Source organism: Dipodomys spectabilis, unplaced genomic scaffold, assembly GCF_019054845.1.
Source record: "Dipodomys spectabilis isolate Male_0828 unplaced genomic scaffold, ASM1905484v1 ptg000003l, whole genome shotgun sequence".
NCBI classification, from domain to species: domain Eukaryota; kingdom Metazoa; phylum Chordata; class Mammalia; order Rodentia; family Heteromyidae; genus Dipodomys; species Dipodomys spectabilis.
This window is the reverse complement of record NW_024870680.1, coordinates 17,451,142-17,523,230: the sequence shown is the minus strand read 5'-3', so window position 1 is coordinate 17,523,230 and position 72,089 is coordinate 17,451,142. Positions and strand designations below refer to the sequence as shown.

Genomic DNA, 72,089 nt, shown 5'->3' with positions numbered 1-72,089 from the left:
AAGCAGGAAGTCCATGAGACTCTTATCATCTGCAATAAATTAACCAGAAAAACCCAGAGGTGGTACTATGGCTGAAGTGGTAGAGCACTAGTTTTGAGCACAAAGAGGCTCAGGGATAGTACCCAGGTCTAGAGTTCAAGCCACAGAAACAACAACAACAACAAAAATGAATATTCTTTTTAGCTGTGTCTGATTTTTGGAGTTTAGTGTTTGTTTTGTATCAGACACTGTGCCAAGAACAATATTTGGAATCATTTGTAAATCTTAACAAGAATGCATTGCATGCAGAATTGTGTTAGAATATATATAACGTATATAATTTCACTTCCATAAGTTCCCATAGCAGTTAGACGTATTGCCGCAATTATGAAGAAGACAGACAAGGCTAAATGAGAATTACAACCTCTTGCTAACACATTTGGAAATTACCAGAATGAAAAGTTTTGATTCAAATCCATGCTTGGTACATTTTATCATACAGCCTCCTAAATATTTAACAAATTTCTTCAGATAAGTATTTATGAATTGATTAATTTATTTTTAAATGAGTTTTTTATAGTGAAAATACCATAGAGAGGGGTTACAATTACATGAGCAAGGTAATGAGTGCATTGTTGCCTCCTCCTTTGTTTTTCCCCTACCATCCCTGCCCTCCCATCTCCACGACTACCCTCCCCCGCCTCCCACCCCATGCCAAAGTTGTAAAGTTCATTTTTTGACATAGCATCTTGTACATCTCATTGTTGCAATGGGCTCATCTGTATCCCTATTTAAACAATTTGTTTTTTCCCTTCCACGCTACAACACATCAACTACAGTGAAAATGGGGGAGCAACATTCAACGCAACAAAAAAAAATCACCTTATAAATATGTTAGAAACAATAGCAAAAAAGAAAAAAAAACTTCAATGTTGTTTTGATTTGCATTTCTTTATGGCTAGAGAAGTTGACCATTTCTTCATGTGTCTAGTGGCCATCCTTCTTTCCTCTTCAGAGAAGTTTCTCTTTAAGTCTTTAGCCCACTTATTTATTAGGCAGTTGTTTCTTTGAAGATTTGTTTTTGGGGGTTTTAAATTTTTAAGTTCCAGGTATATTTTAGATATGAAACCCTTGTCTGTTGTATGGCTAGTGAAGATCTTCTACCAATCCGTGAGCTTTCTGTTGATCTTGTGAGCTATGTCCTTTGCCATGCAGAAACTCTGCAATTTCATGCAATGCCATTTGTCCAACTTTTCTTTGAAATGCAAATCAAAACAACATATAGATTCTACCTCACCCCAGTTAGAATGGCTATAATCAAGAACTCTAATAACAACAGATACTGGAGGGGATGCGGACAGAAAGGAACCTTACTACATTGTTGGTGAGAGGTTCCTCAAAAGACTCCACATAGAGCTCCCCTATGACCCAGCAATCCCACTTTTGGGCATTTACCCAAATGATCACGAACAAGACCATACTAAAGCTACCAGCACAACTATGTTTATTACAGCATTATTTACCATAGCTAAGATATGGAACTAACCCAGATGCCCCTCAGTAGATGAATGGATCAAGAAAATGTGGTATATATACACAATGGAATTCTATGCCTCCATCAGAAAGAATGACATTGCCCCATTTGTTAGGAAATGGAAAGACTTGGAAAAAATTATATTAAGTGAAGTAAGCCAGGCCCAAAGAAACAGGTCCCATGGTTTCCCTTATTTGCAATAACTAGTATATGTCTGAGTCAAGCAGAAAAGGTCAGATAAATTGATGTTAGTGGAATGAACCCCAAGATAAGTATTCAAATGTTTTTTTGGTGTTTTTTTTCCTTTCATGCAATTGTTTCTATTATATTTATAAGATGATTTCTATGTTGCTTTGTATGTCCCTCCCCCACAGTATAACCCATACTTTCACTGTATTTGATGTTGGTATAATTTGTGGAGGGGAAGGGAAAAAACCAAATCGTTTAATTAGGGATACAGGTGGACCCACGGCAACAATGAGATGTACAAGTCGTTATGTAGAAAAACGAACTTAACAACTTTGGTGGGAAGGGAGGGAAGGTTCCGGTGGGGGGAGGGGAGGAGTATGAGAAGGGATGGGAAGCGGAAATCACGAGGAAGCAACAATGCTTGACAAGAAATGTACTCGTTATCTTGCTCATGTAATTGTAACTCCTCTGTATGGTATTCTCACAATAAAAAAAGAAAAGAAAAAAAACACTTGTGTCCTTATCTTAGGGTTCATTTCACCTAACATCACCTTATCTGAACGTTTCTGCTTGTCTCAGACATATACTAGTGATTGCAAATAAGGGAAACCATGGGACCTATGTTTCTTTGGGCCTGGCTTACTTCACTTAATATAATTTTTTCCATGTCTTTCCATTTCCTAACAAATGGGGCAATGTCATTCTTTCTGATGGAGGCATAGAATTCCATTGTGTATATATACCACATTTTCTTGATCCATTCATCTACTGAGGGACATCTGGGTTAGTTCCATATCTTAGCTATGGTAAATAAGGCTGCAATAAACATAGTTGTGCTAGTAAAAAGATCATCAGAGAAGGATATATTGAAACTTAAATGGAGAAGGAATTTTAGTGTGATAATAATTTGCGTTCAGGAATAGGAAGGTCCAGATGATGAGGAAAGAAACGGGAAGATACTGATATCCCTTTCAAGATCACATGAAAAAAGCTGCCTTTCATGATTCTGCCCATCATTTCATCTCCTCATTCAACAACCAATTTGAATTTGAAACTATAATGCACCACAGCAATGATCAGTTCCAGCAAGTGAAATAATGTGAACATGAATTGAATGAAGCAAAGTATGTTTTAATATCTCCCAATCCTAATTATATATAATATATATACATATAGCACACATGCACACACACACACACACACACACACATATGCTTTTCCTTCTATCTACGTTGAAAGCAAAAATTTTGACACTGATTTCACCCAGTACTATGATGTTCTCAGGGCTTGTAGTGTTTTATCCTGTCTCTGGCATTCATTATCTGTGGGAAAAATTTTGCTTCACTATGTTCAAACTCCATGTTCTTAAAAAGTAGATATAGCCACCAGCTCTCAAAGTGAATTGCAAATGGAAGATGACTGGTTTGTGGTAAACATAATAGCAATAACACACTGTGATACAAGTGTCCTAGAGATTTTCATGTATCAAGGCTACTCTGTTAGCAGAAGAAAAAAGTGAGAAATGCAAATATAATTAAGATGAAGAAGATGTTTTCTCTCATTGATGGATCTAGCATTTTAGAGATTAAACACAGTTAATTTTAAGCCAGAGGATTTCCATGAATTCATAGTTGTGTATAGCATGAACCCCAGGTGATCTGGAAATGGGTAGTCTAATGTTGACCCAAATCATTGCCTGTATAACAAGTTGAAGGATCATAGAGTTTTCTGGTGGATAGATTCTAATGGTTTGGGAAACAAGAGAAACAGTAAATTTGCATAGAAAGTTAATGAATAGTAGTGGTAGCATACACAAGGCAATAATGAAATTTCTTTGCCTATAAATTTAGTCTCCAGAATTATCTGGAGATGTGATATGTGATAATAAAAGGAATCAGTGCTTTGGACCTAGCACAATATTGTCTTCAATGAAACACATTTCTTTCAGGGTGACAGTATTGAAGATTCTAATAAAAATAGTGATTAACAGAGGCCCAGAATCACAAGGAGGGGAAGAAGGTGCTGAAGATAGTATAATACCTAGGTGTAGGACTGCAAGTAGATAAAAGGGATGGTTTCAAATGTTCTATAGCATAGTCGGAAAATTTTGTTTGAAGACAATTAATTATGCATTTCCTTTTTTGTGTGTCATCCTGAGCACATGAACTTGGAACCAGGGAACTGTTCCTGAGCTTATTTTTCTCAAGCTAGCACACTACTACTTAAGCCACAGCTCTTTTTCTGGCTTTTTGGTAATTGACTATAAAAAAATAGTCTCACACACTTTCCTGCCCCGACTGACTTTGAACCATAATACTCAGTTCTCAGCCTGCTGAGTAGCTAGGATTGCAAAAGTAAGCCACCAGCTCTGGACTTAATTATGTATTTCAAAATAGCAAATCAGAGGATTGGGGATGTATTCAACAGAATGATTCATGTTTGAAGTGATGAATGTGTCAACTGTTACTTAATTATTGTACATTTTACACATATATTAGCATGTTACAGTCTTCCCTCAATATGTACAATTATTGTATTGATTATAACAAAAATATTTATTAAAATTAATGTTAAACAAGAGATGATCAACCAGGCACTAAGTGGCTCAAGTCTGTAATTCTAGCTACTCAGGAGGCTGAGATCTGAAGATGGTAGTACAAAGCCACCCTGGCAGTAAAGTCCATGAGACTCTTATCTCCAATAAACTACTCAGAAAAAGCCACTGTAGCTCAAGTGGTAGAGCACTAAACTTGAGCAGAAGAAACTCAGGCACAGTGTCCAGGCTCTGACTTAAAGCCCCAGGATCAGAGAGAGAGAGAGAGAGAGAGAGAGAGAGAGAGAGAGAGAGAGAGAGGATAAGTAGAAAAATAACAAAGTAATTTAGATGGAAAGAAAACTATAAAGATATGATTCACTATAGTCTTTTCAGAGGATACCTTGGAGTTTGGGTGAGTTGTGATTTGTTATGCTATTATCCAGGCAAAGCCTCTCATGCTCTCTTAGGTTTCCTTTTACTCCTCTTCTATCCTCTTAATCTCCTCAACTTAAATCTCAAATAAATAATCACAGTAAAATGGTTCATCAGTTACAACTTTCAAATCTCCAAACCAAACTTACCAGCAGAGCTGCCTAGTTGTGGTAGTTCACCCATCCCCATATATTTCCATTTTCACTCTCTCTAACTGAAGTACAAGGTTTATGCTGTTAATTACTTGCTCTTAAAATGAGCTGGACCAAAACTGATGCTCCCTGGGGAACAGAGGATTTCAGAGGCCCTGAGATAAATGCTTCAAAATATAGAGAATAATGTCATGGGTGATAAGGTAAATTTCCCAATTTTTGATGTACATGCCCTAACTTAGGGTGACTGGCTTGTCTATAAATAGAAGAGGTTATCTTCCCCATACATTCTCTTTGAGATCCCTCTTCTTTTAGATTTCCTTTTGTAAGTCTTAGCTACAGGTCCAAGGTGATTTTATATATAGTTAGTTAAGGCATCCAGGCTTGCTTCTCCCATTTTCAATCTACCTGTTCTGTTTCATCATTGCCAAGATTATTTACCTTCCTGTTAGCTGAACAAAGTCTCCAGAATATACCAGCTTCCTCTTCGAATTCAGTCCTAAACCAAACTCAACTAACATACAATTTTGGAAAAGTTGAAATTCCACAATGATCTGTCATTCCATGAAGTAAATCCCAGCTGAGGATCAATACCTATCAATACAAAGACATGCTTGTTTGAGCACAAATTCTCCCTTATTTCTGGTCATAATTACCATTTAATTAGGGCTTTGTATTTACTGGAAAGAAACAGATGTCTAGAGGAAGAAACAGGAGATATAGGAATATATTTAAATGAACAGATTGAGAAAGAATCTATGGCTTCAAAATGCAGTTAAAATATTTTCATTTTTAGAACTTTTATTTCATTGTAAAGATGCTGTACAGAGGGGTTATAGTTACATGAGTAAGGCAATGGATAGATTGCTTGTCAAATATTGTTACCTATATCTTTGTTTTTCTCCCACTATCCCTTCCCTCTCCTACTCTTCCCACTCCATCCCACCCCCGAAGTTGTAAAAGTCATTTCCAAAATAGTGTCGAATGAGTATGAGTATCATTGTTGCATTGGGTCATTCTTCATCCTTCTTTCAGCATTTTGTTTTCCCCCTTTCCTTCTCCAAATCAGGCAAATGTATATACAAGACTCAGGATACCAGAATCAAAGACAGTGATTGCCAGAGACAAAACAATGACAAAAACAGAATGAAATAAAGTAAAAAGAAAGTTACATAGATAGAAACACAAACAGACATCAAAGCTATAAATACACTTGCACATACATTATCTACCACTTTTCCAAATATTTAATGAAATGATTCACTAAAGTCTTCGTCAGAATATACACCTGATAAACAATGCAGTAGGGTTTCCTTCTGTCCACATCCCCTCCAGCATCTGCTGTTATTAAAGTTCTTGATTATAGCCATTCTCACCGGAGTGAGGTGGTATCTCAATGTTGTTTTGATTTGCATTTCTTTTATGGCTAGGGAGGTTGAGCATTTCTTCATGTGTCTATTGCCCATCCTTCTTTCCTCCTCAGAGAAGTTTCTCTTTAAGTCTTTAGCCCATTTATTTATTGGGCGGTTGTTTTTTTGAAGATTTGTTGTTGGGGGATTTAACTTTTTTAGTTCCAGGTATATTTTAGATATGAGAGCCATGTCTGTTATATGGCTAACAAAGATCTTCTCCCAATCAGTGTGCTTTTTATTGATCTTGCTAGCTATGTCCTTTGCCATGCAGAAGCTCTGCAATTTCATGCAATCCCATTTGTCCAACCTTTCTTTGATTTGTTGTGTTTTTGGGTCTCTATTAAGAAAATTTCAGCCTGTGCCAAGGAGACCTAGGGTTTCTCCTATTCCATCCTGTAATGTTTTGAGAGCGTCCTCTTTGACTCCAACGTCTTTGATCCATTTGGAGTTGATTCTGGTGCAAGGTGATATATAAGAATCTAGCTTTAGTTTTCTACAAGTGTTTAACCAATTTTGCCAGCTCCATTTACTGAAGAGGCTAGTTAGAATGGATATAATCAAGAACTCTAAAGATGATTTTTGTTGCTTTGTATGCACCTCCCCCAGGGTATAAGCCCTGCTTTCACTGTATTTGATGTTGATATAATTTGTGGAGGGGAAGGGAAAAAACAAACTGTTTAAATAGGGTTACAGGTGGACCCATTAGGACAATGAGATGTACAAAATGTTATGGCGAAAAACAAACCCTACAACTTTGGGGGGGGGGGGGGGGGGGGGGGAGTGGAGGGGTGGTGAGGGGTGTGGGGGTGGAGGGTGGAGAGAGGAAGGGATAGTATGGGGAAACAAAGGAGGAGGCAACAATGCTTGATAAGAAATGCACTCACTATCTTGCCCATGTAATTGTAACCTCTCTGTATGAAAAAACAGATGCTGGGGGGATGTGGACAGAAGGGAACCCTACTGCATTGTTGGTGGGAGTGTAAATTTGTTCAACCACTTTGGAAAGCAGTATGGAGGTTCCTCAAAAGACTCCACATAGAGCTCCCCTATGACCCAGCAATCCCACTTTGGGGCATTTACCCAAATGATCACAAACAAGTCAACACTAAGGATACCAGCACAACTATGTTCATTGCAGCATTATTTACCATAGCTAAGATATGGAACCAACCCAGATGCCCCTCAGTAGATGAATGGATCAAGAAAATGTGGTATATATACACAATGGAATTCTATGCCTCCATTAGAAAGAATAACAATGCCCCATTTGTTAGGAAATGGAAAGACTTGGAAAAAATTATATGAAGTGAAGTAAGCCAGGCCCAAAGAAACGTAGGTCCCATGGTTTCCCTTATTTGCAATAACTAGTATATGTCTGAGTCAAGCAATAATGGTCAGATAAGTTGATATTAGGTGAAATGAATCCCAGGATAAGGACTCAAATGTTTTTTTCTTCCTTGTAAATTTATAAGATGAATTCTTTGTTGCTTTGTATGTCCTTCCCCCACAGTATAGCCCCTGTCTTCACCATATTTGGTGTTGGTATAATTTTTAGAGGGGAAGGGAAAAAAATCAAGTAGTTTAAATAGGGATACAGGTGGACCCATTGCAACAATGAGATGTACAAGTCATTATGCCACAAAATGAACTTTACAACTTTGGCAAGGGGGGTGGGGGGGGCGGAAGGAGGAGGGGCGGGGGAATGGGAAGGGATGGGAAGGGGAAACAAAGGAGGAGGCAACAATGCTTGATAATAATTGTACTCATTACCTTGTCCATGTAATTGTAACCCCTTGTACAGTATTTTCACATACACACAAAAAGAATATACATCTGATTATGGATAAATTGTTGTTTTGCTATATTCTTATGTTGGTGATTTCTCTCATTGTCCAGTTAGCTCTTTTTTTTGACACTTTTGCAATCTAAACTTCAATAAAATGACCACATTAATGGGTTCATAAGTGACACCTTTCAAGCCCCCAAACCAGATTTTTATTTTCACTCTCCTTTACTGAAGCATAAGATTTACACTATCAATTGATGCTCTTAAATGGAGTATACCAAAATATTCCTTACTTGATAGCAAAGACTCAACTCACTGAAGCACTGAGATAGATATTTCATAAATATGGAGAATAATGCCATTGTTTTATAACCCAATTCTTGTGTAGGTCCCTGGCTTGAGATAAGTAGTGATGCACTGGCTTATCTATATGCAGGAGAAGACATCATCCTGTGTGCTCTCTTCAAGACTTTGGTTGTTTTAGATATCCCAATATATTTCTTTATATCCATATGGACACAAGCATAAATACTTTATACTTCTGGATATAATTCAATATTATTTTTCTTTATCAAAGCATCCAACTTAGCTTTGGGAAAAATCTATTGGTTTAACCTACATCCATTAAACATACCTCTATCCCTATACTCTCAATTGTGTTGAGGGGTTAGTTCCTTACTTTCTGCTAATAGACAAAGTTTCAGCTTTGCCTTGCTTTTATTATTTTTTTTATTGTGAAAATACTGTACAGAGGAGTTACAATTACTTGGGCAAGATAATGAGTACATTTCTTATCAAGCATTGTTGCTTCCTCCTTTTTTCCCCTTCCTATCCATTCCCGTCTTCCCCTCTTCCCCCCTCTTCCCCCACCACGCCAAAGTTGTAAAGTTTGTTTTCAACATAACAATTTGTACATCTCGTTGTTGCAATGGTCCACCTGTATCTCTATTTAAACAATTTGTTTTTTCCCTTCCCCTCCACAAATTATACCAACATCAAATACAGTGAAAGCAGGGGTTATACCGTGGGGGAAGGACATACAAAGCAACAAAGAAATCATCTTATAAATATGTTAGAAACAATCACAGGAAAGAAAAAACATTTGAATACTTATCTTGGGGTTCATTTCGCCTAACATCAATATATCTGACCTTTTCTGCTTGTCTCAGACATATACTAGTTATTGCAGATAAGGGAAACCATGGGGTCTATGTTTTTGGGGGCCTGGATTACTTTACTTAATATAATTTTTTCCAAGTCTTTCCATTTCCTAGCAAATGGGGCAATGTCATTCTTTCTGATGGAGGCATAGAATTCCATTGTGTATATTTGCCACATTTTCTTGATCCATTCATCTAGTGAGGGGCATCTGGGTTGGTTCCAGATCTTAGCTATGGTAAATAATGCTGCAATGAACATAGTTGTGCTGGTATCTTTAGTATGGTCTTGTTTGTGATCATTTGGGTAAATTCCCAAAAGTGGGATTGCCGGGTCATAGGGGAGCTCTATGTGGAGTCTTTGAACCTACAGACCTATAGCCATCTAATCTTCGATAAGGGAGTAAAAAAATAGAATGGAAGAAAGACAGCCTCTTCAGTAAATGGTGCTGGCAAAATTGGTTAAACACTTGTAGAAAACTAAAGTTAGATCATTACATATCATCCTACACCAGAATCAACTCCAAATGGATCAAAGACCTTGAAATTAAAACACACACTCTGTAAACATTACAGGATGGAATAGGAGAAACCCTAGGTCTTCTTGGCACAGGCCGACATTTTCTTAATAGAGACCCAGAAACTCAACAAATCAAAGAAAGTTTGGACAAATGGGACTGCATGAAATTGCAGAGCTTCTGCATGGCAAAGGACATACCTAGCAAGATCAATAGAAGGCCACTGATTGGGAGAAGATCTTCACTAGCCAGACAATGGATAAGGTCTCATATCTAAAATATACCTGGAATTAAAAAAAATTAAATCCTCCAACAACAAATCTTCAAAGAAACAACTGCCCAATAAATAAATGGGCTAAAGACTTAAAGAGAAACTTCTCTGAAGAGGAAAGAAGGATGGGCAATAGACACATGAAAAAATGCTTAACATCCCTAGCCATAAAACAAATGCAAATCAAAACAAAACTGAGATACCACCTCACCCCAGTTAAAATGGTTATAATCAAGAACTCTAATAACAACAGTTGTTGTTTTTATCTACAACCAGAATCTAACATGTAAAAGTTTCTGAGGATCATTTCTTCTGTTTATTAAACAATAGCATTAGAAACAAAGTTCTCTGTGTGGGGAGTGTGCTTATTGCCTGATCACCATGTTTCACAGCTTTAGTCTCTCTTAACTAAGAAAGCAAGAAATGTTCATACTAATTTATGTACACACAAATATTTTTATCTGTCTATCCATAGTCTATCTATGATGTATCTATCAGTTATCTTCATCATATTCATCATCTAAGTCAAAACAGTGAATTCTCCAAATAATTCATTAATATCTGAATTATCATAGCATATCCCAAGTGTATATTCTTCATTTTCCTAACGTAATGCACTTTAGCCAAGATTCATTTGCTATATTTGTAATACAATGAGATCCTTCTTGTTACATTTTGGGTTTCATCCGATAATCCCCTGGAATCTACATAATTATTTTTCAAATGTTCACGCATTACAATCAAATATTGTGTTGAAAACTGTTCAGGTTTTATCAAATGTGTAGTGTAAAGTATCGACCGTTGCAGTATCATAGATCATAACGTCATCGTTGAACAATCTGCCTGCACTTCACATAGACAATAACTATCCTCTCCTCTCCCTAGGAGAGGAGAGTGTTTTAGATATACCATAATATAATCCTCTCCCTAGAATGTTTTTGTCAATGGATGTCTGTTTCATACATGTATTCTTTTCATAAATCTCACAACACAGGGCTTGGAAGGTGGCTCAGTGGTAGAGCACTTGCCTTGCATACCTGAGGCCCTGGGTTCAATTCCTCAGCACCACATAAGCAAAAAGAAAAAAAAAAATCACAGCACATCTCTCTACCACAAGTCATCCAGAATCAGTTCCTTTGGCGTTCAAGGCCACTGACTTTAGCCCCAAGGAAGCCTCACTTTATGACTTTACTCTTTATGATGCTTATAACTTTAATAAATACTCTTGTATTTACTAATGACCTTAGAGAAATCATTACCTGAACCTTAACTTAGCTAATGATAAAAGCTGTCTACATCATTCACACGGTATAGCTTCACCAATAATAAAATGCGGTAGTTTGTATGAAGTTCCAAACGATGTGTTGATTTATGTTAATTTGAGGGGGGGCTAATATCTGATTAGTAAAACAGTAATGACAGTGAATATATTATCTTACTATTATAGATAAGGAATTCATTATCAAAGATGACATTCATGTGAATTGGGTCCCATCTTTCAGTCTGTAGAGATGAACATCATCTAATTTATACTCTGTTTAAATCATTGAAATACTCTAGATTTATAGATAGATAGATAGATAGATAGATAGATAGATAGATAGATAAGTAGGTAGATAGATAGATAGATAAATAGATAGATAGATAGATAGATAGATAGATAGATAGATAGATAGATAGATAGATAGATAGATAGATAGATAGATAGATAGATAGATAGATAGATAGATAGATAGATAGATAGATAGATAGATAGATAGATAGATGGAGATAAAATACACTCTGGAACATGATAAATTATATAGGTCTCTAGATATTCACACATTGAAGCCAAAGGAGGATATGCATAGAAGTGATCACAAAACTCAATAGCTATGTGCATATGAACATATAAAATAACATTTTATGAAATGAACTCCAAGAAAAGGAAACAAGAAGCTTTTTTAGTTGCTGTTGTTGTTTTTTTTTTTGTTTTCTTTACCTTTGGTCTTGTTTGTTAGTGTGTATCTTTGAGAGGGTAAGGTAAGGCACAGAAAAGGTGGAACAAAGGGTGAACACATGCAACAGTGGTACTCATCAGACACTATGTGGAAAGCAAACTGTACATCTTGTGGGTAGGAATGGGAGGGGAAAACTTGGGAGTGAGGGAAAAGGAGACATGGTTCAGAAAGAATTGAGCTCATTTCCTGACTCATGTAACTCTAACTCCTCTGTATATCACCTTTTCAATAACAAATATATATATATATATTGTTTATATATATAACATACATATACACATATATACATATGCATATATATATATATATATGTATATATATATATATATATAACCAGTAAAAAAGAAAAGACTCAGGGAGAGTGCACAGGCCCTGAGTGAAAGCCCCACAGCCATCAAAAAAGAAAGAAAAGAGAAAAATAAAACAACAAACAATAAATGAAATCAGAAAAACTGTCATTGTGCTTTAATTGGTAGAATGCTTAATGACTCACTGTGTTTGTCTTATGAGAAGAAAGAAAAGATAGCTACCATAATATGGCATTAATACTAACATATAATATTCATGTTACATTCATTTCTTTTCTGATATTTGAAAAAATATATCTCCAGGGGCTACATCTACAAATTTCTGGATATATTATATTATATATTTACTTATGCATTTACAGGTTCTTCAAACAACTTGATGTGAATACTCCATATCACATTTATTTTATGTTTTTTATTTCAATTAACACTGCCTTACCCTGATTCTGCAATATTTCAGCTATGAAAATTTGTAGGATAAGTTTTTGAGATTATTCCTCTTCTCTGCCATTGTTCTTTCTCACTTTCAGATGCTGCCATTCAATGCTGTTCACATGTAGTAGGCACCATACTGAAATCAACTTTACACAAATGAATTGCAGTGTGTGTCATTGTAAACTTTCTTCCTGAAATCCTGCACGTGTTAGGTTGAGGCAATATTGAAAGAATTTTACATTCTATTTATGCAGGCACTGGGCAGGTAAATCTTATAGAATGAAGAATTAACTGTATTTTTCATCTCCCTACTTCTTACCAGCTACTGCTTTTCTCTGTAGTATTCTATACCATATCATTGCCTCATTTTATTCAGCAATCAAAAGGAATTAGTGGTTAATAAATGCTCATGAAGTAGTTAATTTTATGTCAGATCACAGAATTCAGTGACAAAATAACATTATGAATTCTGAATACAGCCATCATATGGATTCTGTAAATGCTTGCTAGTATTAATATACCAGTCAACTTTATAATGTCATGATTTTTATGTAAATCTCATTTAATCATAACTTACTTGCTGACAAATATGTGGTTGCAGTTGTGCTTATATTAAATGATAATGGTCAATGTTTTACATTTGTCTCACTAATATAAATGAAAAACTTGTTTAAAATCTTCCTCCAGTTATCTTAATGCTTTCTGAGAATAAGCTATATCCTATTGCTCAAATTCAATCATTTCTTTCTAAAAACCATAACGACCCTCTCCCTGATCTGCTTAGTTCTGACACCATAAATGACTGGGTTGAGTGCAGGTGGGATGACAACATAAAAGTTGGCGAGAAGAATATGGATGTATTGAGGAACATTTCTGCCAAAACGGTGGGTCATGAAGGAGAAAAACGCAGGTGTGTAGAAGGCCAGCATGACACAGACATGGGAGCCACAGGTGCTGAGGGACTTGAGTCGGGCATCCCTGGAAGGAAGGCGAAAGACTGCACTGAGAATCTGGACATAGGAGAGGACAATGGTTGTGAGACTCCACATTATGGTAGAGATGGCAATTAGACCATAGATGATGTTCATCTTGATGCTGGCACAAGCCAGACGGGCAAGGCCCATGTGCTCACAGTATGTGTGGGGGATGATCTGATGGCCACAGAATGGTAGTCTTAGGATGAGGGGAACGAAAGGCATCGTTAAGGATAAAGGTACCAGAAGGATGAACAGTGCTATGATGGACACCACCTTATTGGTCAGCACCAGTGTGTAACGAAGAGGGTTACAGATGGCCACATAGCGATCATAAGCCATGGCCAAGAGCACAGCTGACTCCATGCCAGTGCACAGGTGGATGAAGAACATCTGGATGAGGCAGCCTTCAAATGTGATTTCTCTCAGGTCAAACCAGAAGATGCCCAGCATTTTGGGGATGGTGGATGTGGACAGGCCCAGGTCAATCGAGGATAGAATGGCCAGGAAGTAGAACATGGGCTGATGGAGACTGTGTTCAGACTGGATTACAAATAAAATTGTGATGTTTCCCAGAAGAGCCGTCAAGTACACGGCACAAAATGGAAAACCAATCCAGGTATGCACATGTTGTAGTCCTGGAATTCCCAGCAGAAGAAAAATGTGAGGATGAAACTCTGTGTTGTTACGAGACCCCATGCCGCAGTCACACCTTTGACATCTATACTTGTTCTTGGTCATGAATGTCATTCGCCAACTGTGTCCAGCATTTCTTATCCAATGTTACTGATTTCCTGAGAATTACATGGAATCATTCTTCAGTATTCCTCTTAACCAGGTTTTTTATGACATAACTGTATGATCCTTTTGAAAACCTAAAGATACCCTGTTTTGGTTTCATTTCAAACAAGCAGTCAGCTTTACTATACTTTTCTTTCATATCCAAACTATAACTAAATATACTTTTATCAATGATACCAAGTAAAAGCTGTAAATATCTAGATTCAATCATCTTTAACATATAGGCAAGCTTCTCAATCTTAGGAAACAAGCACCCCATAAGTGGCCTGCATTTCCTGAGGAGACTGAATTTACACAAAGTCTTCCTTAAATTTCCAAATCAAATGGAGGAAGCTAATAAGTCAATACCATCTAAATCTCATCAAAAAATGACATAATTCCCTCAGAGAGTGTACGTCAGAGAGAAAGTAGAAAGACATTGTACATGTGATCGACATAACAAGGTTGACCTTAGCATTAGATTTTGCAATTCATTATCAGTAACAGAGAAGAAAGCAAATTGGTATTACTTTGTAGTAATATTAGATATAGTCATCCAAGTTTGAATCCCTGCTACCACTTAACGATTTAATTGTCTTATATAACGTTTTCATGAGGACCACATGGAAGGGTATTTTAATGCCTATAAAGTTTCACAACATTCTATCAAAACAGCATTCTGCTGATTAAAGAATGTAAAATCTAGTAAGTATGCTCAGTCAAACCTTTATATTTGATGTACTATCATAAAATGATCTGACCTTAGATATTTGAATGACACTGGCTTTGGTTCATCAACATTCATCTTTCATCATCTTCCACACAGGTAGTCTTGTCTTTGCTCACCATATGCACCTGCTCTACCTTTGAATTTTTATGCTCTAAGTCCCCCTCAGCTCTATCTCACATTTTTTACCCACTCAGTTTTCTTTGTTTCATTTCTCTAATCAAGTCACATTAAGCTCTGAGTTCATCATGGCTTCTTTTTGTAGAATTATGAATTGTCTGACAATCTCTCATTTGTTGATCTTCCCACAATGGTTTTTATCACATATGTCTACATTAGTTCCTTGATTGGTACTGTCCTTTAATTAATATGTGAGATTTCTCTGCACAAAGCTCAGTCCAGAACCTCTGACATGATTTTCTTTTAGTATCTCTAGTGAATTTAATATAGCATAATGTATTCAAGTTTCATCCTTGTATTCTCTTGTGGAAGCATTTTCACTTTAGGACTGAATAACATTCTCTCTTTATAACTATCATATTATTTTTATCTGTATACCTGTAATCAAACACTTAGGTCTCTTGGCTCTTACTGGTAGTGCTGCAGTGTTAACAGCATTACTAATATTTATCAGCAGTATACAATCCAAATTATATTAGAATGTTCGAGTCCAGATTTCATTATCAATTGTTATGGCTAAGTTCTCAGAAAAATTGCTCTATCATGTGGTTCTATTTGTAAATTTTTTATAGACTCTCCACACACCATTGTTGTACAAGGACATCTATTTCTCCACATTTCTACCATTGTATTCATTGGAGTTTACATTGATAATTCTCTGAACAAAAATGTAATGGTTCTAATTAACTTGTAGAAGATAAGTGACACAAACCATTTCATGCAAGGTTGATTTTTTTCCATGGGTATGCTTTTGACAGAGGTATCTTGGCAAATGTTTAAAATCATAAATACAGCTTTTAAAACATTAGCTAGACACTGTGTTACACTGCACAAACTCTACACTGTACTACAAGATGAAATAGACACTATGAGAACTGATCTTGGAACCATAAAATGTTCAATTTCCACAATGCAAACCACAGGGGAAACCATAGGTAACAGAATAAGTGAAATAGAAATAGAACTTCAGAAGTCGAGGATAAAAGATGAGCTAGAACAAAAAGTTGAAATATGGAAAAAACACTCAGAACCTACCAAAGAGAAGTCCAGAAATTGGCAGACTCTGCTAAGAAATCAAATCTAAGCATAATTGGAATTGATGAGGGGGAAGAATTTAATGGTAAAGGTGTCTAGAACCTATTCAGTAAAATCATAGCTGAGAACTTCCCCACTCTTGAGAGAAAAATCTTACCTGCTCAACCAAAGCATATAGAGCCCCCGTAGACTGGATCCAAGAAGAAACAATTCTAGACACATCATAGTAAAAACATTAGACATGAATAGCAAGGAACCGATTTTAAATGCTGCAAAATTAAAGAAGTAGCCATATTACAATGGAAAGAAAATCAGAATTACTTCAAACTCCTCCACACAAACCTTCAATGCAAGGAGATCCTGGAATGGTATAACCCAAGCACTGAGGATCAACAACTGCCAACTCAGACTGATCTACCCAGTGAAGTTATCATGTACATTGGATGGTGAACCCAAAATCTTCCATGACAAGCAAAAATGAAAGGAATTCATGATCACTAAACCAGCATTACAATGACTCTAACAGGAGGACACAATCTGAAGAAAACAGTCAAAATCAAAGACATACACCAGACAGAAATCACTAGAAGATCAATTTATTAAATATAGGGAAGAGGGGGGAAAAACAAAACACAGGTAATCAAGGAAATGTCTAGATAATAATCCTAATTATTAATTGACTCAATTCTCTAATCAAAAGAAGAAAAATAGCATATTGAATAAAAAATAAGATCCATCCCATGTTTGCATTGTTTTGAGTTACTTTTTAATTGATTAAAGCTTCCACTAATTATGTTATATGTATTTTAATATATTGCCTCTATGTCACATATATTGAATAAATAAAAGATGTTAATCTCTGATCTTAGATAAAGGAATTCAGATACAGACATTTGCACAAAATAACATACCTCTAAACCTAAAGAATTGTCAATAACATCATAAAGGCCATCAAGCAAACTTAATCGAAAATAGCCCTATAGAAGGAGAAGAAGAAAAAGAAGAAGAAGAGGAGGAGGAAGAAGAGAGGAGGAGAAGGACAGAGTCCTGAGCATATAGAGTCTTTCCTCTACGAGCCCAAAAATATAACATAGAATTATATGATGTTTGATTGCACAAGCATGTAATACTATTTATTTGGAACTCAGAGGTTAAAGGGTAGCAATTTGCAACCCAGTACAGGCCAAAAGAAATTGAGAATAGCTAGAGAGATGATAGATAGATAGATAGAGACAGACAGACAGACAGACAGACAGACATATCTTAACCCTGACTTATATGTGATCTCTCTTTAGTCACCCTCCAAAATAAAAATATTAATAGTGATTTCATCTTATAGCATGGTTCTCACATGGTTTGTCATGGTTTAGCCTGTCATTCATTTCCTATAGGAAAGCTTTTGCTTCATTATTGCTACATATCCCATGTACTTAAAATCATATTAAAAATCGAATGCATGTGTGGGGTTGGAGATATGGGAAGAATGATGAGTGAATTAACACTGATCAAGATGCATTGTGCTCATAAACTGTCATGTTGAATTTAAATCCCTTTATGCAACTACTTAAAGATAAGATAGATACATATATTATAGTAAAAACTGTATCTACAAAGCAGCTCACAAGGTTCATATGAATGACTGGATTTTGGCTGTGAGATAAAGTAGCAGCAATAATAGACTGAAGTGACAGAAGTTCACTCTTGGCAAGAGTGAGAAAAACAAAGAGCAATGAGATGAGAAAGAAATTTTCTCTCTTTTAGAGGCTCTCTCACTTTAGAGATTCTTGGGATCCTAATTGTTTTCTAATTTTAAAGCTAGGGATTTACAGCTAGTGTGGAAACACTGGTTCCCTGGTGATGTAGGGATGGAATATTTTAATTTTCACCCAGTTCATTGAAGAATAGTAGAGTGATCAAGCTAAGCTAAGTGATCAGATTAGGCTTACTAGACTGTGAAGAAGACAAGGACAGCATGACATTTGACAGGTAAACAGAGATAAAAGTTTGTATCCCCAAACACCAAGGATATAGGGCTTTCTTTGACTATAAAATTTCCAGAACCACCTTCAGACATCTCAATGCAAGAGGACAGTTTTACTTAGTATAGTTTCCATTTAAATGATACTTCTGTTTCTGTTAAGAGGACAGAATTGAAAATAATGATGAAATTAATAAATAGAACCCAGAAACACAGAAATAGGAAGAGGAGGTTGAATACAGTGTAACAAGTGTGTACATGAGGTAAGATAGATAAAAGTGATAGCGTAAAATGTCCTGTAGCACATCAGAATAATTTTGGTAACAGTTTATGATATATTTCAAAAGAGCAATTGTAGAGATTTTGGATGTGTGCATCACAAAGAAATGATGAATGTTTAAAGTGATAAGTATATCTATTACCATGATCTAATCATTACATATTTTATACATAAATTAATGCATTACAAGTTTCCAAGTATTCTTAATTAATGTTTATTAAAATTAAAGATATTGATTAAAATAATATAAAGAAACAGCAAATTGTCAAAATAGAAGTAACTAAGAAAGACTTAGAGAGAACAGAGAAAGATACAAAGATAATTGCATATATATGAACATATATATCAACAATTTTCCCAAATGTTTAATGATATGATTTACTAATGACGTTTTTTATCAAAATATACACCTAAGTCCGGATGGATTGTTACTTTGTTACACTCTTACCTAAGCAAAGCCCCAATATTCACTTAGCTTTCCTGTTTACTCCTCTGGCATCTTAATCTTTTCACCTAAACCTCAGTAAAATGGCCACAATAAAATGGTACCTACATGACATCTTTCAAGTCCATAAGCCACTTACCAGCAAAATTGTCTAGATGTGCTAGAAAAAAAAATCTACCTTTTCATTCATTCTGACAGATGTGCAAGATTTATACTGTTAATTACTGCTCTTAAAATGGAGTATACCAAAATAGATGCTCTCTGGGGAACAGAAACTCTCAGAGGCACTGAGATAGTTATGTCCTAAACATAGACTGTACTGTCATTGGTGATGGGGATAAAGGTCCCAGTTCTTGGTAAAATAGCTAATGATATACTGGCTTATCACGAAGCACGGGAGTCTGTCCTACAATTCATTCTCTTCAGATATCTCTTATTAAACCAATATTGCCTTTTTCACTTCTTTTGATCCATACCTGGTACAGATCCAAGGTGATTTCATGTGTACTTCCCCCCATGCACCCATTCTCTCCAGTTTATTGATTACCAAGGTTACTTACCTTTCTGTTACCAGATCAAATTCTCCACTTTCTCTATCCTACCCCGGTCCTAAATAAAATTCAACAGAAATAGAATCATGAAAAAAGTTGAAGCCTGGCAACTTACCGTTATTTCATGAAGTCACAACACAATTGAAGCTGAATGCATGTTATAGCAAAGGCCAGTTGGTTTACTCACAAATCCCCACTTCTTTCTGGTTCTAGCAATGAACTGGAGATTTTTAATTACTTGGAGACAGAAGTCTAGAGCTAGAAGTACAAGGCACGGAGAAATAAACAAACGGACAGCTTGAGACCATGTGTATGGGTTTGAACGGCATCTCCTCCATGGAAGAGGTATAGGAATTAGGACACAAGAGTCAAATTGAATCTATTTTATCATCTAAAACTTAATATACTTCACAGTGCAAACCATAGTCATAAAAACGTATTATATGTATTCAAAATTAATATATGTAGCACTCTGGAAACTTTCATGATTCAGAGTATGAAATTCACGAACGTTGTGAATAATCAGAACAATATATAAAATATATGTTATATAATAATAGAAACTATTTTATAAACACTCATACAAACGGAATTTTCTGGAGCTGTCTCAGAAGTTTTGGTGGGCCTAGATGGGACATACTATTCCATACAAAGCTTTATTGAAAGTGGAGAATAAACTTCTTCACTCAAATAGGTAAGTTGAGCTTTCTAATCATTCCTACTCTTGCTTCCTCCCTCATCATCAATTTAACTTAACCCAAACTTTAGAGATTCAATGCCAGGAGAAAAGCTTCCATAGTAATTTGATGCACAATGTCTTTGGTCTACACCGATAGTAACATCACATCTCACATGAGTCTGTGACATTTTGTTCTGTTTTAACTCTATTAGTCCTGTGGTACGTTGCTTTGCAATAGACATCTTTTGTTATTTCAACAAGTTAAGATGCTGTTATCCTGTGAAATGTAATTTGTTTCTCTCACGTTGTAAGGTGTTAACTACAAAGTAGTCATTTGATACATATTTCCATTATCTATAACTAGTTATCTATAACTCCATAGGGTTAATGAGAGTTGTTCAGTCACTTGAAAAATGCTAAAATGTTCCCATGATTAAATCAGTGCTAAGTGATCTGAGGAGGATGCCTGGTGAGGAAAACATCATTTGATGTATGCTTTGTTTATTAAAAGTACATTCCATTAGCTGGATACTGGTGGCTCGTGCCTGTAATCATAGTGACTCAGGAGGCTGAGATGTCGGGATTGAGGTTCAAAGCCAGCCAGGAAAGTCCATGAGATGCTTACCTCCAATGAACCTGAAAACCGGAAGTGGTGCTGTGGCTCTAAGTGGTAGAGAGCTAGCCTTGAGCAGAAAAAGCTCAGGACAGAGCCCAGGCCCGAATTTCAATACCCAGGGCTGACAAACAAAAACAAATACTAAAACTAAAACATTCCATCACTATGGCTTATGACTGGATAAGTCTTCCAGGTCAACTTGGTTCCAGTGGATGTGGACTTGGATCAGCTTGCTGAGGAAGCGCTTGTTACAAGCTCTTTCTTTCCTAGATCTAGTGTTTTTCTTGAATTAAGGCTCACTGTGGAGGTTGTGTTCCACCTCCATGGGGATAGATTGTTGTCATAGCTTTCTTTGGAATTTTTCTTCATTTGCAAGGTTTGCATGCCCTCAATTTCTTTCTATCAACATGAACTTGTGAATATTTATTTCATACTCTAATATATAATCCAATGCTGTTTAATTTTGACAAAATTTCCAGCTTTGGCTATTGCAAAATCTTTCAGTTGAATCCTGTGTCTATTAGACATACATCTGTCATTAGATGCTCTAATTTGTGGTGTGAAGAGGGAGTTGTTTCCTTACTTTCTGCTAAACTAACAAGTTTCACTCTCTCTCTTATCTGCCTGGGCTTGACACCATAAATGATGGGATTCAGTGACGGTAGAATAACCAAATAGAGGTTGGCAACACGAATGTGGATGTAGTGGGGGATGCTGTGTCAGAACCAGTGCGTGAGGAAGGAGAAGACCCATGGGATATAGAAAACACAGAGGTTGGAAGCATGGGAGCTACATGTGCTTGGGGCTTTAGTTCATGCATCCTGCAACAGAAGGTGGAAGACAGCACAAAGAATGTACACATATGAGATTCCAATAAGGACCAAGTTCAGAAGAAAGAGGGAGACCACAAACAGCCCATAGGCCGCAGTGACATGGATGTTTCCACAGGACAACCTAGCAATGCCCATGTGCTCACGGCAGGAATGGGCTATGACACAAGACTGACAAAAGGATGGCAGATGAAATAACTTATGGGGCAGATGAACAAGGCTGGACGAATCATAATGCAAAGGCGGATTCTCAGCAGTACCCAGGATATCAAGATGGTGGTGTAATGGATGGCCACATAATGGTCAAAGGTCATGGTCACCAGGACCTCAGCCTCCATGCCAGTGAAGACGTGGATTAGAAACATCTGAGCCAGATAAGCCCCAAAGTCTACCTCATGAGCATCAAACCAGAAGATGCCCAGAATGTGGGGTACAGAGGTGGTAGATCAACTGTTTAGAGGATAGACAAAAAGAAAAACATGGGGTCTTGAAGAGACTTCTCTGTCGTGATGACTATCAGAATGGCGGCATTGCCCATTAAAGTCACAAGGCAAATAGAGCAGAAAGGAAGAGAGATCCAGGCATGGACCCCTTTCAGGGCTGGGATTCCAACCAGGAAAAAGTAGCTGGGTGGAAAACGTTCTTGTGTGGTAGACCATTCTGTGCTATGGAGAAGGAAGAGGTGAAGTCTCCTGCCAGCTGGAGTAAAAAAGGAAAGATTGAGAATCAGAGAAAGGCAGGAAGAGAACAAGAGTGGGGGACTAATCATAGGAAGGAATGATTGATACACCAATTGCTATGTCTCTGTGTGAGCATAAAGTTAAAGTAACTGTGTTAGAGATGTTCATATGTCGAGTTATTTCCTTAAACATTTCAATAGTACAGGGATTGCCAGATTCAACCTTTTCATTTTGCATAGTGATGAGACTTAATTTTGAACCTGGACTTTCTGCAAATTAAATGCAGATTTGTAATAATAAGACATTTCCATTCCTTTTGGAAGAATGGGACAGATGTCAACTCTGGGAGCAAAGTATCTAGTGAGAGATTTTGTGAATGCAATTCATTTTATATATAGTAAATATGCTGCAGAGGAGATACAAATGCTTTCATGCAATGCATGGTTAAAAAAAAATCAAATGAAAAATCAAAGCTCTAGACACTCCTATACCCAAATCCTAAATATTTCTCCCTCTATATTATAGACTGACATAGATAACATTTATAAAAACTGTAACAATATTCCAATTGCTTCTTAGGAGCACTGAATTGGCTGTAACCAATATAGTCAGACAAATGCTGGTTACTTGAGCTTGTCCATGAGTAAAAGTAGCTATGGTTTGTTACATGAAGACTGAAGGGGAAGGAATGCTTGGAATAGAGACCAGGATTCCTGTCTAATGACATTTTCACACATCTGCTCTTTAGTGATACTATATCAGTTACTCTCACAGCATCTGTTAGTTTCACCTGTCTTAATTTTAGTACTGTTATAAATACAACACTTACTTGGACACACATCCTAATTTCAGGGAAAATAAAAATATGATTAGATGTCTGGTAGTGTCACATGGTTTTGGTAAGAAAAATAACGTTTTTATTTCTCCTGGCTGGAAGTGCTTCAATGAAGGAATTGATTTTGGCAATAGTCTGAAGGGAAAGAGTAAGATAATTAAATAATGTCTTCAAAATTATCTTTCTGAGCAGCATCTGGAAGCCACAGTTATGTGATATATACAGATATATATATATATATATATATATATATATATTAGCCACATTAATTTTATAGCACCAAAGGGATATTTCTAAGATTTCATCCTGCCTTGGTCTCAACTTGGCACAGAGCTCTGGGATTAAGTCCTCAAGGGGTTCTCCATAAATTCCTAGATCCTGATTTAAAAAAAATCAGAGTATCATCAATGAAAACTAAGGTGTATCTAAACAAACATGAAAGGTGTTGAATTTTTCAAAACAGTGATTCGATACACTTGGTTGTATCAATTGCCTTTATTATTATTTCGTATGAGTAAAAATTTCTCTGATATTTACACTGTAGAATTATGAGAGCATATACATTTTACAACTCCTGTGTTATGAGTTAAAATACCACTTTTTATTTATACTGCTTATATTTATTTATACTAACATAAATCTTATATTATGAGTAAAATTTTTAAATTTAACTAAAAACTAATATGATTTTAGTATTAAAAATCTGATGACTAAGAAATTAATTAAATAAAACAAAACCTAACATCAAAACCATATGACTAGTATTAGTATTTTATTTTTATTTTTTCTATATTTAAAATAAAAAGATATTTAAAATACACCTTATTTTATTTTTGGAAACATACATATAGTATTTTTAAGAAATGATGGTTCTGAGACTCATACATGCCTACTGAGAGACAGGCTCCAGAGACCATTAAGTAAAAATTACTCTCCTTTTTTTCTTGGTTTATTTTGTTCAATTTTGATTTATTTTGTTCAATTAAATTTAAAGAGATAGAAGCTAAGTTCTGATCTCAAATCTCTAAGTCCCAGCAGTTCATTTTCCTGACCCTAGGGGAAAGCGATCTGCACTCCCTGCTCACGGAGTTTTGTGTAACTAGCTATGTGTTCATTTGAAAAGCAATAAGTTATGAGAGAGAAGCCACATTAATGCTATTCTAGATCCAAAGAGAATGCAAAATGAGGTAAGATGTGCTTATAATTTTCACCAGGTCAGGAGCTAGATAGATAACAGTCAGATCAAAGTTCCCAGGACTGAGAGCAGCTCAGCTCTGAAAAACATCTGTGACATTTCTTGGGACTACTCACTCCTGTTAGGTTTGTAGCTCCTGTGAAGGATCCACAGATCTTACAAACAATGGCATCTCTCTCTCTTGTTATGGGCTGGCACTGAGCTGCAACTGTTCATCAGATGAGAAGAAGATTGATGCAGCGGAGGATGGAGTAAGCCTTATCAGTGCATGTGCTGAGCAGGCCTTATCAATCTGTAATGCTTTATCCTATTCAGAGCAAGCAGGCTGACATGCAGATTATCATTTAACAGTTATATCATCCTATAGGCATACATCTCTTAAGATGTATGCCTATAAACACTATAATATCATCCTTACTTGGATTCAAGTTCCTGATTTATTCCTAGGCAAATTTACTGTAATTTTTTACACAACCTTTATCTGCATCATAGACAAAATTCACAATCCAATCCCTAATCTACATCAAGGACAAAATCAGGTAATACTGTCAATGTGTGTCTACTACATGCTCAGTGCATACTGTTTTATGTTATTTTAGGTTTGCAGAAATATGGAGAGCCTAGAGTGGAGGCTCATGCCTGTAATCCTAGCTACTCAGGAGGCTGACATCTCAGAATCATTGTGCAAAACCAGCTGGAACAGGAAAGTCCATGAGGTTCTTTTCTTCAATTAACCAGCAAAAAGGCAGAATTGGACCTTTTGCAAGTGATAGAGTGCCAATCTTGAGCACAAAAGTTCAAGGACAAGAGAAAAAGGGAAAAAAGAGGGAGAAGGAGGGCAAATATGATCAAAATATTTTATGTATTTGTGTACACAGGTGAACAGCCTGCTGAAATTGGGGAGGAAAGGGAGAGGTGAGACATTAATAAAGAGGTGAGTCCAACTAACGTGTGTTGCTTGCATACATGGGCATGTTAAAATGCAAGCCCCTTGGACAAATAATTGATGGTAATAAAAAGTATGAGGAGAAAATACTCACTAAAGGATATAATATTTAGACCAGAAACATTATAGATCATTTCTTCTTTTTCTTCTCCAATTTTTTCTTTCCAGCCTTCCCTCACAGTTTCCCCATCATATTGTCAGAAAAGAAATAAACGGTAATAGATTCAATTCAATTTTGTGGGGACATATTGCATGAATATATTTCAAAACTTAATACTATAAAATGGAATCTGTCAGTGGAATATTGGATTGGAGGATTTGTAGATGACATATTTTTACTGATATATTTGTGATTTGAGATTAGATATATTATGAAAATCATCTATAATGATTCATAATGTATAATGAAAATTATTAACTAGTAAAATAGACCTCTTTCTCTGTTTCTTTCTCTTTTCTTTCTCTTCCATCTATTTGCTATTATAACATGCAGTTATATGGTTAAGAAATGATTTCTATCTTGCAGAATATACAATATAGTAAAGTATAAAGTAGAATATGACAAGAGACAAATGGGTAAGTGCACACACCATATGGATATCAGGAGAATGTCAGTGACAGTTTAAGGGCCTAGGAAAACAACTCCATTTTGCACCATAAATAAAATCTTACAAAGAAAGGGGAAGTCACAGTTTGAGTTGATAAGGTCTTCAATCCCAGTAAAAAATATTTACATATTTTAAGTGTGACTAAATCCATGAAGAGAGACCCAGGTATATTGCTTTCCTAGAATGAGAAATAGACCAATTTTCCATGAGATGGATTTAGAAAAATATATTGAAAATTGTTAGAAAAACTGTTCACCATTTTGTAGGACATGGAAGGCTATATTCTATTTCTAACATGTTGGTTTATATTTTTTAGTTATGATTGCATTATTTACTTACTTTAAACATTACGGGTAAGTCATGAATATTGAATACATTAAATACATTAAATACATTGTCACCATTAAACAATCAAACCATTGTTGTATAATTAAATGGCACTCAGTCTACACTCTTGTCCATATCCACTTATTGTAGATTGACCCTGCATTGAGCATATATTGGTTTAAGATTTTTATTTTGTTGTTAACATCTTAGTATAAATATACTTATATTATGTATATGCATATGTATAGTTAATTTTTGTTGTTACAATAATTATGGAAAATCAAAATAACTTATTTTTAAGTTACTGTCTCTAGTATCAATTTATAGAAATATACCTTCTTTGTTTTACACATAAACGCATTATAATATACATACCAGAAATACTTAACAATTACTTTACTAGTGTATATTTTGAACGATTCACTTGTATGAAATTACAAACATTTATCAATTGCTGAACATACTTATAAATCTTGTGCATATTTTCTTGTGACTAGGCAAAACTTAGATAGTATAACAAGCATTCAAAGCTTTTTCCATAAATATCATTTTACTAGTATCATTTAGCATATAATTTACCTCTTAAAGTTATGTCATTGAAACATTTCATCTTAATTTCCTGAGTGCAAAAAAGATAGTCTTTTTCTGAAAACTATTTATTTTCAATTTATTTTAAAATTTGCCTCCACATAATCTGTTAGCCTGTATTCTACTGGAAAAAAGTATAAATATATATTTATATTTTAAAGAGAAAGTGAGTGGAGAGAAGTTTAAGCTGCATGAGTAGCAGAATGATTCAAAAAGGACCATGAGTAAAATTAACACGGTATTAGGTTCATTTTAGGCCAAAAAAAAGGGAGGAAAGAAATTTGTAAAAATCTGTTGTTTTAGGGAGTGTATAGGGTCTTAGCATGGTACAGCATGTCTGTAATCTCAGCTACTCCAGGAAGAGATGAGAAGGATCAAAAGACAGTTGAAAGTCAGCTGGAACAGAAAAGTTCATGAGTCTCTATCTCAACAAAAGTTTGTGTGCTTGCATACCTGTTGTTATAGCTTTACAATGAGATATAAGTAGGAACATCACAATTGCAGTTAGTGATGGGCAAAAATTATGAATGAAGCAATAAAGGGCTGGATGGTAGCGAGAGTGCAGAGTATGTTTAAGGCCCTGAGTTCAAGTTCTAGTACTATTTTTTTAAAAAAAGAAACAGATGAGAGGAATACCTAAACCTAATTATAGAACAGCATAAGATTGATTGAGTCTGGTTATGTTAATTTTTCTACTCAAGCAAGTGATCATTGTTGACTTCGTGCTTTTGTGGAAAGATTTTTCAAAAAGAATACAACTAAGATATAAAACAACGACGTCATGGATCTTTAAATGGGGCTGCTAATCATGACTTGTAATCAAATTAATGGTGAGATTTATTTTTTAATGTTCTATATAGAATACTACCCATCTTTTCTATGTAAACCAATGTATGTAGCCTGTCTCAATTTGTCACTATAATCAAGAGGGTACGGAATCAGTCTGTTCTAGAAACTAGCTCTATGACTCACCAGATGTTAAACCTGGTGTAAATTATGTAAGTTTTACTTAACAAAAATAAGGCAAAAATTTGTATCTGCTAACACATGAAATTTTTTCAGGAAAACCGTAAGTCTATTATACATCAGTAACAAATTTATAAATGTTAGGTGTTGTGTATCGTATAATTTGGCAATAAGCTGGTTTCACACTATTCTTAAACTGTCCAACATATAGCATGATTTAGAATTAATATTCATTCAATTATCCAAAAGTCTATTGGCAAATGTATCCAGGTGTTACTATATCCCAAAATATCCATGCCCCAGGATCCTGAAGGTCAGAAAAAAAAGTAAGAAAACCCTTTCAATATAAAACTATCACCAGAGATTAAAAGGATAAAAAAAAGTCCAGTATTAAAGTCCAGTCTACTATACATATCCCAACACTGAATTCATTGGTTACTGAGTGGATATTCTAATTATTTATCTCAGGATTCCATAATATATGACTATGTATAATAGTAAAGAGAGTGTGTCAGGATAGTGTCCATTGTGTTTCAAAAGGGACAAAACAAATCAGTGGACACAATCAGGAAACTGCTCTTAGAGTAGTTAAAAACCAAAACCAAATGGTACAGGCAAACAGCATTATGAAGCTGTTTTGAGCATCACATAGTGCCAACGAAGAATACAATGAAAACATAACAAGTATAAGACAAGACTCAGATGAGAAAGCTTCCCAGTAGAATGAACTTAACAAAAGAGCAAGATGTTTGCTTAGATAATTGATAGGAAATGATGGCAGTTCACAGTACAGGTTATAATCTAATTACTGTCACCTGCATACTCAGGTAAGGAATAAATGCAAGTAAGTTCCATGACCAGTAAACTGCCATTAATACCACCATGTGTTGATAACTTCCTAACACACTGCACTCACACCACTGTTTCATTAGTGAATGAAATATTCTTAACAAATTTTCTCCTCATCATATAAGTGACACATTCTCCTATGTAGGATTCTCCCCCCACCCCACCCCCCCCTCTCTCTCTCTTGCGCGCGCGCACGTGCACCCATCATGGGGCTTGAACTCTGGGCCTAGGCGCTGTGCCTGAGCTCTTCAGCTCAAGGCTAGCGCTCTACCACTTGAGCCACAGTGCCACTTCAGGCTTTTTCTGTTTATGTGGTACTGAGGAATCGAACCCAGGGCTTCATGCATGCACGGCAAGCACTCTACCACTAAGCCACATTCCCAGCCCCTGTGTAGGATTCTTAAAATTCAAAGTCATGCAGACATTGTCACTTGCCACTTCCCTGCTACAATAGAAGGAATCAGCTCTGATCATTCCTTCTGTCTTTCTCCTAAGTTTTCAAGTGCACTGTTCTTACCTCACCATCACATAATTCTTACACAATCTTTAACTTTCAAAGTTGTTCATTTTCTTCTCAATGGAAGTTTGTCATTTGAGGAGGGATTTTTTTCCATTAAACATTTTATACATTTAGAATCTATACAGAAAGAAAGGAAAGAAAGAAAGAAAGAAAGAAAGAAAGAAAGAAAGAAAGAAAGAAAGAAAGAAAGAAAGAAAGAAAGAAAGAAAGAAAGAAAGAAAGAAAGAAAGAAAGAAAGAAAGAAAGAAAGAAAGAAAGAAAGACATTTCAAATTCATATAACAGGGGAATGTACATACAGTGGTAAGTTTATGAAGAATCATTTGTAAATGGATTAAGAGAGTGATAGAATTGAATGTAGTCACCACAGAAAAGAAAACGTTTCTTACAGCTTCCAGTGCAAACACTTCTTTATGACTACTTAAGAAGAGACTATTCCAAGGCATAGGAATTCTGTTCTTATGCCTGACTCTGTTATTTAATGTAATGATTTGTATTAATAGACATGGTAATTATTCAATCACTACAGTTTCCTGAATTGCCTTTCTTGGCTCATTAGGAACTTTCAAATTGGTCAATTCTCTTTGGTTTGCTTTAAAGAAAACATCCATGAAGAAGAAGTTAAAACACCTGGCCCTTGTTATGTCAGCCTACAACAGAACCAACATCCATCCATCAACCTTCATTCTCATTGGCATTCCTGGGCTAGAGGATGCCCATGTCTGGATCTCCATCCCCTTTTGTATGGTCTACATTCTGGCCCTTCTGGGAAACTGTTCACTTCTGTTCACCATCAAGACAGACCCCAGCCTCCATCAACCAATGTACCTCTTCCTCTGCATGCTGGCTGTGGCTGACCTTGTGGTGTGTACTACAGCGGTTCCCAAAATTCTCAGCCTTTTCTGGTTCCATGATGGAGAGATTGGCTTTGAAGCCTGCCTCACACAAGTTTTTCTGATTCATTCCTGCTCCACCATGGAGTCTGGCTTCATCCTGGCCATGGCATTTGACCATTATGTAGCCATTTGTAATCCGCTAAGACACTCAACTATTCTGACACACACTGTCACTGGGGAGATGGGCCTGGGTATAGTACTGAGGGGCTTAGCACTGCTCACTCCTCACCCTTTCCTGCTATGCTGGCTTCCCTATTGCAAAACCAACATAATTTCCCATGCCTACTGTGAGTTTATGGCTCTCATCAAGCTTGCCTGTGCTGAGACCAGAATCCGCAGAGTGTATAGCCTTATCGTTGCCTTCCTTACTGGGGGTGTGGACTTCATCTTGATCATTTGTTCTTATGTCCTCATCCTACGCACTGTCTTCCACCTCCCATCTAAAGATGCCAGACTCAAATCTTTGGGCACCTGTGGCTCCCATGTGTGTGTGATCTTAGTGTTCTATACTCCAGCCTTCTTCTCTTTTCTCACCCACAGATTTGGACATCAAGTGGCTCCTTGTGTACACATATTGGTAGCCAATATTTATCTTCTTGTTCCACCCATGGTGAACCCCATTATTTATGGGGTGAAGACCAAGAAGATACGAGACAGGTTCCTGAAACTGTTCAGATCTTTGGAGGCCCACAATTGAATTGATTTTGTGGCTGTGTCATATCAGATCCCAAACTGTATTATCTGCTTTGTGATGTGTGCTCCTTCATTCTTGCCATATTTTAATGATGACATGGTTAGAGTTTTTGTGAGAGTTAAATTATCCAAAGACAATTGCATGATTAAATCAAATATGACTCTTAAGTTATATATGCATTTTCATGAATGTTTCCCCAGGGATTTCTCTAAATTTGAATGTCATTATTCTCTGCCAACTCATGATCTAAATCTAATTGCTATAATTAACATTCAGTGTATATAAACATTTGATTGTCATAAATGTCTGAATGTCATCAATACAGAAAGTATGAGTTTGATCATATCGGGAAATCAGGTCTATACCGTAGTGAAATGCTGTGAGAAAATCTCTTCTGAACTTATTTTTCTTAGATCATTTTTTTAATTTTTTATTGTGAAAATACTGTACAGAGGGGTTACAATTACATGGGCAAGATAATGAGTACATTTCTTATCAAGCATTGTAGCCTCCTCCTTTGTTTACCCTTCCCATCCCTTCCCAGCCTCCCCCCAACCCCCCCACAGTCCTCCCCACCCCCCCACCAAAGTTGTAAAGTTCGTTTTCGGCATGACAACTTGTACTTCTCATTGTTGCAACAGGTCCACCTGTATCCTTATTTAAATGACTTGTTTTTCCCCTTCCCCTCCACAAATTATACCAACATCAAATACAGTGAAAGCAGGGGTTATACTGTGGGGGAGGGACATACAAAGCAACAAAGAAATAATCTTATAAATGTGTTAGAAACAAATGCATGAAAGAAAAAAAACATTTAAATACATATCTTAGGGTTCATTTTCCTAACATTACCTTATCTGACCTTTTCTGCTTGACTCATACATATTGCAAATAAGGGAAACCATGGGACCTATGTTTCTTTGGGCTTGGCTTACTTCACTTAATATAATTTTTTCCAAGTCTTTCCATTTCCTAACAAATGGGGCAATGTCATTCTTTCTGATGGAGACATAGAATTCCATTGTGTATATATACCACATTTTCTTGATCCATTCATCTTCTGAAGGGCATCTGGATTGGTTCCATATCTTAGCTATGGTAAATAATGCTGCAATAAACATAGTTGTGCTGGTAGCTTTAGTGTGGTCTTCTTAGATCATTTTTACCACATTTTGTAGTTCCTTCTGGAATGCTATGATTATGTTTGTTAATTTCCATATTACGGTGTCAATTCTTAAAAGTATTTTTGAAAAGTACCATGTTAAGTGTAATGAAACAGGCTTGCAATCTTCTCATTCGAAAATCTAAGTAGGTCAAAGCCAGCCTGGGAAGCACAGACCTTGAGGCCAGGCTGGTCTCTGAAAAGAATTCCTCTCTCAAAAAGACAAGAGAGAAGGAATAAAAGAAAGATGTCAATGAAGGGAAGAAAAGAAACAAGAAGAATATTTTATAAGCAAAAAGGGAGAGAAAAGAAAAGAAGCTGTTTTACTTCACTTAGAAAAGAGAAAAGCACAGGATCACTTTCTTATCAGAAAAAAATGGTAAATTCTACACTAGAGATTTAAAAGGATTAATTAAAATTTTAAAATAAAGGTCTAAAATTGGAGTATGGATCTATGTGAGAATAGAGAATGACTGAGTCGCATGTGAACTACACAAGAAAGAATTCATGTCTTCTCAGATTTTTCTCTCAAGAATTCCACTAGGTAATCGTGAGAAAGAATGAAGACAGGCCTAGAGATCTGAGAAACCTCTGTCATGGACCTTGCTTGGTAGAGGGAAGAATGTCCACTCCATCATGGGAATCACGCTCCACCAGTTAACTCCTGTGAGGAGCAAAGCCTTGCGCTTTGGACAAGGTAAAGAGAGGAAAACCAATTGAGAGATGGATCTGAATTCAGTCATTCCTTGAGGGAGGAAAAAAATATGTTTGAAAAAGGGTTATATCATGTGATTCCATCTTCCCGAGATCTATTTACATTATATACATACATATATATATATATATATATAATGATATAGATTCCATTATATATTAAAGCCCAAATGCCTCTCTGGAATTGAGTACTATCCTTGATTATAGGTATAGAAAAACTGAAGAATTTAGAGAAACTTCTCTTGTATCTGCTATTAACACAGCAAAGAGGCTTCAAAGTATAAAAAAAAAAGTATGGATAAAAGCTGGCCCTAAAATTTCTAGGTACTTTATCATATCATTCAACGATTAAATATGCTAGCTTAATAAATATGGATTCAGAATCTATTATGTATTTTCCAAGTCCTATATAAAGACTAACAGAAAAAGATAAAATAGAAGGGGTTCTTTTCATGATGGAACTTAAAGTTAAACATGGAAGTTAATGTTGATAGTTATAACAGTTACTCATTAGTATTTTAAATAGTGAAATATTTGTAAAAGAAAATTCTTCCCACATATTGCTTGAATATCGCCAAATTCTTATACCAGGTAGAAGCCCCCTTTACATTGTAATTATATTGTAATCCTTGGTTTAGTTATTGGTTTGTTATTTTTCAAAAAAACGTGTATGAATAAGGGAAACCATGGGACGTAAGTTTCTTTGGGCCTGGCTTACTTCACTTAATATAATTTTTTTCCATGTCTTTCCATTTCCTAGCAAGTGGGGGCAATGTCATTCTTTCTAATGGAGGCATAGAATTCCATTGTGTATATTTGCCACATTTTCTTGATCCATTCATCTACTGAGGGGCATCTGGGTTGGTTCCGTATCTTAGCTATGGTAAATAATGCTGCAATAAACATGGCTGTGCTGGTAGCTTTAGTATGGTCTTGTTTGTGATCATTTGGGTAAATGCCCAAACGTGGGATTGCTGGATCATAGGAGAGTTCTATGTGAAGTCTTTTGAGGAACCTCCATACTATTTCCAAAGTGATTGAACAAGTTTATGTTCCCACCAACAATGCAGTAGGGTTCCCAGACAAGCAGAAGCAGTCAGATAAGTTGATGTTAGGCAAAATGAACCCCGGGATAAGGACTCAAATGTTTTTTCTTTCCTGCTATTGTTTCTAACATATTTATAAGATTTTTTTGTTGCTTTGTATGTCCTTCCCCCATGGTATAACCCTGTTTTCCCTGTATTTGATGTTGGTATAATTTGTAGAAGGGAAGGGAAAAAAACAAATTGTTTAAATAGGGATACAGGTGGACCCATTGCAACAATGAGATGTACAAGATGTTTTGTCACAAAACAAACTTTACAACTCTGGGACAGGGGGACAAGCATGGGGGGGAGAAGATGGGAAGCTATGGGAAGGGGAAACAAAGGAGGAGGCAACAATGCTTGATAAGAAATGTACTCATTACCTTGCTTATGTAATTGTAACCCCTCTGTAGGGTATTTTCACATTTAAAAAAGAAACTTGTGTACTTAATGCTCTACCTTGAGTAATGTCTCTTTTATTTTGTATTTATTATATATGTATATAGTAATATGCACACGCAAATCTATACCATAATTATTTTATTGAACTTTTATTTCCAATGGTTTTAATGTAATATATATATAAACTATGACTATACAATAACAGAATATATAATTATATACTGCAATCTGACATCTCTAGGAAAAATAGGCAATAATGAAATGAAAGTAGAAGTTTGAATCGCCCTACTTGTAGTGACTAACAATCCATTAGAGATAATTCATCAGGAAGATGGTGGACATGATTATCACCTCAGACAAAACAGACCTAACCATATAATTATAGAAGATAGCAACAGCAGCAGAAAATGTCATCTTCAAAGTGCATGTGAAACCTTCTCCAAGACCGATCACACGTTAAGTCACAAGTCTTAACACCTTTAAGAAGATTTAAATCATCTCAATTACTTTCCCAAACTCAAAGGAATGAAATTAAGTGTCAATAAAAATAGGAACTGGGAAAAACTCAGAAATGTAAATCAAGTGACACATCTTGCCATTAGATAGAAAACAATCCCTTGGTGAAAAAGGAATCAAACAAATTAGAAAACTAAAAGGCACATCAAAAGCAAAAAAAAATATGTAGTACTAAGATAGAAGTATATGGTAATAAACAAACCCATTAGAAGAAAGCCATGTCTATGTGCTAAGAAGCACACAGAGTCACCTCTTCCATTATTCTATTGTGTTACTAACACTAAATGTAGGATAATATTGTCTTTATCATTCTTGTCCAATCAATCCCACTTTTAATATAGCAAGTCTGTTTGTGTGATGTTTTTGCTTATAAATTATTTGGATGCATTTTTTAAATCTAAACTAATCATCTGTGTGTGTGTGTGTGTGTGTGTGTGTGTGTGTGTGTGTGTGTGTGTGTTTGATGACCAGATTATATGTTGTTATGCCTTGTTTAAGATTTTTTTATTTAGTTTAGGAGTACAGGTTATTCTTGCTTCACAAACTTGTTTCACTAAGAGATAATTGTCTTTTTATATTTTCTGAATATATGTGTAGGAATTCAATTAATGATTCAAATAATTAAACACAGAATTTTGCCCTCAGGGTTTTATTTTTCTTCAATCATTTTAAACAAGACTTTCAAGAAAGACATAACTCCTGACTAATTTCAGATAGACATGTCTTGCTCATTTTGTCTTAAGTAGTATTCTGTCTTTTCTCTCTTTAAACTGTGCTACATGTTAGAAATTCTGAGAGTAACTTTCATGCCAAATATTGCTCTGTTTTGTGTTTGGTTTTGTTTATCTTCTTTATGTTTCTTGATGCTTCACTTTACAATTTCGCAAAAACTTATATAAGAATTTGTACTTGTCCAACTCAAGAAAAGGAGCTATGAGCTTCCTCTCCCCTCATTGCAGTAAAGCTTGAGCTTATATGTCAATCAACTGAGTCCCTCAAATAATCTTTAGATAGCAAAATGAGGTGAGATATGTTCAACATTAGGAGAGAAAACTCATATTTAACATCTAATATTTAGTGTTTCTTAGCATGTAATCTTGAGTCAGGCTACCCTCTATGATCAAATCCACCTTCATGTTTTCTTTACATGGATTCTGAATTAGGCAAATAGTTAAATTTATCTCTCTGAATATGTTGTGCCAATAAAATGAAGACCTCTCAGGCCCTCTCTTGCACACACACATATGCACATACACATTTATACACACAATCACACTGAAATTACCATAAACTATTTTATGAGTTCACAACAGTATGATTTCAAGCCTGAATGGCATTTATCCATTAAAGTAATATGAGAATTGTCCATTTCTCACTCTGAAATGTAGCAGTGCTATTCTTTCTCATCCATCATCTTAGTCAACAAGGACTATCAAAGTATTATATGAGAGAGATTAATATGATCATGGGATTCCATTGTCAAGATTTGAATGATAATAAGCACTTGAGTGAGTGAGATTTGGAAGAATGCTGAAAACCTGGAAGACTAGGATCATGAAACCAGTGTTTAATCTTTGAGAGGAAAGTGCTGCATCAAAAGAATTTCTACCAAACTATATGGGGATGAAAAGTAGCTTCAAGATATTCCACAGGTTATCAGTGACTTTTTTCATTCCCAGGATTGCTTCACATTTTCAGAGGAAAATCCATATTACTAATATTTTATAACTAAAAGATGCCAAGAAAGCACGTTTCCTATATTAAACCCATTGGATTAAAACATTAATTCAGAATATAAAAAGATTAATCTGGTGTGTAAAATAGAACTCTATAATCTGATACATACTTTCAAAACACAAGTGCTTACTTTACTAAGAGAAATACATATGAGAATTTGAGTCATGGTTAAAAGGCTGAGTTAGTCTCATGAGGTCAGCTGCAGAGACTTATGACATTAATTTAAACCTGTTTTCCTATTCCTGCAATCTAGGATTGTTATTTAGCTATGATAAACCTGGAAGTCTTCCAATTCTGTGACCTTATACTTTGAATCCTGAGCTGACTATTTTCTCAAAGACCATGACAAATGCATTTAGAAGGAAAATGCAATTTTATACCTATTAAAAAATAAAAAGTCCTGTCTCACCTGATCAAGCAATTCTACTCCTGTGCATTTACCCCCAAAAGATTACAAACCATGATACAATAAAACCACCACCACAACCATGGTTATTGCACCACTATTTACCATAGCCAAGGAATGGAATCAGTCTAGGTGCGCCTCAATGGAAAACTGGATCAAGAAAATGTGATATATATGTACATATATATGTATATGTACATATATGTATATATACACACCAGGGAATTTTACCCATCCATTAGAAAGAATGATATTGTACCATTTGTAAAGGAATGGAAAGACTTGGAAACATTATGTTAAGTGGAGTAGCTCAGACCCTGAGAGGAGGCAAAAGATCCATGTTTTCCCTTATATGTGAAAGCTAGATTTAGTTTACAAACCCATAAGTAAATAGGTTGGGTGATATGCAAGTGTATACTAACTTATTAATAGTAAATTCAATGCAGATCTCGAATAGTGTAATTCCTTAGGTAAAATCAAAGTTCAGCAAAATAAAACACCAGAAAACAGATACTTGAAAGGGGTGGGGGCAAGGGGTTAGGTGTAGTAGAATGAAGAGGAGAAAAGTGAGAAAATGCAGATAAGAATCTAATGCATAATCTATAAAATTAAAAAGAGTAAGGGAAAGGATAGGGAGGGGAAGCATGGATAAGAATGTTGAAAGTGGGCTGGGAAGGTGGCTCAGTGGTAGAGCGCTTGCCTTGCATGCATGAGGTCCTGGGTTCGATTCCTCAGCACCACAGAAGCAAAAAGAAAAAAGCCAGAAGTGGCGCTGTGGCTCAAGTGGTAGAGCGCTAGCCTTGAGCTGAAGAGCTGAGGGACAGTGCCCAGGCCTAGAGTTCAGGCCCCACAACCGGACCCAAAAAAAAAAAAAAAAAAAAAAGAATGTTGAAAGTAGTGACATAGATCAAGATATATTGTATTCATAAACTGCTTTGTTAAATGGCAACTCCTTTTTACAACTTAAAGATAATAATAATAATAACAATAATAATAAATTGAGGAGAAGATATGAGATTATAATGAGAGGATTACTTAGGGTGTATTTGATGCTTATATGGAAGAGTCTCAGTGAAACTCCCCTTGTACAGCTAACATGTCATTAAAATATTAATTAAAGTAAATAAAGTCATTCTGAGGAACTGAGCCCATTTTCTTTCTCTATAATATGATTCCCAGGACATTTCTCAATTACTTTCCAATCTATTAACTTCTGTCCTTGAGCTGGAGAAGTAGCTTTGACATAATTTTTCCTCCCGAGACTTTGTAGTGAAAAAAAAAGAAGTGGTCCCAAGACAGGGAATGTAATAGTTAAGAGAGGTGACAGGTTGCAATACTTAGTCACATAAATGTGATGCTGATGAAGCACTTGCTTTAAATGGAAAAAAGTATAACATCTTGGGTCTGTAGTCACTGACAGCTTCCGATGCTTTCCTCAGGATATTTTCGCTTCCTTGAAGAGCTATCTGCCCTGGGATATATTGTGGATTTGATTCTTTGGCTCTGCCCTTCCACAGTGTTGTATGCCTACTAGGACAGACTGGAAACACAGCCAAATCTGTATCTGGGTGCATTTCTGTCTGCACTTAAGATCCTACCTGTGCCCGCAGGAAAGTTTTCAGGTGAGAAGGATGGGTAAGAAATTATCACATTACTTATTTTACAATCCAGGAAGTGGACAAAAAAGGTTAAGATGGAGGACTTACTAAAGCTAATGTGAAATTACTGCTCTGTGGTAGGTAAGAGGTATTGAATGATATTCCCTCTGACAGGAGCGCAGTTCTTAGCCCCCAAACTGCTCAGAAAAATTCCAGGGTGCAATACTTTAGTCAACCTTGGACATATTATTAAACACCTTTGAGCACAACAAATTCTGGTAATTATATCATTTTGTATAACATTCTAGCAAAAGTATTTAAAAGGTCCCATATGTTGCAAGAGACTTGAAATACTTTGGGTTGCAGTAAAGTAAAATATGAACTGCCACTGCAGTCATGGACCACAATGACACAAAGTCAGATTTTGACCAGGCGTGCCCAAGAGTTGACATAAATATATAGTATCCTGGAGATTCTCTTGAAAATTTTCTCTCCTAATACTTGAATTTTACTCACTAGGAGTCCACGAAAAAATATAAAGGTGAGAGAGAAGAGACATTCATCATTAATATCATCAGCTTCATCCATTTTAAGATTATACATACAGCAATGTCTTAGATACAAAACCACAAACAAACAATTAATAAAAAAGACCACGAGGGATTTCAGTACATGGATTTTCACCACAGGCAATTGGATGACCATCACGTTACTAAGGTTTCTTTGACTTTTTTAAGCGTTTTTCCTTTTTATTTTTATCTTTGTTTTTAACTGTAAAGGTGATGTACACACGGGTTACAGTTACATAAGTCAGGTAACTAGCACATTTCCTTTTGATCAGTGTCATCCCTCCCTCATTTTCTTCCAGTTTTTTCCATCCCAACCTCCCTCGCCAACAAGCTGTAAAGTTCAATTCCAACATAGTGTCTACTGAGTATCACTGCTGAATTGGTTCACCCTTTGTCCCACACTTTCTGTGCTTCCCTTTCCCCTCCCCAAATCAGATAAACTTACATATAAGACAAAGGGTACAGAAATCAATCACTTGCCAGCTAGGCAAGCACTTTGCCACTGAGCCCCATCCCAGCCCTTCTGGTCCATTCTTAAACAAGCCTAGCTCCAGTACATACAAAGAACCACTTATGAGCTGCAGTGCTGCTAAATTATGCTTGTACATTTTTATAAGAATTCTTCCCTTATGCACAGTTCTTTAAGCTATTTCAGTTACTTGCTATCAACTTTGGTCTCAAAATATTAGAATATCCCAGATATAAATCATTTAAAATTGAAAATAAATTTTTAATAGCATATTCGTGTAATTATTCTGTTTTATTGTTAGCTCTTGATAACCTATTATTGTGTCTAACTTATAAATTCAATTCTATCAAATGAAAGTGTGTGTATATTTAAAACTATACATGTCATAAGATGGTTTTTCGAAGGAATCTGCAGTTGGAGGAGGGTGAAAGAGGAGGGTAATTAGAGCAGTATGATTAGAGTGCATTATATACACATATAAAAATAAAATGACAAAGACCATTCAAATTATTTATAAAGAAGGGAGGAGAAGAAAAATGACTAATTCAAAAGGTGAATTTGATCAAACACATTATTGCATGGTGGACAAATCAAAAATAAAAGTCCTTTGTATAGATAGTACAAAAATGTATCCAGATAGAAAACAAAGTCCATCTAAAGCAAAAGTGACACTATGTGAACTCAGCAACAACAAAATACCACAGGAAGAATTTGGTGGTGTGAAGCATCTTTGTTGTTGTAGGAATGAAATTCCCAAGCATGAAGGGGATTGTGATACTCTCAAATGCATTTTATATTTACATGGAATCCAGCCAGTCTTTCAGGTTTTTTGTTTTGTTTGTTTTTGTATTTTTGTTGTGGGGCTTGAACTCAGGGCCTGAGTGCTGTCCCAGAGCTCTTTTTGTTCAAGGCTACCACTCTACCACTTGAGCCACAGCTCCACTTCCAGTTTTCTAGTCGTTAATTGGAGATAAGAGTCTCATGGAAAAAAAAAAGTCTCATGGACTTTCCTGCAGGGGTTGGCTTGGAACCACAATTCTCAGATCTCAGCCTCCTGTGTAGCTAGGATTACAGGCGTGAGCCACCATGCCTGGCTAGACTTTCCATTTTATGTGACCCATATTTATCATCAGAGAGCTAATCAAGGGCACCATGAGTAAATCTTCCCTTAATTCCCCAGGTCAGCTTAGTTGCTCTGTGTATTTTACATCAACTGGTGTTATATCTAAACTCCAACACTTACTTTCTAAAATTATTTTTAAGTAGTTGTCCAAAGGGGTTTCAATTCAACTTGTCAGTATGTGAGTGCAATGCATTTTGATCAGTCACCCCTTCCATCATTCTTTCCCCAGCTCAATCCACTACCTTATAAGTACTTGAAGGTAGTCTGTATAAAATGCTGTACCTTTAGCACTAGTACTTTTCTTTAATTTATTGTTGGGACTTGTGAGCTGTGTGCTGGGAATGTGGCTCAGTGGTAGAGAGCTTGCCTTGCATGCATGAATCCCTGAGTTGGATTCTTCAGTACCACATAAACAGAAAAAGCAGGAAGTAGTGCTGTGGATCAAGTGGTAGAGCACTAACCTTGAGCAAAAGAAGCTCAGCAACAGTGCTCAGACCTTGAGTTCAAGCCCCAGAACACACACACACACGAACTGTGGGATTAAAAAGAATAAATGAATTAGTCAAACATAAATACAAGGGGCAACTAAGTATAACAAGCAGAAGATTAAAAGCACAAAATATAGAGCCCCAAACACTGAAATGATCTTCGTTGTAATAGTGTAAATTTGAATCCTAATTTCCCATCTTTTGTTTACCCATGCAGGCTGCGGATTGCCCAATCAGCGCGATGTCTGTCTTTAATTGTTCTTCCCTGTATCCCCGCTTCCTCCTGACAGGTTTCTCAGGCCTGGAGAGCAGATACGGCTTGATTTCACTTCCCATCTTCTTGGTTTATGCCACATCAGTCACAGGGAACATCACAATCCTCTTCATCATCAGAACGGAGCCTTCTCTCCACCAACCCATGTACTACTTCCTATCCATGCTGGCGCTCACTGACCTGGGCCTGTCCATTACTACTTTGCCTACCATGTTCGGTGTCTTTTGGTTCCATGCCCGGGAGATTCCTTTCAATGCTTGTCTGGTCCAGATGTACTTCATTCATGTTTTCTCAATCATTGAGTCAGCTGTGCTCTTGGCCATGGCTTTTGATCGCTATGTCGCAATCCGAGAACCTCTGCGCTATGCAGCCATTCTAACCAATGTTGTCATCATAAGGATTGGATTAGCAATTGCTGGCAGGGCTTTGGCTCTGGTGTTTCCAGCTTCCTTTCTCCTGAAGAGACTTCAATATCGAGATGTTAATGTTCTCTCCTACCCATTCTGCCTTCACCAGGATCTCATCAAAACAACTGTATCCAGCCGTCGGGTCAGCAGTATCTATGGGCTCATGGTGGTTATTTGGTCCATGGTTCTTGATTCAGTGCTGCTCCTCCTCTCCTACCTCCTCATCCTGGCCACAGTGCTGAGTATAGCTTCGAAGGCAGAGAGAGTGAAGGCCCTCAATACCTGCATTTCCCACATCTGTGCAGTACTCACCTTCTACACACCCATGATTGGATTATCCATGATCCGTCGCTATGGGCAGAACGCTTCCCCAATTGTCCACGTGCTCATGGCCAATGTGTACTTGCTGGTTCCACCGCTCATGAACCCTATTGTGTATAGTGTCAAAACCAGGCAGATTCGTGAAAGAATCCTCAAGAAATTCAGGAAACAGAAAGTTTAGGTGATATAGATTTTATAACACAACCTCCCCCCATTCCCTTTGTGTGAATTACTGTAGACGTTTATCTGTTAGTGATATTGTACTATTTTGCCTTTAAGATACCAACTCTTCAGTGTAAGTATAAGAAACATAAAAAGGGGAAACTTTCAATTGTTACAATTCTGAAGAAAGAAACAATTGAAGGATGACTTGATTATGCCATTTAGAGAGAATGCTTGGTATCTGGAAATGAGAATGCGGAGGTTACCCTTATCATCAAAGCTGTGGTGGATTCAGGACTCCTCAATGCCTAATGTTTGGGAAAAAAGCACACACAAGCACAACACACACACACACACACACACACACACACACACACACACACACACACACACACACACTCCTGCTATAACATGAATAAATAGTTTAAGAAAAGAGATTGAGAATTGGGCGCGGGTGGCTCACGCCTGTAATCCTAGCTACTCAAAAGGCTGAGATCTGAGGATCACAGTTCAAAGCCATCCTGGGCAGGAACATCCATGCGACTCTTATCTCCAATAAGCCACTAGAAAACTGGAAGTGGCGCTGTGGCTCAAGCGGTAGAGCGCTCACCTTGAGCTGAAGAGCTGAGAGACAGCACCCAAGCCCAGAGTTCAAGCCCCATGACCGACCAAAGAAATTTGGAAAACGGATTAATTCAACAAAGAATGCTTTTGATTCTTGTTTTTGACTCTTTTTTTTATTGTGAAAATACTGTACAGAGGGGTTACAATTACATGGGCAAGATAATGAGTACATTTCTTATCAAGCATTGTAGCCTCCTCCTTTGTTTCCCCTTCCAATCCCTTCCCATCCTCCCCCTTCCCCCCCACCAAAGTTGTAAAGCTCGTTTTCGACATAATGACTTGTACATCTCATTGTTGCAATGGGTCCACCTGTATCCCTATTTAAATGACTTGTTTTTTCCCTTCCCCTCCACAAATTATACCAACATCAAATACAGTGAAAGCAGGGGTTATACCGTGGGGGAGGAACATACAAAGCAACAAAGAAATAATTTTTCTTTCATGTTTTTGACTTTTGATTTCAGGCAGAATGGGATTGTTACAGGAGAAAATCTGTGTTGCCTGTTCAGGTATTCTTGATTGTAACCGGAGGGTTAGTGAAGTTTTCCTTTAGAAACAGGGACTCTTCTCTTAGGGTCCTTGATTTTGATCACAGAATAAAAATTTCTGTATAAGTCATGTTGATAAGAAAATGTAGCAGAGCTTCATTGAGTAACTTTATTGAGCAAGCAGACAAGCAGATAAGCAGACAAACAGCAAAACAGAAGGGCAGGGGCACACTCTAACAGAGTGTCTGTCAGTGCTCTGGAGGGGGAGAGAGAGAGATACAAATTCTTGGCTGTTAGGGGTATTTATATGGTTAATACAGGGGTCTGGCTTCAAAGTTATGCAAAGCTACATGTTTCATCCTTGTGCTAATTACTCCTGTTCCTGCGTTCTGAGTTTCTGGATGTTTGGGATATTTCTTCCATAGAGCATATACCTTTTCCTCCACACAGATAATAATGTAGATTCTGTAGATTAAAAATATAAAGTAACTACTTTGCACATGAGATTGTGATAGTTTTGAAGTGATTTATTGATACAATTTTTAAAGATAAGGCAATAAATTTTTATGTCTTCAAAGTTATCTCATCATTTCACCACCTTTCATAATATAAATTATTTTTTCAGTCTAGGGAAAAAAGAACTAAATATATAATGAATATTTTCTTTTCCTGCAAACAAGAATTAAAAACTCTTAACAATGCACTCATTTTAGAAGTAATGCTGAATTATATATATATACATATATATATATATATACTACATTAAAGTTGAAATCAACTTGAATACTGCCCCACATAGATCCTTCCCTATTTCTCCCCTATTTCTATAAAATTAAATAGTTATTACAGTTGGTTAGTTACAGATTCCCATACTATTGTAAGATAAAAAAAATCAGACATATTTTTCTAGTTCTTCCAAAGGTAACAAATTGCAAGACTATGATATTATATGACAATCATGATGTGGGAAATAATACAATCAATCCATCTTATTCTGATTCCCCAGCTTTACGATGATCCACGTATTTAAGTTCTTCAGATTTTTATATAGGTTTGTATACCCTGTCATGATCTAACAAGTTCTAATAGCACAAAATTCCTTCTAATTGTCATGTTATAGTCATATCTGTCTTATCTCCTATCCCTACCATAACCTTCTAGGCAAGTGCATCCTTAACTCACATACGCTTGGGTGCACATTACTGCTTCTAAAGTGTGCAGCTACTGACCCCAGGAAATGATCAGAAGTCCCTGGTGGACTTTTCTATTTTGCTCAGGGCATGGCTCAAACAGAGACCCTTGGGATATTCTGTCCTTCACAAATACCATCTTAGAGATGCTCTCTCCTGGAGAGCACCAACCAAAAGGAGAAAATCTGTGTTGCCTGTTCAGGTATCCTTGAAAACACAGAAAGCAAGAATGGCTTACAATTTGGTGAGTTCACAATGCCTTCTCCAACCCATGGATAGATGGCACACAGAGAGAAGGAAAGAAGATAAGAAATGAAGAGGTATCATAAAGGAGCAGACAAAAGTCCATGACATGGACTTTTATGTTTATATGCTATAGCAAAAAGTCACTAAGTGCAATTTGCATTTCCATCTTTATAACTGTAAAGTCAGAGGCTTCAAACTAAGAAGTTCTAGGTAAAGTTCTACAATCATCTTTGTGACAAACAAGACAGACAGGGAGACAGAGAAACACAGACTCAGAGACAGAGACAGAGATTAATTAGAGTTGGCCTAATGCATTTCAGAGCATTGTTTTGTGCCAGGCAAATAAAATTGACCTTATACTGAAGAGAGTAAACAATTCAGATGGGTTAACACTAAAAATATTCGTGCTACTCTACAGAATTCACAACATTTTGTGAATATTCTGTGTGTGATATGTCATTTGATATGTATATTTAACACTTGAGACTTTTTACTATCTCATTACTTGTGAAACTTACAATGTGTCTGAAAGATAAAATAGCTTCTGTAACCATGAAATATCCCCCAACCTTTTACCTAAAATTCCCAAAATATGTAGTGAACCTTGGGTTTCCTTAACTCACTAAGTATATCATTGAAGACTTGTAGCATTTAAGGTAAGTTTAATTTTACTTTTATTGAAATTTGAAAGTCTTAGTGGTTATTTACTTATTTGAGGAACAGAATACAAAGATAACAAGTAAATAATCTCAAAATTGAACATATTTGTTTAATTCTTTCCAAAGTACCCTTAAATATGTACTAAAGAGTGTTTTATCCCATATATAAATGTATGTGTGTGTGTGTGAGTGTGTGTGTGTGTGTGTGTGTGTATGTGTGTGTGTGTGTGCCTTCACTAATGGGCTCACTGTCTAGAACTTAGACCAAAACCATGGATTGATAAACATTTCATTAACTTCATATAAAATATTCGGAAAAAACATCATTTTATTTATTCTTATTTCTCCATATTTGCCAATTATGTACTTTCTGGTATCTTAGGTCTACAAGAGGCCCCCTCGGTGCTTATTTTGATTATCTTTAAATTTTTCTTTTACACTGTTGTTAGCCCTTCTACATATGTATCTGAGAAATTACAAGCCCATCATTCATGTCATTTTATTTTTCTGACTCTTAAATGATTTAGAGTCTCCTATAAAACCAGGAAACAAGTAGGACAATGTCACCACAACTTCTGTGTTTACTCCTGGGACAACAGGAGTCATCTCATTCCCATATTTCTCTCTCTAAATTAAACATGTTCTCAGAACACCCAAGGCTTTCACACAAACACCTCTAAACAAAATCTTTCTGTTGACATGGACAATCTCTCTCTGTTTTGTACAGATTATGCATTTCAGTTCTTGATCAAAATTGACTCATTTCAACAAATGCTGTCATACTGTTTACTTTTGAAAAAGAATCCAATTTTAAATAACCAAATACAGGAAGAGGAAGGGTTCGTGTGGCCTGGTTTTCTAGGTCAAAATATCAGTGGTGCTGTAAACACTTCCTTCAGATTTAATGTATGTTACTTCCTGCATGTGCTTTGGTCATTATGAGAATAGAGTGTCCTTTCTCGCCTGATTTCTTACTTATGTTCTTGCTTTTGTTTTCTCTTTGTTACTTTGACTAACTGATGAGTATTATGGGCCATTGGTCATTCATATGCATCAATGAGGAAAATAAAACATTAATGTCCTGTGTACCACCTGAGTTTCATATAACACTCTTTGCAGATCATTACATGAAAACTTTGAAGATGCTCATATTGGCCAGGCATGATGGTATGTACTTGTGCTGCCCAGGCTGGTGTTGAGATCCTTCTTCAACCTCCTGTCCATTAAAAACGAAGAAGCACAAAAGATTATTAGTCATTTCTCCACTTAGATGTAATTCAAATAATCTTTACAGCTCATTGAGCAATTTAAATATTTTTACAAAAAAATAATCATGTACCTGTGGATTATTGTGTTCTGTATAGTTCTACTGAAGAATTTTTCTTATTTTACAGTTTTTTCTTTGTTTATTGTGTTTAAGTAGTTGTACAAAGGAGTGCCATTTAACAAACTAGTTAATGACCATAATGCATCTTGATCAATGTCATTCTTTCAACATTCTTACCCATCTCTCCCCTACTCACCACTTCCCTCACTCATCTTTAGTTTATACGATATACATTGAACTCTTGACTGTATTTTTCCCCCTTCTCTTCATTAGTCTATGCCTTTCCCCTACCCACCCCAACTCTTTCATGTGATTGCTTCTGGTGTTTATTTTGTTGAACTTTGACTTTACCTTTAAGAAATTACACTATTTAAGTTCTCCCTTGAATATTCCATATTTCAGTAAAATTGTCAATCTCTCTCTCTCTCTCTATATATATATATACATATATCACTAAAGAATTATACTCTTGGTTTGAAAGCTCAGTTCTATGAAAGGAATAGATTCAAATTGATGAAGACTACAATGAGTAGCCAGCATACGCAGACACACAGAGATTACCATGGCCACCACCTTTATAACAGAGAGGTTAATATAAACATTAACTTCATATATTTGAAAATAAGAACTTACTATTTATAAGGATACAGCAAAAGATCAAGTACATGAAATAAAATGCAGGATCAGTTAGAATTTTGAGTAATAAAACTAATTTATTCTCTTGAACTAAATTCTAGTTATAGAAGTATAATTAGGATAGAGAATTTCAGTTATTTGTGAATAAGAATATTGATAAATTTGGGGATAATGAGTATGCAAAGAATGAAAGATAATGTAAAGTTCTTTTTCCCTTCATAATAAAGTCTTAGTATCTTTTCTCCTTGAGATGGTTCTCCTAATAGAAGAAAATTGTGTTTATACTTGTTTAGACAATAAAACTTTATCAAGCTGTGAAAAAAATCATATATTTATGTATTTACCCATCAGCGCAGGTGGTCAATATCTCTACATGTTTCTTTTTCCTAAGGAGTTACTGTTTCATTGTTACTTCAAAAAATAGACTTTTTATTTTAGAATAGTTTTTGATGGACCATAATTTAAGACGATAAAGCAGAGTTTCTAACATGATGCCAACACTTAATTCCCCTGTTACCATATTAAAATGGAGGGAAAATATTAGAATTCTAACAACTTAAAATGGTCAATTTGACAAAACTCCTATAGTACTATTAGTAAGACAATAGAGAATTCACTAATGCCTAAGCTTTATTCCTGGGTTAGTAGCTAATGTTGCCTTTTGTTCTAGCAAACTATCTACTTACCCCATTACTTTTCAATCATCTTGCCTCCTAAGGCAGCTCTAAACAGTAAGAACTTCTCACATTTTCCTTATTTTTTAATCACCTTGATAGTTTTGAGGCATGTTGACTAATATTTTATAAAATGTCTATAAATGTTTCTTAGCTTATTTTGTTTCTTGATATCCTGATTTCTCTGAATCCTGTGGTAGAACTTGAGATGTAAGGTATTGCAGGAAGGCTACAAGGTCAAGAACAATTTCTCACCACATCATATCAGGGGCAATCAGCTAAAGCATGGCAGATCTTTTTTATAATACCTTGGTCAACAGGATGTGATTGTCTTGCTCTCTCCTCTAAATTTCCTATCATCTCTTCCTATTTGTTTCATAATACTTTGGGAAGTTAGTCCCTATGTACAACTCAACACAAGTGGTGGAGCTTTGTGCTCCAGCTTCTGGAGGAGGCATCATGTACAAAAGGTAAGTGGCATCCTTCCTCTTGGAGAACGTATTTCATCTCTCCGTGATCTTTTAACCATCACTTCTTTTTTTAGGGTTTTTTTTAGGTTTTTTATTGTAAAGATACTGTGCAGAGGGGTAACAGTTACATGAGTATGGTAATGAGTACATTTCTTATCTAGCATTGTTACCCCCCTTCCTTTGTTTTTCCCCTACTATCCCTCTCCCCCCCCCCCACTTCCCCACCCCTCTCCAACTCCAGGAAGTAATATAGAAAATCCCACAGTCTTTGTGCCATCTAACTTACTAGGAAATTGATGATTCTGTTTTGATAATGAGATACCAAAGGTCAGACATGACTTCTTCTCTTTATCCCCAGTACAAGAAACCATCACCGTGACAGCTTAAGGCTTTCTGTGATGGGTCAGCATGCATCTGGCAAGGAGCACCGTCACCTGCAGCCACCAGCAAGATGGCCCTTTGCAATGACACCCAGTACCACCCACCCACTTTCTTGCTGCTGGGAATCCCAGGGTTAGAAGGCAGCCACATCTGGATTGGATTTCCCTTCTGTGCTGTGTACCTGACTGCCCTGGTAGGAAACTTCCTCATCTTGTCTGTGATCCAGAGTGACCAAAGTCTTCACCAGCCCATGTTCTACTTCCTGGCAATGCTGGCTACCATTGACCTGGGATTATCCACAGCCACTATTCCCAAGATGCTGGGCATATTCTGGTTTCGCCTCAAGGAGATAGTTTTTGGTGCTTGCCTCACTCAGATGTTTTTCATTCACATCTTTACTGGCATGGAGTCGGTTGTTCTTCTAGCCATGGCTTATGATCGCTATGTAGCCATTTGTAACCCTCTCCGTTACAGCACAATCCTCACTAACAAGATTGTATTACTGATCGGTTTGGGGGTTATTGGGAGGTCGTTCCTCACCGTGTTTCCATTTGTATTTCTCATCTGGCGATTGCCCTTCTGTGGACATCATGTCATTCCACACACTTATTGTGAGCACATGGGCCTGGCTCGGCTTGCCTGTGCGAACATAAAGGTCAACATCATATATGGTCTTGGAACCATTGCTTTTCTCGGCTTTGACATCATAGCCATTGCTGTCTCCTATGTTCACATTCTCCGTGCTGTTTTTCGTCTGCCCTCACAGGAAGCGAGGCTCAAATCTCTGAGTACCTGCGGTTCCCATGTCTGCGTAATTTTGGCCTTTTATACCCCAGCTCTCTTCTCTTTTATGACGCATCGCTTTGGCAGAAATATTCCCCGATATATTCACATCCTTATGGCCAACTTGTATGTGGTTATTCCCCCAATGCTTAACCCTGTCATCTATGGGGTCAGAACCAAACAGATCAGAGAAAGGGTGTTGAGGATATTCATCCAGAAGTAAGTGGCAAAAAGCTTGCCAAAATAGTGTTTTGTCTATGTGCTGAGTAATCTGATATTGGTTATACAACAATAACTAAGCATGTTTGTTTATTTGTGCTTTAAAATGCAGGAAGAGTATCTACGTGTAAACAGGTAAACTAACATTCCATATGTATGACAAAATTTATATAATTAAAGATGTCTTTTGAAAAAGTTTCAAAGCATAACAAAAAAAGGAAAGAGAGAGAACAGGATTTTGGCATAGTAAAGTATGTTAATTTTACATTCTAGATATGGTTGTACCATATTTGGGGAAGGTGACTTTTGATCAGCTATCAAGGTTTGAGTTATTTCATTTTTTCCTATATGATAATAAAAGTAGCAGCAATTAAAGCTCTAGGATGTTTTTTAATGAAATGATTTAAAGTCATTTCATGTCATATGATTAATACTAAATAAATATATTTATTAAATTGTATTTTCAACTAAGTGTCTTAATGATATATATATAGAGATACATAGATGTATGTATATATCTATGTGTATTTATGTATCTTTATATTTATGTGTAGTTTAATTCTATAATATATTCTTATAATTTTATTATGTATGATAATATAGATCTGTGTATTTATATATATATTCTTTTGCACTAAATGCTTTCTGGTGAGTATAGTTTTAGCTTTTGGTGCAGAAGAATATATAATGTATATATGTGCATAATTGTGTTTGTCAGTGTGTATATATACATAAGGATTGCCTCCTATATTTTAGTCAATTGCACTATTGATATATTTAAAAACAAAATCAAAATTACTTCACAGATTTCAGTAAGTAAAAACTTAAAAAAGAATCAATACCTAAGATTTTAAATTTTAGAACAAATTACATTGATATTTATTTTATTTTATATTTTTATAAAACTAGAACTGGAAAATAACTCCATAATATCTTACTTAAAATTAAAGACTTGGCTGTATGGCTTGGCAAAACATGTATTAAACCAATATGTTACTCTGCTCTCTATCCTCAAAATAAACCATTGGAACAGGGGGTAAATAAAGAAGTGGGGAGAGAAGTTGGGAGGGGAAAACCTGGGAGAGAACGAAGGAGAGGGGTGACCCTATTCAAAAGGAAATGTACTCATTACCTGACTCATGGAACTGTAACCCCTCTGTACATCACCTTTATAATAAAGTTTGTTCCCTATTGTCACAGTTTTTTTTAAATTTCTGTTCCTTTCAACTTGTATATAAGTTTATCTGATTTGGGGAAGAAAAGGGGAGGCCCAGAAATGGTGAGACAAAGGGTGAATTAATTGAACAGCGATACTCTCTAGACACTATTTTGGAAATGAACTGTACAGCTTGGTGGTATGGGGACTATGAAGGCGACGTGGGAGAAAACGAGGGAAGGGGCAACGCTGCTCAAAAAGAAATGTCCTCATTACCTTACTTATGAAATGTCCTCATTACCTTACTTACGTAACTGTAACCCTTCTGCACATCACCTTTGCAATAAAATTTAAATTAAAAAAAAAAAGGAAGGCTTGCTCTTGCTCCTTACCCCAATATTTATTCAACTATTTTTTTTCATTCATAGAACCCTGAGACTTAGAATAAAAATAAATAAAATAAACAAAGGAGGAGGCTACAATGCTTGATAAAAAATGTAATCATTATCTTGCCCATGTAATTGTAACCCCTCTGTACAGTATTTTCACAATAAAAAATAAATAAAAATTAAAATAAATAAATAAATAAAGGAAGAGGTGTCAATGTAAAAAAAACAAAAGAAAAAGAAATGTACTCATTAGCTGATTTATGACATGGTAGTCCCTCTGTACAATAACTTAATAATAATAATCAAATTATTAAAAAAATAAATCATAGAACACAGCCTTCTCTCACACCATCCCTGACTTTTCATCAATGATACTTTTTTGTTTTCTTTGCAATCAATGCTCCCATGTGGCTTCTGTACCTTTTATATCTATAAAACACTCTCAACCCATCTATTTTTAGGTTTAATTGACAGTATACTCAAATATCTCCACTACATTCTCATTTCAAATGTTCACTCTCTTGCTCCACTCTCCATAATTATTTTAACAAGTGGACTATGTTATTCCTACCTTCTTAAACAACTTAGTAGTCCTGTAGAAGATGAGAAAGGAAACCAAGGAAGTCTCCTATGCTGCTGATTAGTTCACATTACTACTACTCCACCATGAACAAAATAAACAGAAATGAAATTATGTATAATTTAGTAATGGCATATTAGGAAATTAGAATCGATTTTTTTCCACTAAAGTAGACTAGAAAACTCAGACAATATTGTCTGAAGGTAGGAACCAAAACTGTGAAGACTGCAGGATCAAGTAGTAAGGGATTGCGCTAGAAGGAAGGTTCTTCTCTAAGTTGAGGCCATCAATTACAGAACAGGATCTGGGAAGATGAAGGCCTGAATAAACTTCATACATGTTTATTTGGCAATGAGGATTTACACTGGATATCAGATTCTTTCAGCTTAAGAGATTTGGAGATCCAATCTAGGTACTGTACTGAGCCATAAAAAGGTTTAAAAAAAAAAAAAGAGTTAAGGAGGAAATAGAAACAGCCAGATGCTGTAATGCCTAAAACAATGGTGAAGCTTAGTGTTTTCGTGTTCCATTGAAAATACACATAATTGAAGGAATAAAATATCCTGCTAAGTTCAAATAATATCTATATGCATATTTTGGACACTGGTTCTCGTGTTTGACTTCAGGACATTGTACTTGCTTAGCAGATGCTCTTCCCTGGATTTGCTTTGTTTATGTATTTTAGTCTCACATTTTTGTCTGGAGGTGACCTTAGCGAAGAATCCTTCTATCTCTACATTTTACATACTTGGGATCACAGGCATACACAACTATATCTGGCTTATTGGTTGAGGTGGAACCTTGCTGTGTTTTCCTGGGCTAACCTTGTATCCCAAACCCTCAATCTTTGCCTTCTGTATAGCCAAGATTACATGTATGTTCCATCATGCCTAGCCTACATTTTTTTATATCCAGTTGGTAGAATGGTCTAAAACAAAACTGGTCAAACAAGAAAACAAAGCAATAGTCATTACAGTAATGATTGTGATGATGATAATAAAAACACACCAAAAAGAGAACAAATAGACAAGATGATTATATTAATACATCATATTTAGCAGACCAAATAAAAATAGTATTTTAAAATTATATATCTCAATACAGAAAATAAGAGTGCATAATTATTAGCAAATTCCTAAACAAAAAGGAACTATCAGGACTTGAAATGAAGTGTCTTAAAAATAGAAGGACTTAAGAGAAATTAAGCACAAATGCATAAGCAATCACTACAATAAAGGTAATTTTAAAAAGAAAAATAGTAATGTGGCAGTGAGAAAAGTAGCATGAACGTTTAAAAATATTGACAAGTAATTTCAGAGGCAATGAAAAGATCTTATATAACCATGACATTGGAGATTAAATATAAAAGAGTATAATGCACCAAGCAAGGAAAATGTTTGATGAATAAATTACAAGAAATTTTGTAAAAAAAATAATTGTAAAAAGTCAAGTCAAGGATTCAACAATCAAAAAAGTCTTTTCAAAGACAAAACATCAGTGCAAACCAGGGAGCAGATCCATCCCCTTTAAAATAATTAAAAGGTTCCTAGTTGAAACCTTGGAATGCAGAATGGAATAAAATAACATAACTAGTAGTCTACTAAGAAAAAAACCAAATTTAAAATTTTATGGCCTCAAAATACCACTATAATCAATATGGACTGCAATTATTTTAAACAAGTAAACAGAAGAAATTCACCACCAAGAAATTACAACAAAGGAAGCATTTATGGTTACTCTGGACAGAAGTTAAATTGTTGTTCATGGCATTTTGATGATGTAGGAAGGAATGAGTAATGAAAGATAGTAACTATGTGGAAATATTGAAATAGATATTTTACGAATCAATAAGAAAATACAAAAAGTTGAATATATAAGGATATATGTACATGTGTGGAAGCATATAAATCTGAATGTGGCTAAATAGACTAAAATTTCTAAAGGATTTCTAAATTCCTTTACGAGGAGAAAGGCAAAAGTATTACTTATATTACATTTGGCTAGTTAACACAAATGCCCCAAGAAAATGGCTAAAGTTACAGTAAACATTTGTAAAGAATGAAGGCAGATCAGATATAGTGTTATAATAACAGCAAAATCCCCATGGAAGATTGCTCTCATAAAATATCCATAGCTCAGCTATCATTAAAAGACAATACATGTAAAGGGAGTAAATTATATAGAATCAATAACAATCTTATGTTAAATGTGCATAAATTTAGCAATACACTTACTCAAAAAATTTGGCAGATTGCCAGAAGAGAAATTTTATGCTACTTGAAAGGGGAGACAAATGTAAACTAAAAAACTATTAAGACCAGGCAAAGAAGGATGGTGTTTACCAAGTTGAGTTTGCAGGCTCAGTTTAAACCTGGTAAACTTCATGAAATGAAGGAAAGTAGCAAATTACCACTTCATCACAGCCTCCTGAAATATAACAACACTCAAAGAAAATCTACACAGTAATCTTGAGAGATCAAAGAAAGAGTCTCCTGAAACCAATTGTGACTGAGATGGATGCACTGAAATATGATGTAAAATATCTACCCGATGTTGAAAAATAAAGAACAGAGATACAATTTGCTAACGAGTTTTATAAGGGAACTGATGCTGAGAACTGGCAAAGGAAGCAGGTAGAAAATTGAGGCTTCCATAAAAGAAATGCAAATCAAAACAACATTGAGATATCACCTCACTCCAGTTAGAAGAGCAAAAATCAAGAACTCTAACAACAACAGATGCTGGAGGGGATGTGGACAGAAAGGAACCTTACTTCATTGTTGGTGGGAATGTAAACTTGTTCAACCACTTTGGAAAGCAGTATGGAGGTTCCTCAAAAGACTCCACATAGAGCTCCCCAATGACCCAGCAATCCCACTTTTGGGCATTTACCCAAATGATCACAAACAAGGCCACACTAAAGCTACCAGCACAACTATGTTTATTGCAGCATTATTTACCATAGCTAAGACATGGAACCAACCCAGATGCCCCTCAGTAGATGAATGGATCAAGAAGATGTGGTATATATACACAATGGAATTCTATGCCTCCATCAGAAAGAATGACATTTCCCCATTTGTTAGGAAATGGAAAGGCTTGGAAAAAATTATATTAAGTGAAGTAAGCCAGGCCCAAAGAAACATAGGTCCCATGGTTTCCCTTATTTGCAATATCTAGTATAGGTATGAGTCAAGCGGAAAAAGTCAGAGAATGTGATGTTAGGAAAACGAAACCTCAAATATGTATTTTAATGTTTTTGTTTCTTTCATGCATGTGTTTCTAACGCATTTATAAGATTATTTCTTTGTTGCTTTGTATGTCCCTCCCCCACAGTGTAACCCCCGCTTTCACTATATTTGATGTCAGTATAACATGTGGAGGAGATGGGAACAAACAAGTCTTTTAAGGATTCAGGTGGACCTGTTGCAACAATGAGAAGTACAAAAAGTCATGTCAAAACCAGCTTTACAATGTCGGTGGGGGGGGCGGAGGGGGGGTATGATTGGGTGGGAGGGAGGGGGGAGGCTGGGAAGGGAGGTGAAGGGTAAACAAAGGAGGAAGCTGCAATGCTTGGTAAGAAATGTATGCATTATCCTGCCCATGTAATTGTAACCCCTCTGTACAGTATGTTCTCAAATAAAATAAAATAAAATTTAAAAAAAAAAAAAAGAAAGAAAGAAAATTGAGGCTTCTCTGATACAGCCTCACCTTGAAACTCAGTTTTCACCACAGGTCATTCTGCTGATGGGCCTTTCATCCTTGCCTATGGAACTTCATACTATAGTTGGGCCTATTCTTTCCCCTTTCCTTGCATATTCAATACAATCTTCTTCACGTTGTCATATATCTGCTTGGTTCTGACCCCATATATGACAGGACTGAGCATTGGTGGAACCACAACATAAAGATTGGCCAGGAGTATATGGATATAGCGGGGGACATTGCGACCAAAGCGATGGGTCATGAAGGAGAACAGGGCTGGCGTGTAGAAGGCAAGGATGACACAAACATGAGAGCCACACGTGCTCAGGGACTTGAGGCGGGCTTCTTGAGATGGGAGCTGGAACACAATACGAAGTATCTGGATGTAAGAAAGTGCAATGGCTATGATGTCAAACACCATATTGCCTATGGCACATAAGCCATAAACAATATTGACCTTGATATTGGCACAGGATAGTCGGGCAAGTCCCATGTGTTCACAGTAGGTATGGGGAATGACATGATGCCCACAGAAGGGCAATCTCAAAATCAGAAATACAAATGGAGTGACAAATATAATTGCCCTCACTAACACACCAACACCAATCCCAGAAACAACCCTGTTGGTGAGGATGGTACTGTATTGCAAAGGGTTGCAGATGGCAACGTAGCGGTCATAAGCCATTGCCAGAAGGACAGCTGATTCCATAAGTGTGAATTTGTGGATGAAAAACATTTGGGTGAGGCAATCTTTAAAGAGAATCTCTCTGAGATTAATCCAGAAGATTCCAAGCATCTTAGGGATGGTAGCTGTGGAAAGGCCTAAGTCAATGGTGGCCAACATGGCCAGGAAGTAGAACATGGGCTGATGTAGACTGCTCTCAGCCTTGATCACCCACAACAGAGTGAAGTTCCCCATGAATGCAATCATGTACACAGCACAGAAGGGAAAGCCCATCCAGATATGAAGACTTTCTAGTCCTGGGATCCCCAGCAGAAAGAAGGAGGAGGGGTGAAATTGGGTCTCATTGTGAATGAGCATTGTGCTTGGGAATGTGTCTGTCCAGTCTCCAGAGGTGCATGCTCATTCAGTCTTCAGATTCTTAACATACATGTGGTTTGCTATACCTGTGGAGTCCTGAAGATAAAACAAGGGATGTTATACACTTGTACACATTTTCTTAGGCTTGTGATCCTACTAGTTTGAAGTTTGGTGTACAAGAGCTCCTTAGATAAGCGATATCTCAAAAATCTTTCCCTGGAGGGATTTTATACAGTGAGTAAAAATGAAATATTTTGGACAATATAGTCTCACCTTCGTTCTTGGTAGCTTATCAAGAACCTCATCAACAATATTGTTCATTAATTACCAGACTTCAGTATTCTCTTCATTAGCTACCATCTTTTATCCATCAAAAATGAGATCTCTTAGAAGCTTGAATAAACCTGGATTTCTTCTAGCCCTACATATAATGCTGAAAATAAATTCCTTCTGATTAAATGCTAACATATATAACATTTAAGGTAACACATGGGATGAGTAACACCTCTTCCATACACACAGGGGTTCATCAAATATTATGCCAAAACATTAACATCACTTTAAAGAACTTGATTTGTTAATATTTGATCATGCAATTGTAAAATAAGATAGGGGAGGAAGCCATTAATTGTTAATGAGCTTCCTTTAAGGCTCAATTTGAAACAATGATTTTAAGATAATTAATTTTGCATATTTCTGAGTGATATAGCAATCAAGGACTTTTGAAAGATGTGCCAGAATTGTAAAGTTATTATAATGAAAGATCTGGGAAATTAAATGAAGTAAGAAGGTATTAAATGAAACTTGAAGAAGGAAGCTATTAAATGCAACTTGGAGGGATCAGCCAAATGACAAGAGAATTAAAGCAAGAACCTGAGACCCTGGTGACTGGCAGGATACTGAGGCAGTCCATACCGTTTCTCCTCAGTGATACCAGGGCAACAGAATTTTGAATACCACTGAAAGGTCTGCTGGTTGTTAAATGGAGGAGTAAAAGTAGGATTCACTCTTGAAAGCAGAATTTTCTATGAATTTCGTGAGTGGAGAGCAATTTAGAATCAACAAAAGATCTTTCATCTAGTGTACCCATATGTAATACTTTCTCAATTACTAGACTTTTTGTTTGTGTGCTGATCCAGGGGCTTGAACTCAGGGCCTGGGTTTTGTCTCTGAGTTTTTGTGCTCAAGGTTAGTGCTCTTCCACTTGAGCCACAGATCTGCTTCGGGCTTTTTGGTGGTTAATTGGAGATAAGAGTCTCATGGACTTTGCTGCTTATGATCATCAAATCTCAGAGCTCAGATTACAGGTATGAACCACTGGTACCTTGTTTAGACTACATGTATTTACTTTTGGTAATAGATACATAACTGAAAAGTGATGGGTAAAATTAAGTTACCTATCAGCCTTCTTTACCACATTTTGTGGCTGATAGAAGGCTGATAGGTAGCTTAACTTTACAAATAACCATATAATCCATGATTGCAAATAAAATGTGAGGAAAGTCTGTCTCCTGGATAACTTAGATTTATCTTGTAATACTTCAGGATCCAAGCATTAGAGAATTATCCAGAAACTGTTATGAATAAACCACATGGAAGATAAAAACAGAAGAGAGGATGCACACAAAAAATAGAATACAAATAGGAAATATGGAGAAGTGAGCAATATTTTTCAGTGATACCTATTTTTATCCTCTTGTGGATATTATCATGTCTTAAAGATTGCTATGGAACATCATGGTTAAAGCCTAAGTACATGCTCAATGGATACATGAAGTTGGGATAGGAAGGGTAATTTCTGATGATATGATCTTCAGGAAAGACAAAAATCCTTTGTAGTAGAAAATTTATGGAGACATGAATGTTTCAAAAGAATTGTTAGTTATCTTGGTTCTTATCTTTGAAATCAAGAATGACTATGATCTTAGGTCTAAAATCACTTTGCTTTTATCACTCCTTTCCCAAGGTATTCATTCATTTGATGTTATCTTGGGAGCACCCTGATATTTTCTGCTTGACCCCATTCAGAGCTTATCCCTTCCTCTACTGTGCTCCTACAGGTTTTAATACCAATCTATACTATAGAACCATTACAATTAACACTCAGAGTAAAAGAACTATAGATCCATTTCTTTGATGAACATCGATGCGAAACTTCTCAACAAATTCTGGCCAGTCAACTTCAACAACTCATCTAAAAAAAAAAAAAGATTATACACTATGATAAAACAGGATTCATTCCAGGAGTGCAAAGCTGGTTCAATATACACAAGTCAATTAATGTAATTCATCACATCAATAGGTGCAAGGGCAGGAATCACATGATCATCTCAACAGATGCAGAAAAAGCGTTTGACAAGATCAACACACATTTATGATGATAGCTCTGGAGAAATTAGAAATCCATAGAACATTCCTCAATATAATAAAGGCTGTATATGATAAACCGACAGCTTGCAGCATACTAAATGGCAAAAAGCTAAAACCACTTCGCCTAAAATTAGGAACAAGACAAGGATGTCCACTTTCTCCACTCCTCTTCAATATAGTATTAGAATTCCTAAGTATAGCAATAAGACAAGAGTCAAACATAAAGGAGACCCAGATAAGGAAAAATGAAGTAAAACTCTCCCTCTTTGCAGATGACATGATCCTGTATTTAAAGAACCCCATGATTCCACTCCCAAATTATTTCAGCTGATCAGAAACTTTGGCAAAACAAGGCACCAGTGGCTCACACCTGTAATCCTAGCTACTCAGGAAGCTGAGATCTGAGGATCACGTTTCTTGCCAGCCCGGGCAAGAAAGTCCATGAAACTCTTATCTCCAATTAACCAACAGAAAACTGGATGTGGTGCTGTGGCTCAAGTGGTAGAGCACTAGCCTTGAGCTAAAGAGCTGAGGAACAGCGCCCAGGCCCAGATTTCAAGATCCACAACTGATAAAAAGAAAAAAGAAAAGAAAAAAAAGAAACTGGCAAATTAACAGGGTATGAAATTAACCCTCAAAAATCAATGACTTACTTCATTTAATATATAGTTTTTCCCAAGTCTTCCCATTTCCTTACAAATGGGGTGGTATCATTCTTTCTTATGAAAGCGTGTGTGTGTGTGTGTAGCTATAGATATAGATATATAGATATATCGATATAGATATGTTTTCTTGATCCATTCATCTACTGAGGGACATCTGGTTTCATTCCAAATGTTAGCTATGGTAAATAATGCTATGATGGACATAGTTGTGCTGGTAACTTTAATGTGGCCTTATTCATGGTCATTGGTCATTTGGGTATGCCCAGAAGTGGGATTGTTGGGTCATAGGGAAGCTCTATGTTTAGTCTCTCCATACTGCTTTCCAGAGTGGATGAACAATTTTACACTCCCACCAACAGTGTAGTAGTGTTCTTATTTGTAATAATTAGTATATTTCTAGGATAATCCTAGCAGATGAGCAGAATACTCAATAGCTATGTACATATAAGATGGAGTTAAGTGAAATTAACTCCAAGACATGGACACAAGAGGGTTTTCTTTGTTGTTGTTCTTTTTAATGTACTATGCAATGTCTTGTTTCTTTTGTATTTTTTTCCCTATGGCTTACCCCCTGTTATCACTGTATTTGATTTTAGTACCCGGTGAATTGTATATACATTTATCTGAAGTAGGAAGGGAAGGGGAACAACAAAATGGTAAGAAAAAAGACTAAGGGGGAACCAATGCAATAATGATACAAGAAAATATGTTGAAAATGATGTGTACAACTGGGGGTGGGGGGACTGGCGGGAGGGAAAGAGGGAGAAAAATGAAAGAGGGGTAACAAGTTGGACAAGAAATGTATTCACTACCTTACTTACGTAACTGTAACACCTCTGTACATCACTTTAACAATATTTATTTTAAAAAGAAAAGAAAACAAATCAACACACTGTTGCTTTTACAAAATGTTCCGTTTTTACTCATTGTAAAACGGCTGATGTAGAATGGCTTTTCGTTTTGCCAATAATGAGAAGAGCGAGGCTGAATTCAGGAAGGCAATTCCTTTTATAATAGCCTAAAAAAAATACCTAGGAATTAACCTAACTAAAAAAATGAAGGACCTCTATGATGAAAACTTTTAAATCCTGATAAAGGAAGTTAAAGCAGAACTAAGGAAATGGAAAAACCTCCCATGCTCCTGGATTGGGAGGATTAACATCGTGAAAATGGCAATAATGCCAAAGGCTGTATTTAATGCAATGACCACCATTATCCCAGTAGCATTCTTTAATGAAATAGAGGAAGCAATCCAAATTCATATGGAATAATAACATACCCTGAATAGCAAAAACAATCCTTAGCAGAAAGAACAGTGCTGGAAGAATATCAATACCAAACTCTAATTTGAAATGTGGAATAATTAGAGAATATCTCCTGACAGTATAAAATATATTAAACGTATTTACATTACAAAAGTCTGCAACTACAACTGAAGGAAAAACAATGGATGAGTCTTTAAATCATGAGAGAAAGAAGCCCCAAAATGAGAAAAATTAACCAACTGCCTAAAAAAGTCAAGGTAATTGTTACCTTGTACAGGTTCTGATAATTGAGATACTGTTAACAGATGTTTTGTTTTAAAATTTTATATGCTGATTAGTATGTCTGAAAGTTTCTTATAATTGAGCTGCATATATGTAATGTACACTTTATGAATATGAAAATCCAATAGAATGTTCACAAGTATGAGTGCCTTACTGATATGGATAGTATGTATTTTTCATCACATATTAGAATAAATTGGATCAATTTAATAATAAACACAAAATGATGAATGGCTATAAGCGCATCATAGGAAAGACACAACTTGAACTTTAATTTTATTAACATTTCTCACATGTTTATCAAATAAATATTATTGAATGTGTTTTATTGCCAGTAACTCTTTGCTGTTGTTATACCAATACGTTTCCCTTCAAAATTCAAGCTTATTCTATAGTGATCATAAAATAGTTATATAGAACCCAATTCAGTTGTTTACAAACAAGGATACTTGTGGGAAAAGCATGTCCAAAAATTGTTAGGACACTATGCTGCTAGAATGAAATAGGTGTACAGTATTTAAATGTGTTCATACATTCTGTTTCAAAATGAATTAATTTTAATTTCTTAAAATTTTGAGGGGAAAGTGGGGAAAATGGAGAGGGTAACACTGTTCAAAAAGAAATGTACTCATTACCTGATTTAGGTAATGGTAATCTCTCTGTACATCACCTTTACCATAAAATTTTAATTTAAAAAAAGACTTTAAAGTAAAAAAATTGAGGCATGCTAAGTTAAAAATGTATATAGAATTTCTCAAGAATAGAATTTCTCAAGTAAGTGATTCTACACCTTCCAATAAATTTCACTACGATTTTCAGTGCTGACATTTACAAAGATACCAAGTTGCATTTTGTAGATTATAGAATGAGGAATATCAGAGTATTGTACTTTTCTGATTTTTCTTTCTACCTCTCTAGATTTATCTTTTTGACTCCAATTCCAGTTAAAATTATCAAATATATATGTTGAATATTAAATAATTAGGTATAGACTTAATAGCTGGTGACGTTGTTTATATTCTATCACTATCCCAAAGTTAGTTACTCTAAATTCATGTAAATTCTATCATATTGCCAAGCTTTGTTATTCATTGCTGAGTAACATACCAGAAATAGTTTTACATCACCATGAAGCAATTGCTTAATCCAGAAAATAGAGTTAGTAAAGATAGTCCATAAATCCATTAGTAGTTTGGGAATAAATATATTTGAACCACTTTTAAAAGGCAATCAAGTTGCTTATAGTCCAGCAGTTATTGTGCAGAATAAAGGATACACCAGCTAGAACCAGGCTGAAACTGTAATGTTTCCACTAGTAATGATGAGTTTGGTTGTTTTCTTTTTTTCTAGAACGCTCTTCCATAAATGTATCCCCTTTCTCCTGTCATCTCTTCTATGCCTCCTCCCCTGTGAGTCTGTGAGCTGAGGGCCAGGGAAGACTTACCAGGCTGAGCACCAGGACAGAATTCTGTGTGGGCTTTCTCAACCTCCTCAGTTTTTATGAGGGCAATTCTGTTTGTTTGGGAGCATCTTTGATGAGAATATCCCCTAGAGGCCGTCATGAAAAGGATACCATCTCTCTAGTGCCTGTCCTGGGCTAGAGTCATGAAGACTAGTGAAGGGGAGATGCGGTTAAAAAAGAATTGTGCTTATTCCCTGATTAACATAACTGTAATCCCTCTGTATATCACCTCTACAATAACAAGTTTTTTAAATGAAGGAGAAACCAAGGTTTCTCAATTACCTGCAATGTCTGAGTTCCTTTCGTTAACTAGCTCTATAATGGAGTAGTAATGTTAGACAGAGTTCATGCTGTTGTTCTGGAATGTTCTTTAAGAAGAAAAGTTCAATTTTGTGTCCCAGAGCACGAGCTCCTGAGCCAATACCCCATTTCTACTTGTAGCTGTAAATAACCTACTACATAAAATGACATTGGGCAGGTGATTTAGCCTCTTAGCTTCATTTATTTTAATTTCCATTGAACCCTCTATTTCCTACCTAATCTTTTTTTTCTTTTCTGTTCTTTTCTTTTGTGGTCTGTCATGGGGCTTGAACTCAGGACCAGGGTGCTGTCTCTGAGCTCCTTTGCTCAAGGCTAGCACTTTGAGCCACAAAACCACTTCCAGTGTTCTGGTTGTTAATTGGAGATAAGAGTCTGATGGACTTTCCTGCCTGGGCTTGCTTCAAACCATCTTCAGATCTCAGCTGCCTGAGTAGTGAGGATTACATTTGTGAGCCACCAGTTTTCATCAGTTCCTAGAGATCACCTGACTTAGTTACCAATTCAACTTCCATATTGCATCTACTGGTCCATCTAAAGTACAGGATGGGTCCTACTGCGGTTCTTAGTGTTCCTTCATCAACCTCTATTACCTACTGCAAAGAAAGGGTTCTTAATCTGAGATTCATGAACAGGAATCAATGTTTATTCATTAGAAATTGTAAATGTCTGGGTACCAGTGACTAATGCTTGTAATGTGGCTACTCAGAAAGCTGAGATCTGAGGATCGTGGTTCGAAAACAACCTGAGTAATAATGTCCTGAAACTTTTTTATTTTGGGGGCTAGGGATTTTGAATTTTTTTCAAATTTCTTTTTATTCATATATTATTATCTTTAAGCACTTGTACAATGTTTTATTTATTTCTTTTTTTGGTGGTGGAGGAAAGAAAGACCATATGGCAACTCCACTGTAAACTACTTAAAGACAATAGAAAAAGAAAAAGCTTTAAATTAAGAAAAATTCCTAAGTAGAACTATACAAAATACAATAATGCACAGGCACATGATTACTTTTCTTTGTGATAATATTTAAAATTGCTCAATGAGCTGTATAGAACATTTGAATTACATCTCAGGAGAGAAATGAGTTATAATCTTTTGTGCTTCTTGGTTTTTAATGAGGCTCTCACTGTGTTACCCAGGCTGGTCCGGAGGCTGGAGAAGGATCTCTGTTCAAGATCAGTCTGGGCAGCACAGGGGCATGCCATCATGCCTGGCTGATACTCATCACCTTTGAATGAGCATCTTGAAAATTTTCATGTAATGATCTGCAAAATGTATTAGATGAAACTCAGGTAGAACACAGGATATTAATATTTTGTTTTCCTCATTGATCCATGTGAGTAACGAATGGCTCCTAATACTCATCATTTAGTCAAAGTAACAAAGAGTAAATAATGAAGACATTAGATGATAAAGACACTCTATGTCTCATAATGACTAAGTTACATGCAGGAAGCAACATACATCAAATCTGAAGGGAGTGCTTACAGCACCACTGATATTTGGCCTAGAAAAACTAGGACACACAACCCTCCCTCTTCCAGTATTTGGTGGCTTACAATTTGATTATTTTTCAAATGAAATCACTATGATAGCATTTGTTGAAGGGAATCAGTTTTGATCAAGAAGGGAAAGGCGTGAAAATACAAATCAGGGAGAGACTATCCATGTCCACAGAAAGATTTTGTTTAGAGGTGTTTGTGTGAAAGCCTTGGGCATTCTGAGAACATACTTAATTTAGAGAAAAAGAAATGTGGGAAGGAGATGAATCCTTTTGTTCCAGGAGTATGCATAGAAGTTGTGGTGACATTGTGCTTAACCTTGTCAAACAGCAAAACGAGTACAAGAAGTTTTCACAGAACTGATCATTACGGAACTTGTTTCCTGGTTTTATAGGAGACCCTAAATCATGTAAAGAGTCAGTAAAATAAAATTATATGAATGATGGGTTTGTAATTTCTAGGATACATGTGGTAGAAGAGCTAACAACAGTTTAAAAGAAAAATTTAAATGTAATAAAAATAGACTGGGGGGGGCGGTCCTCTGGTAGACTTAAAACGTCAGAAAGTAAATATTTGTCAAATCTGAAAAAACAAGAAGAAATGAAGTAATGTTTCTTCTGTATACTTTATATGAAGTTATGAAATTTTTATCAATCCATGGTTTTAGTCTCAGTTCTAGACAGTGAGCCCTTTAGTGAAGATATATGTGTGTGTGTGTGTGTGTGTGTGTGTGTGTATGCAAAATAATCTTAAGTACATATTTAAGGGTACTTTGAAAAGAAATAAACAAATATGTTCAATTCAAAGATTATTTACCTGTTATATTTGTATTCTGTTCCTTAAATAAGTAAATAACCATTAAGACTTTCAAATTTCAATAAAAGTCAAATTAAACTTAGCATAAATGCTACAGAATATATTATGCATGGGCCACAAGTCTTCAGTGCTATATTTAATGAATTAAGGAAACTCAAGTTTCACTATATGTATTGGGAATTTTAAATAAAAGGTTGGGGGATATTTCATGGTCACAGAAGCTGTTTTGTTTTTCAGACACATTGTAAGTTTCAAAAGTACCAAGATAGTGAAAATCCTCAACTGTTAAATATATACATCAAATGAAACATCACATACAGGAAGCATCCACAAAATGTTTTGAATTCTGGAGAATAGCACAGATATTTTTAATTTTAGCCCATCTGACTTGCTCACTCTTTTCAGTATGAGGTGAACTTTTTAATCTGCCTGGCTCAAAACAATTCTCTAAAATGCTACTTCTAACTTCTAAGTATGATGATTAGAAGATATATATATATATATCTTTTAATCACCATTGGCTTGGGTTGGACAAATACAGGCTCTTTTTTAATCATCTTGGTAGGACACAGTGAATATTTTAGAACTTTATCCAGAATGTCCTACAAAATCCACATAGGCCATTCATCTGTGTCTTTTCCATCAATAAAATCACACCTTAAAGTTCTCCTTTGACAATCCTCATTATAAAATAATTTGTCTCCAAACCATAAAGTTTGCCATATTTTCAAATGAGCAATGTTGTTTATGTTCCTGGGGCTTGAACTCCGGGGCCTGGGGACTGTGTCTAAGCTCTTTTGCTTTGAGCCACAGCTCCACTTCCGGTTTCCTGGTAATTGGAAATAAGAGTCTTAAAGACTTTCAGCCTGGCTGGCTTTGAAATGCCATTCTCAGATCTCAGCCTCCTTGGTAGCTAGGATTACAGGCATGAGCCACCAACTCCTGACAGCAATTTTTATTTGTTAGAAAAAAAGAAAAGAAAAAGCAAGAAACATTCATGTTGGAACTGATTTCATGTTTAGAGTTAGATATTTTAGTAAGAAGCTAAAATAAATATTCACTGTAAAGTGTTTAAAGTTTCACTGTCTTTTGTCACATAACTATTTGATTATATGTGTATAGTTAAAGTGTATATTGCAAACAATCTGCTTTGCCTTGTGTAATACTTGTATTTCTGGAAAGTTCATGGTAAAATATAGTTCCAAAACAGGAAGCCAGCAATTCTGAGGTCTTTCTGTTCATCTTCTTTAACTTTGTTATGTGGCCTCTGGCAAACACTTGAATATTTAGTGCCCTGTCCCTTACATCTATAAAATGAATGTCAAAATGTCATGCTGGGACATGGCTAACCACAGGGCCAAGCCTTCAGGTCTGACTCAAATCCAGAGTATGACAGAAAGAAGTGATTAACAGAGGATTAACAGAGTTCTTTGAAAAGGAATGCTAGTTGACCTATTGAATTTAAAGTGCACTTTTGAGGAGGTTCATATGAAACTGGGTAAGAAGTACTTCGAAAATAATTAATTGAAACCTTTTAGAAATAAGTATATTAGTATAATTATCTAGTTTAATTTTATCAGATGAGCAGGAAAGCTCAAAAGCCTTGTACTTATGACCATGTTAGATGATGCTAAGTGAAATGAACCCCAAGATACAAGCACAAGAGGTCTGTCTTTGTTGTTGTTGTTTTTAAAGTACTAAGTGATTTTTTGTTTTGTTTCCTTTGTATGTTCTTCGCCCTATGGTATATCACCTATTGTCAGTATACTTGATTTTGGTACCCTGCATCTTGCATATACATTTGTCTAATTTGAGGAAGGGCAAGGGAATAACAAAATGCTGAAACAAGGACACAGGATGACCCATTGCAACAATGAAATGAACTTTACAGCTTTGAGGGGGGGCTGGGGAGGAGTGAAGGGAGTGAGGGAGGGAAGGGATAGTGGGAAAACATGAAGGGAAGGGGTAACAATGCTTGACAAGAAATGTCCTCATTGCCTTCCTCATGTAACTGTAACTGCTCTATACAGCATCTTTAAAATAAAATTAAAAGAAATGAATGAAAAAAAACACTCTACAGAGAGGGTGGCAGTTTTCTACTCTCATACCTACTCTTACTCTTCTTTATTTTAGAAGCAGAAACAATAAAGAGAATAATTGACTTCCACCTTCATGGTTCACACATATGTTGATTTATATACTATACTAATCATAGCATATTAGAAATCCTGTTTATGTATTTTCCTCACTTGTTTTTAATGTCATATACTACTATCATTCTATCATAAACTACTGTCCTGTTTTCCTTCATCACTGATACTTGTCATTCACACATGATTATTATCTCATTTTGTGATTCTCACCCTCAAGTCCTCTACTTATCTTCAGAATCTCCATTTTGTAGGCACACTAGGTCTTCTGAGATAGCTAGATAACTCCATTATAACCTTAGAAATTTCTCTAATTTAGAATATCGGTGTGTGTGTGTGTGTGTGTGTGTGTGTGTGTGTGTGTGTGTGTGTGTGTGTGTGTACCAGGGTTTGAACTCAGGGGCCTTGATCTACCTCCACTTTCTTGTTCATGACAGACACTCAACCACTTGAGCCACCCATCCAGTTTGGAATTTTGATAGTTAATTGGAGATGAAAGCTTGAAAATGTTTCTGCCCAGGCTAGTTTTGAACTGTGAACTCCAGGTCCTAAAATGTTAAATAGTTAAATGTCAAATAGGGGTTAAATAGTACCCTGCTAGATTAGCTAGAGTATTGATTATCTTGTTTCTCTATTGGATATAATCCAAGCTTTCTGCTATCAGTGGGTATCTGTCTTTTCTTTCTTTCTTTTTTTTTTTTTGGAGGGGGGGGGGTCCAGTCGTGGGCCCTGAACTCTTGGTCTGGGCGCTGTCCCTCAGCTCTTCAGCTCAAGGCTAGCGCTCTACCATTTGAGCCACAGTGCCACTTTCCAGCTGTTTTCTTTTTGCTTCTGTGGTGCTGAGGAATCGAACCCAGGGCCTCATGCATGCAAGGCAAGCACTCTACCACTGAACCACCTTCCCAGCCCCAGTGGGTATCTGTCTTGAATCATAAAACCTCAGATAATAATTCCTATTTACTACTTCAATAACATTGGACATATTATTAAATACCTTTGAGCATAAAAATATAAAATGAGCAATTTTCTCTTAGTCACACAAGTTTGTGAAGCAAGAATAACCTGTACTCTTAAACTGAATAAACAAATTATGTAAAAGTGACATCAAAGATATTAGATTCCCATAAAATTTATTACAAAAATCTAAAACAAGGCATAATCACATATAATCTGGTCATCAAATACACACACACAGACACACACACACACACACACACACACACACACTAATTAGCCTAGATTTAATAAATGCAACCAAATCATTTTACAAACAAAAATCACAAAAATGAATTTTGCTATATTACAATGGGGAAATCATTTCATAATCCAGATTAATAAAGAAAATATTGTCTTAAAATTAATATTGATAATATAAAAATAGAATAACAGAAATGGTGACTCTAATCAAGAAGCATTTAGATGTGTTAAATTGTAACCCCCTATACACCTTTTGAATTTCAAAAAAATAAATTTAATTTAAAAGTCCTATTAGAATATATAAAACTAAAAATAGAAGAGAATGTCCTTAGCATATTTATAAGAGGAAGCTACAATGATTATCAATCTGAATTATGGAGCATTAGGCATTTTTTCTAGATATAAAAAAAGAAGAAAAGATTCCCTGTTTGCCTTTAAAATGCACTGAGATCTCGGAGTTCCGGGAAGATGGCGGAGGAGAAGCTGGAATCTGAACAAGCTCTTGCATAGAAAACAGTTTCAGAGTTCCAGTGAACATTCCCAAGCCAGAGAATCACACCAAGTGTGCCATCACAGGACAGAGAGTTAGTCAAGAGAGGGGAAGCCAAGCAGACACATCTGAGCAGCTGCCGCTGAGGCGGCAGGGTCGCAGCGGCGACCACCGCCGCGGAGGCATACCTGAGACGCAGTCCGGGACGAAGGAGCCAGATGCAGCGGACGAGCGGATTCTACTCAACACCAGCAAGAACCGACAAGGAGCGGACAACTTCATCCTGCACTTTGCAGACCAGAGACGACCCGGGATCCAAGACTCCGCGTGAGTAGAAGCCCCACTTCCTCACTCCTTCTCTGGGAGCTGAGGAGGGAAGGCCACCCCTCCCCCCCCAGCACCGGTGATCTCCATCTTGGATACCGACAAAGCTCGGAGGAGTGGCTAGCTCCAGCTCAGGCCTTGGAATAAAACTAGTCATTTAGCAGGTCACAAGAACTTAACGGCGAAGTGACCTCACAGACTCAGTTCCATCCAGGGAAAAGTCACCCAGCTCGGGCGCCAGCCATTGGAGTGGCTCTCCTCACCGGGTAACCAGAGCCAGAGGCTGCCCCTCCCTCTAGCAGCCACCACAATCAATTGAAAAACAGAAACCCTGAGAATGGCTCCAGGCTGGGTGCTGTGAGTTTTTTTCACAAAATAGCCCCAGGGAAAAGCTACTGTTCGTTGAAAGACTTCAACTCTACCCAGAACCTAGCCTCATCACTGCATCCCCCTCTTTTGTGATTCTCAAAGCAGATCACCCTCCCAGTAAACTAACCTGGGAGGGGGAATCTCAAAATCTTGGGTAAAGCAGAGCATTTTTCTGCCTGTTCCAACAAGCTGACTTAAGAAACCAATCAAGACACAGGACCTCAAGCTGACCAGAGACTCCAACCAGACTCTAGTTACAGACAAAAGGGAGATACAGGACTCTTCCCACCCCTCCCAAAAAAAAAAAAAAAAAAATCAAAGAACTTTTTTTTTTCTTCTTCTTTTCTTTTTTTCTTTTTCTTGTTTTGTTTTTTTTCGTTTTTTGTTACCTTATATATATATAAAAATTTTTTTTGCTTTTCTAAAACTTCTATTAATCTTTAATTTTTGCCTCTTCTGAAAAAATAATTGTTTTCCATTAACTTTTTTTTTTCTCCTCTTATAATTTTTATTTTAGGAATACGTGAATGTGTGTTTTCTTTTCTTTTCTTGTCTTCTTTCTCTTTTTCTTTCATTCTTAATTATCTTTTTGTTTTTTTTTCTAGCTCTACTGAACTTCTGATCTTTTCTTCTCACTTTCCTATCCTTTCCATCTTTTCCTCTTTGTTCATCTTTATGTGACTTAACTCTTGTCCTGCACATCCTCAGATAAACCCGTAGTTAACCAGTAGACCCTATCCCCCATTGTGTACACACTTAATCCACAAACTTATTACTCAATTCAAAACCTCTGAGACTTAAATTCATTAATAGCAGTAATACCTCTTTATACCTATATAATATTTTAAGCATTTTTTTTAAAGTTTTTCTCATCTCCTCTATGTCCCTCCCTTTCTCTCAACATATTCATATTCCTCTATAAATAGATGGTCTTTTAATCTCTAAAATAACATTAATTTTTACGTTTCTATTTTTCTTTCTGGTCTCTTTTCATTCCCCTTTCCCTTTCTTCTTTTTCTCTCTCTCTCTACTTACATCCTACCCAACCTATTTCCTGCATTGTGATTAGGACATAGTTAACTCTCCCTGTGCCTCCCCACACCAATCTATTCCTATTTTTTACCCACATCTCTCCCTAACCCTAATAATTTCTGGTTTTCCAAATTCCTCTCTGCGGTTCGAAGTCCTTTAACATATAGTTGTTTGATGTCGAATAGATGTATCTGTTGAACTAGATTGTATCTGTAGACTATTGACTGTACAAATGCAAACTTTGGTTGATGGTTGCCTTAAGATAGTGTTCTAGCACAAAACTGGTGCTATCTTCATCTCAAATGGGCAGAGTAAGCCGGAAAAACGCAAGAAAAATGGCAAATTCGGGTATCTCAATTCCCAATCCTGATAATCAGGGGTTAGAACAGATAATGAATAATCCAGAGGAGAGTTCCCAAACAGCTCTACAAACACTGCTGGCAAACATGATAAATGAAAAGTTTGACAACGTACAAAGGACTCTGTATGAGCGTGATAGGGAGAGAGAGGAGGCATCCCAGAAGTTTATACAGGAATATCATAAGCGTGAGGAAGCTACTCAAAAACTGATACAGGATTTGCGTGAACAACTTGAGAATACTCAAAGAGAAAGGGAGGAATGGCGTGAGCAGGCTGAGAACACTCAAAGAGATCTGCAGGAATCCCACGAACGGGAGGAAGTTAATCAAAGAGTAATACAGGAATTGAGAGACCAGGTAGAGAACACACAAAGATCACTAAAGGCATTCATGGAATCCATTAACAAAGAGCTGAAGGAAGACAGGGAGACCACAAAGGGAATGCTGAATGGAACCCAACAGAAGGAATGGGAGCCCAAAGAAACCATAACCAATAAACTCAGTGATTTGAGGACAAACACTGAACACCAAATTAAGGAAGTAAAGAAATTCATACAAGACCTAAAACAGAGCTTCAACAAAGAACTTGAAGCCA

At 36.2% G+C, this 72,089-nt stretch overlaps 5 protein-coding genes and 1 pseudogene across 6 annotated transcripts; 3 read left to right on the top strand and 3 right to left on the bottom strand.

Moving 5' to 3' along the window:
- Nucleotides 1–13,446: 13,446 nt before the first annotated feature.
- On the bottom strand, nucleotides 13,447–14,382 carry LOC122115820 (olfactory receptor 52E1-like). Its single transcript, XM_042689385.1, has one exon. It carries the CDS (start codon nucleotides 14,380–14,382, stop codon nucleotides 13,447–13,449), a length of 936 nt encoding a protein of 311 aa, XP_042545319.1.
- Nucleotides 14,383–21,454: 7,072 nt separating this feature from the next.
- Nucleotides 21,455–22,553, bottom strand: LOC122113860 (annotated as a pseudogene).
- Nucleotides 22,554–29,906: 7,353 nt separating this feature from the next.
- LOC122113851 (olfactory receptor 52D1-like) lies at nucleotides 29,907–30,890 on the top strand. Its single transcript, XM_042686980.1, has one exon. It carries the CDS (start codon nucleotides 29,907–29,909, stop codon nucleotides 30,888–30,890), a length of 984 nt encoding a protein of 327 aa, XP_042542914.1.
- A 10,507-nt stretch (nucleotides 30,891–41,397) lies between these two features.
- On the top strand, nucleotides 41,398–42,339 carry LOC122116406 (olfactory receptor 51G2-like). Its single transcript, XM_042690089.1, has one exon. The coding sequence runs from the start codon at nucleotides 41,398–41,400 to the stop codon at nucleotides 42,337–42,339; it is 942 nt and encodes a 313-aa protein (XP_042546023.1).
- Nucleotides 42,340–49,085: 6,746 nt separating this feature from the next.
- LOC122115271 (olfactory receptor 52E2-like) lies at nucleotides 49,086–51,738 on the top strand. Of its 2 annotated transcripts, XM_042688678.1 has the most exons (2): nucleotides 49,086–49,996; nucleotides 51,714–51,738. In XM_042688678.1, exons 1-2 carry the CDS (start codon nucleotides 49,086–49,088, stop codon nucleotides 51,736–51,738), a joined length of 936 nt encoding a protein of 311 aa, XP_042544612.1. The 2 variants fall into 2 exon arrangements, with proteins under 2 accessions (XP_042544612.1, XP_042544603.1); XM_042688669.1 differs by lacking the exon at nucleotides 51,714–51,738 and having other exon boundaries at nucleotides 49,086–50,021.
- A 4,197-nt stretch (nucleotides 51,739–55,935) lies between these two features.
- Nucleotides 55,936–56,889, bottom strand: LOC122115263 (olfactory receptor 52E2-like). Its single transcript, XM_042688657.1, has one exon. The coding sequence runs from the start codon at nucleotides 56,887–56,889 to the stop codon at nucleotides 55,936–55,938; it is 954 nt and encodes a 317-aa protein (XP_042544591.1).
- Nucleotides 56,890–72,089: the final 15,200 nt, after the last annotated feature.

Coding starts and splice junctions, on each gene's coding strand:
- LOC122116406 (XM_042690089.1), top strand. CDS start 41,398: ATGTCTGTCTTTAATTGTTCTTCCCTGTATCCCCGCTTCCTCCTGACA.
- LOC122115263 (XM_042688657.1), bottom strand. CDS start 56,889: ATGCTCATTCACAATGAGACCCAATTTCACCCCTCCTCCTTCTTTCTG.
- LOC122115820 (XM_042689385.1), bottom strand. CDS start 14,382: ATGGGGTCTCGTAACAACACAGAGTTTCATCCTCACATTTTTCTTCTG.
- LOC122115271 (XM_042688678.1), top strand. CDS start 49,086: ATGGCCCTTTGCAATGACACCCAGTACCACCCACCCACTTTCTTGCTG. Junction 49,997..51,713: donor AAACAGATCAGAGAAAGGGT/GTTGAGGATATT, acceptor CCCTCTGTACAG/TATTTTCACAATAAAAAATA.
- LOC122113851 (XM_042686980.1), top strand. CDS start 29,907: ATGAAGAAGAAGTTAAAACACCTGGCCCTTGTTATGTCAGCCTACAAC.